The sequence below is a fragment of the Mauremys reevesii genome, unplaced genomic scaffold (genome assembly GCF_016161935.1).
Source record: "Mauremys reevesii isolate NIE-2019 unplaced genomic scaffold, ASM1616193v1 Contig166, whole genome shotgun sequence".
In the NCBI taxonomy this organism is placed as follows: Eukaryota; Metazoa; Chordata; order Testudines; family Geoemydidae; genus Mauremys; species Mauremys reevesii.
In genome coordinates, this window is record NW_024100789.1 from 11,012 (window position 1) to 82,251 (window position 71,240).

At 50.5% G+C, this 71,240-nt stretch overlaps 2 non-coding genes across 2 annotated transcripts; one reads left to right on the forward strand and one right to left on the reverse strand.

The window, feature by feature from the left end:
• Positions 1 to 53,918: 53,918 nt before the first annotated feature.
• TRNAV-CAC lies at positions 53,919 to 53,991 on the reverse strand. The gene has a single exon. It is a non-coding gene; the product is annotated as a tRNA-Val (tRNA).
• Positions 53,992 to 67,201: 13,210 nt separating this feature from the next.
• On the forward strand, positions 67,202 to 67,274 carry TRNAV-AAC. Its single transcript has one exon. It is a non-coding gene; the product is annotated as a tRNA-Val (tRNA).
• Positions 67,275 to 71,240: the final 3,966 nt, after the last annotated feature.

A 71,240-nucleotide genomic window follows, 5' to 3' on the forward strand; every position in this document is an offset into this window, starting at 1 on the left:
CTCCTTTCCCCAGCAGGAGGACGGGACGTTTCGAAGCCAGAGCCGTCGTTTGCGGAGCTGGAGAAGAGACTTAGCGATTTCTCTCTGCAAAGTGCCATGCTGCAGGAGGTGCTGCTGGGATTCAAAGGTGAGTTGGAGTCTGGGGGTGGCGTCTCCTCTGGTTAGAGCGACCCTGACCCTGGGAAGGAGTCGGGGACTCTAGTGATGTCACTGATCCTGGGCTCCATCTCACAGCCCAGCTCAGCGAGTCGCTCTTCCCATGGAGCAGCCCTGTGGGGCTGGCTCTGTCTGCAGCGGCTGCGTTATCGGCCTCTGATCTCTGTCACCATCTCGTCGTTAACAGCAGTTCCATTAATAAGCAATGGGGATTTCTCCATTAATGTGAGGGCCTGAATTCTCACCTCTCCCATCTTCTCCTTCCCTAGAGATGCTGCGACGGAGCTGGGAGCCACACAGGTACGTGTCTGTCTCTGACTGGCTGTGGGGAGATTTCAGCCCAATAACCATGTTAACAACAGGGGATTGCAGCCTCCAGCAGCTAGAAGCTGTGTAACAATGGGAAGCGATGTTACTTTGTTCTTGCACCACTATATTTTCAACTGACTTGTCTCTTAAATATTTTAGCTCAGGATCAGCAACCTTTGGCACGCGGCTCACCAGAGTAAGCACCCTGGCAGGCTGGGACAGTTTGTTTACTCGCGATGTTGGCAGGTTTGCCCGATCACGGCCCCCACTAGCCGCAGTTTGTCACCCAGACCAATGGAGGCAGCGGGAAGTGGCAGGCAGCACATCCTTCAGCCTGCGCCGCTTCCTGCATCTCCCATTGGCCTGCGACGCAGACCGCGCCAGTGGAGCTGCAATCGGCTGAACCCGCGGATGTGGCAGGTAAAGAAACTGGCCCCGCCCACCAGGGTATGTGGATTGGAGTTTCCCAAGGTCCTTTAAGTGTTTCTTGATTGGGCACTTGATTTGCAAATTCTTTTCTGAAGAAGCTGATCTAATGCTTTACTAAGGCTACTTCAGAATCAAAACACACTGATGTACAAGAACGTAGCCAATATTCATAACTTTAACTGCAAAATGATACACCCACACAGGTAGTATCATCATCAGGAGCAAATTACAATCTTTTCATAGACACCTTACACGCCAACCGTTGTACAACATTTGCTGCAAATATATAAGTGGTTGCACCAATGAACTATACAGTCACAGGTTATATTAATAACATCACAGCCAGGGCTGGTGTTAGGGTAGCAAACAGGGCGACTTCCTGGGGCCCCAGACCCCACAAAGCTACATGGCTTCGGCTTCGGCCCTGGGTGGTGGGGCTCAGGGGCCCAGACTTCAGCCCCATGCGCTGGGACTGCAGCTTTCTGCCCTGGGCCTCAGCGAGTCTAATGCCGGCCTTGCTTGGCAGCCCCCTGAAAGCTGCTCACGGCCCCCCAGGGGCCCCAGACTCATGGTTGAGAACCCTGCCTACCCCACGAGTCACAGCAACGTTCAGGTTACTGCCAGGCCCGAAGGACCAGTCACTTCCTTAGGTCAAATGACGCTTGATCTCCCAGCAAAGACAACACTTGTAGCCAGTCCTGTCACAACCTGTATTAAGATTTATTTAAAAGGAAATGAGAGTTTACAAAGTTAACGCAGTGTGACAAAGCTCTGTCCTTGTCTCCATGGGCCCTGCATTTCCTGGTGGATTTCGCTAGCCTCAGAGGCTCACTGTGACCCTCCACGTAGCCCTTCTCTTTAGGGACAAGGGTCACAGCCCACTGAGCCATTTTCATCGTAAGCCAGCGAGGGAGGGGAGGCAAAGCTCCCCTCCCTTGCAGAGTCTCTGTTGTCTCCCAGTCTCAGTGATTAATCAGGGGAGCAAAGGGGGAGCCCAGGACCCCCCTCTACTCTACGCTCCAGCCCAGGGACCCTAATAGTATCAGCTGTGGTATCTGACCTTTAGAAACAGGACACATACAATTCCCTGTTCTACTTCCCACAGCAGGCCCCACTTCCTCAGGCTCCACTTCACCCTTACCTCAGGGCTTCCTTCCTTGTGCCTGATCTGGTGTGTACTGCTCAGTCGCTCCCACAGCTCCTGTTCTGCACACCCACCTGCCTAACTGGGAGCTCTTGAACTAGTTTCAGCCAGCCCCTGATTGGCTTCAGGGGTCCCCATCAACCTAGCTGTCTCCAGGGCTTTCTGGAAGGATGTTAATTGGCCCCAGGTGTCTTGATTAACCTGGAGCAACTGTCCTTTGGTTACCATGGTAACAGGGATTTGTTTAGCCTGGGGCTAACATACCTGTTTCTCACTACTTTCCTATAGCCAGCTGGCCTTGCCCTGTCACAGCAGCTAATCATCCAGAAGCAGACAAATTACAGTCTTAAATTTCAAAGGTAATAGAAGCTTCTCTAATAAGCAAGCTCTGCATATTCTTTAGGACTAACCCCGGCTAAGCAGCTGGGGATCTCGTGCTTATGCCTAGGAACTTTGCCCCCCAGAGTCCAAGCAGCATACAGATCATCAGTTCCTTCTGCATGGGGTTTTTCATCCCCTTCCTGCCATGTGCTCTGAGCTGCAAACTCAGCTAATGGGAAGTCAAGAGCACAACAGTCTTTTGTCTTTAACATCCCATAATAGTCTCTCTGGTGTGGATGGACCTTTCCTGCCAGGCAGGGTGTAATGCATTCGGCTGTCAATCAGCACTTCACCTAGGTAAAGTCTCTCTCCTGTCTGGTGATTTACAGAGCCACAGAGGCTCACAATGCAACTAGTCAGATATTAACCCAGGAAGCAACTCACAAGCACTCAATAAAGTCTAAACATGTTCTTAGAATCCTAATACCTGTTTTAACAATACTAACACAGGTGAGTCAGACCGATTCCACTGTGTGTTTGTCCTTGTTCAATTAAGACATAGCTCTTACACACGCCTCTAACACCTCGTCTGTCAGTGTCACAGGGAGGATGGGCAGGATGGTGTCTCTCGTCTCTGTTTGCCAGAAGCTGGGACTGGGTGACAGGGGATGGATCATTTGAAGTTACCTGTTCTGTTCATTCCCTCTGGGGCACCTGGCATTGGCCACTGAGCTAGATGGACCATTGCTCTGATGCAGTGGGCCCTTCTTATGTTCACAGTCTGTATGAGGAGTATCTACTCATTTGGACTCACTGGGGAGCCACAGAAAGGAACAAGATGTGCTGCGGCAAGAAGGCCCAGTCTCAGCACCCCTGGGGTCACACTTCCCAAAAGCTAAAACTAGGCCCAGCCCATGAAGGGGGCACTGCCAGGAGAGACTGGATAAAGGCTGGAGCATCCAACAACTTAGTTAACCTGAGAGAGCTGCCTTGGGGACAGTGACAGGGAGAATTCCCAGAGTGACTCCTTTGATTCTGCTCTTCTCTGGCCTTTGGTTCTTAGAATCATAGAACTGGAAGGGTCCTCTAGAGGTCATCTAGGCCAGTCCCCTGCCCTCAAGGCAGGACTCAGTATTATCTAGACAATCCCTGACAGGTGTTTGTCCAGCCTGCTCTTAAATATCCCCAGTGATGGAGATTCCACAACCTCCCTGGGCAATTTATTCCAGTGCTTAACCACTCTGACAGTTAGGGAGTTTTTTTCCTAATCTCCATCCTAAACTGCCTTAAATCCATTGCTTCTTGTCCTATGGTCATGACCCCTCTGAGTCTTCCCCAGTTTTTTTCAATCTTCCCTCATAGGTGATGTTTTCTAGATCTTTAATCATTTTTGTTGCCCTTCTCTGGACTTTCTCCAATTTGTCCACATCTTTCTTGAAATGTGGCCCCCAGAACTGGACACATTACTCCAGTTGAGACCTAATCAGCGTGGAGTAGAGCGGAAGAATTTCTTCTCGTGTCTTGCTTACAATACTCCTGCTAATACTTCCCAAAATGATACTTGCTTTTTTGCAACACTGTTGACTCCTATTTCGCTTGTGATCCACTACGACCCCCAGATCCCTTTCCGCAGTGCTCCTTCCTAAGCCATCATTTCCCATTTTGTATGTGTGCCACTGAGTGTTCCTTCCTAAATGAAGTACTTTGGATTTGTCCTTATTGAATTTCGTCCTATTTACTTCAGACCATTTCTCCAGTTTGTCCAGATGATTTTGAATTTCAGTTCTATCCTCCAAAGTCCTTGCAACCCCTCCCAGCTTGGTATCGCCCGCAAACTTGATAAGTGTAAGAGAGAGACTCTGCTCCTGGGAGGGTTTCATCATGTGTCAGAGGGCTACACCCTGGTGGGAGGGGGCTAGGCCTGTACTGGGATAAGGTCACTCTGTGCTTCACAGTGTGGCAGAACCTAGAATGTCCATTAGCAGGGAACAATGCTGGGGGGAATCGACATGTGGAAAGGACAGAAACCCTGTCTGAATTCTCTCACATTGCCTTTCTCGCCCTAGCAGGTTACAGAATAACGTCCACGTTTCTCCCCAAATCATCCCCTCCTCCCAGGGGGAAGGAAATGGCTGCAATGGAGCTGGCTCAGGTAAGGGATTCTAAGGGAGCTGGTGGTGGGTTCTGCTTGGAGGAAAGAAGCAGTAAATGTACAGGATGGTGGGAGCCAGTGATGAGCTGCCAAAATATTAACAACAGGTTCCCTTGTCCTCACCTCACGAGGGGTCATGCCCCCAGGGTCGTGCCCTTCCAACCCCCCATGCTCCTTGACACCTCCCGGGGACCCTGACCCATCCCCTGTCCCCTGACTGCCCCTGCCGCCCCATCAACCCCTCCTCTCATTCTTGATGCCCCCCAGGAACCTCTGCCCCATCCAACCACCCCTTCTCTCTGTCCCTCACAGCCCCCCCCCACCTCATCCAACCCCTGCTCCTTCCTGACGGCCCCGGGACCGTTGCCCCATTCAGCCCCCTTGTACCCTGCCCTCTGACTGCCCCAACCCCTATCCAGCCCCCCACAACCTCAAAGGGGGAGGAGAAGAAGGGTGGAGCTTTCAGAGGAGAAGGGGAGGTGAGCTGGGGCCGGGTGGACAGCTGCCCAAGCATTTGTTAAATTTAAAAGCTTTTTTAGAACCAGTTGTCCTGGAACAACCGGTTCTAAAAGGCTTCTAAATTTAACAACCGGTTCATGCGACCCAGCTGGAGCTCACCACTGGTGGGAGCTGCTAGAGATGGTGGGAGGCAGGAAATATCCTGGGTGGAGAAAGGGAGGGGACAGGATGTGACAAACCTGCTGACACTAGGGTAGTTTAGGGTGTGATGGGTTGTCACCCCCAGGGGGCAGTCTGGGAACCGCTGTGCCCTCTAACCCAGGGGTCCCCGGGCCGCGGACCGGTACCGGTCCGCGGCCTGTTAGGAACCGGGCCGCGAACCGACCCCTCGCACATCAAGCGGCATGTTTCCGGCAGGGTCCTAAGCCCCGCCCCTCAGAGCCGCGTGGTGAGGGGCAGGGCTGCAAGCTCCGGGCTGAGCTCAGCTGCCTCCGCTGGCGTGGAGCTCCCAGCCCCGCCCCTCCCACGTGGCTCGAGCAGGACGGAGCTCAGGCTCCGCCGGAGACACGCTGCAGCTGTCGGGCGAGGCACTGAGGCTCCGGGTGAGGAGGGAGCCGGGGTAAGAGGCTGGGGCCAGGGGTTGGCTACGGGGCCGGGAGTCCTGGGGACAGTCAAGGCACAGTGTGGGGGCGGAGGTTGGGGGTGCGGTCAGGGAATGCCGGGGGGGTTGGATTGTGGGTGTTCCGGGGTCTGTCAGGACTCAGCGGGGAGATAGGGGTTGGGGCAGTCAGGGGACAGGGAGCAGGGGTGGGGTCCCAGGGTGGTGGGGTCTCTGGGGATGGTGAGGGGACAAGGAGCAGGATGGGTCGGGGATTCTGAGGGGGGCGGGCAGTCGGGGGGGCAGGAAGTGAGTGGGGGTCAGATAGGGGGCAGGTCCGCGGAAATTATTTTTTCTACGAAACCGGTCCCTAGTGCCAAAAAGGTTGGGGACCGCTGCTCTAACCCTCAAGCTGGGCTGGCCCTTCTCACACTGCTTTGCTGGAGATTCAGCCAGCCTCTCCAGGGCCTGTTATCACCCAACACGACAGCAGGTGGCGCCATGCAGCCAACTAAGCTACCTGAGTGCTTTACCTGAGCCGCTCAAGGAGAGAGAGAAGACAACAGCCAATTTCCCAGCAATAAGTGTTAGCAAACAGATCAAAGCAGATTACTTATATAACCAAAAACTCAAACTAAGCCTAACATACTATCTGGATAGAATTTGAATTAGCAATTTCTCACCCTGACTGATGATAGTCCACCAAGTTTCCATACACAACCTAGAAATCCCTTTACCCTGGGACCAGCACTTCCCCCACTTCAGTCTTTGTTGCTCAGGTGCTGCCAGGAGTTCTCTTGTGTGTGGGGAATGAGGCCAAGAGATGATGTCACACCCCACCTTATGTAGCTTTTCCATAGGGCAGGAACCATTTGTTCCAAACTCAGTTCCCAGTCCGGTTTGTGGAAAAATACAGGTACCAAAATGGAGTTCGTTGTCATGTGGTCTGGTCACATGCCCTAGAGTGCCCTGCTGAGTCATAGTAGCCATGACTCATAGGCTGGCTGGCACATTCACAGGAAGGCTAAGCTCTTCCACAGTCCATTGTCTTTGTTGATGAGCCATGAACTGTCTGGCTTCTTCATTGTTGTACCTGAAAGGCTCATTGTGGGTGTTACCCAGAGTAAGCACATTTGAAAGACAGATACAGAGTCAATATCCATAACTTCAGATACAAACATGATCCATGCACACAAATAGGATAATCATATTCAGCAAATCATAACTTTTCCAGTGACACCGCACGTGACTCATCTTGTACAAAATGCCTCATGTCCTAATCATATTATAATCCTGCCACTATGCTGAATATGGACTGTAGTGTCAGATAGCTCCTAATGTCAAGGCACAGGTGTTGGGAATGGAACTTGCCCTCTTTGTGGAACAGGAAATAACCGTCCAGGCAGGGCTGGGAAAACTTCCCAGACTCCCAGTGCTGGAGCCTGAATCTACTGGCACTTCATTAGTTACCCCCACCCCCGATCTTTGTGGCAACTGCAAACGTTATCGGTGATGATTTTATATTCTCTTCCAGGTCATGGATAAGAATGTTAATAGCACAGGGCCAAGATCCAATCTTACGGGAACCCCCTAGAAAGAAATCCACTCAACCATGGTTCCCTATTTAAAATCCCAGTTTTTAATCTATTTAATGTATGCCGTGTGTATTTTGTACATTCTAGTCAAAATATTGTGCTGAAGCAACTCATATGCCTACGTATATTACATCAGTACTATTAGCTGCAACCAAACTTTTAATTTCATCCAATAAGGATATCCACTTAGTTTGATAGAATCTATTGTGTCTAAACCTTTTAATGGATACTAATTACATTACTCTCCTTTCTTTATTAATGAAATCCAGTATCAGCTGCTCCATTCTTTTGCCCAGTATCGATTTCAGACTGACACACTTGTAATTAGCTGCGTCATCTCTTTTATACTTTTTAAAATATTGGCACAGCATTAGCTTTATTCCAGTCTTCTGGAATTTCCCAAGTGTTCCAAGTCCTAATTAAAATTAACAGTCCACCACGCCCTCCAGTAGGTCTTTCAAAACTCTAGTTATCTGGACCCACTGATTTAAACACATCTAACTTGAATAGCTGCTGTTTAATGTCCTTGTGAGTTATTGTTGAAATGGAAAGACTGTTAGTGTCAATATCTTATGATATGAGTTACATCATCTGTTTTTCTCCAAATCCAGGAGAGAAATATTTATTGAACACTTTTACCTCTTCTCCATGATTGTTGATAATTCTGCCATTTCCATCTAGTAATGTAGCACTACCATTGTTAGGATTAATTTTGTACTTTTAAAAACCTCCTTCTTATTTTCATTGGTTAATCATTGATTTATGTTAGCTTTCCTTACCAACTTTCTACAATTCTGACCTTCTAACTTAGATTCTAACTTCCCTTTCTTCCATATATTTTATTTGGAGAGTGTTGGGATTCCTACCAGGAGCTACCAGCAGGGTCCAGAGACAGCCCAATATCCTATATTAAGCTCTGGCTAGTAGCTATGTGATAAATGTGATGACCCTGCCTCCGTCTGTCAGCTGGGAGACACAAAGGTTCTCTCTTTCTATCCTCTGATGCCTCCTGGATGCTTTAGGCAAGGTGGGGTGGGACTCTGTTAACATGTGCCTCCCGGAGCTTCCATTTACCTGGTGCTGCTGTTCTGTGAACAGTGGGGTTGTGAGTGGGGCAGCAGGTATTGAGTGTTGGACTCTTTCTCTTTCAGGGGCCAGTGACCTTCGAGGAGGTGGCTGTGCATTTCACCAGGGAAGAGGGGCTCTGCTGGACCCCGCTCAGAGAGCCCTCTACAGGGATGTCATGCAGGAGAACTATGAGACGGTGACCTCGCTGGGTAAGGGTTCCTGTCCCTGGGTTATTAGAAGCTGTGGGGTCTCTAAAGAACCTGAGTAGTGATAACTTTATACCTTTATTTGTCATACAAGTTTTGACAAGTTTCCTTGCCCCCCCTTTTTTTGCCTTATCTCCCACCCACTAGTATCATTTTTGGACATGTGCCTTTTGGTGCCGTCAGTCATTTTAAAATTCCATTTAATGTATCCTTATTGGATACATTAATAACTGTAGCTTTCATGCCTATTCCTCATTTTAAGAGGAAAATATACCTCCTGTAGAATTCTAAATTGAGTAAATGGGTGTATGACTCATGCATGGCTTGTGTGACAGTCAGATGAGCTCCTATTTTGATAGGAGAGCGTATAATGTTGCCATTCAGGACCCCACGGATGAAGGGAGAACAGAGCTGTGGGAGGGGAGGAGAAGGGGGGAGTAGATAATTCTGGGGTGCCAGGACATGGGGAGGGTGTGCAGGATTAGAGCTAAGAAGCAGAGAGGGAGGAGGTTGTGAGAGATGAGGAGGGAACACAAGAAGCTCCCAAGGTGCTGGAAGGTGGTGCTGGCTGAGAGTAATGGGAAGAAGTGGAGAGGAGTGTGGAGGAAGGGCACCGAGGAAGTGGCTCAGTCTCAGGTGTTGAAGCTAAGTGGCCTGTCCTTGTGGAAGAGTGGGAGCCCTTGGGGGTCTAGTGCACTCAAGAGGCACCTCCCAAGGACTATTTAAAAGCCAGGGCATTGCACAGATCCTATGGATCCATGACAGTGCCAGAGGTTCAGCCTTATGGGGAAAAGATATAAAACAAGAAAAGGATCTAAATGTGTGTTTACCATCGCTCCCTCTCAGTCCTCATGGGAATCCCTGATCCATTCCAAAGTGTATTAAAACCTTCCTTAAAGGCTTACCTCTTGGTTATCAGGTCATGTCCATTTGTTAGAGGGTTTTCCCTTCACCTTCCCACTTCCCTGGTTCTTGTCATGCAGACAGCAAGCAGCAAAAGACCAGAAGTCTGAAGCACAGATAATGCGATGTTTATTGGGGTTATTTCCAAGCAAGCATATTCCACTGCCCTAATGAACTTACACCTAGAAAAATTAATTATGCAGCAGACAGAAACAATTAGAGAACCAGACTGATTAACAAGTAAAAGTGGTAGCCATAAAGATAGAACAATACAGAAATGAGGGTTTCACAACCATTGATAAGGAATTTCTTGCCAGACAGGATGCTGGCAAACTAAGTTTTCTTTAACCATCTTAAGATCTATTTCTTTATCTGGTGGTGATGGGCACTATCAGGACAGGATCGACTTCCTAACAGCCCAATAGCACCTTATTTCAGTGTGACTGGTTTGGGATGTGAGGATGTGATGCTATGTTTCCCAGCTTATGGCTGCCCCTGCTGCTTAGCCAAAGGCCTTAGCGTAAGAACAAGGGCTCAGCCTATCCTAGTGAGAGAAGGCCCAGACACAGGCAGACTGAGATTTTGATTCTTAGCTAGTTACAGGGGTATAAAGACAAAGTGATAAAAATACCCCTAAGTTCTTAAAGTCTAGGCTTTACAGGCAGGCCTGAATAACTCTATTCTAACAGTGGGTTCTAGCCCTTCCCCCATTCGGTGTCTGTCCTGTCTATTTAGATCAGGGGTCGGCAACCTTTCAGCAGTGCTGTGCCGAGTCTTCATTTATTCACTCTAATTTAAGGTTCCGTGTGCCAGTAACACATTTTAACGTTTTTAGAAGGTCTCTTTCTATAAGTCTATAATATAGAACTAAACTATTGTTGTATGTAAAGTAAATAAGATTTTTAAAATGGTTAAGAGCTTAAATTAAAATGCAGAGCCCGCCCCCCCTCCCCCCGGACCAGGGGCCAGGACCCAGGCAGTGTGAGTGCCACTGAAAATCAGCTCGCTGCCGCAGGTTGCCTACCCCTGATTTAGATTGTAAATTCTTCAGGGCATGGGCCATCTACTGTTCTCTGTTTGCACTTTGCCTAGCACAATGGGGACCCACTGTTAGTTGGTCCTTAGGCACTAAGGTAGTGAATATGATTTGTTATAATAGTAACTCTCCTGCCACTTTGAGCCAAGGAAGATGGCCTTGGGATGCGTAGCCTTATTTGGGGTATGTGAGTAATGTTGATTTGATTTATCAACGTAATTTAATTTGTATTGTAATTATTTTAATTAATTAATAATAATACTTAATCATTTATATTAATTAATATGGGTTTAGGCTCGCCAATTTGTTTGATCAGAAGATAAAAGTTTGTGATTCAAATCAGGTTCCACAGAATTGATAAAGGGACCTTCATGGTATGACAGGAAGCTCACACGGAGACAGATATAGTCAAAGAATTTTTATTAAACTCAGTGAAATAGTAAGTAAATTGTAAAACAGGTAGAATTACAGAGTTACAATTGTATTACTGTTATTCAAGAGATATATATGATGATACAATATTATGTGCTGCAAACTTGGTTAATATTCACACCCTGTTTTGATAAACTGGCGTTGGCCTCGCCTCTGGCGGTTCTGGTTTCACACCTCTTGCAGAGGAAACTAATGCAAAGAGCTGTCAAAGCTACTTTAGAATTTATTTTTTAGCTCAACTAAATAATCTAATACACAAACTAAAATAACATTTAGAGAGACCAAGCTTAGCCGAGTCCCTTTTGAACTTAAAGTTTTAAAATAAAATAAGTGTGGCCTATTACTGGTTAATACCATCGTAGATGGATAGCATGAATACGTAGTTGAAGATGGTGAAGTGTAGTGAAGAAGGAGGAGGTCGAGGTGGGGGTGGGGATACCATAGTGAGGTAGGTTACCTCTTTTTATAGAAATAAATGCTGGAAATCCTTCCTCTTATGCCCAAATTTCAGTCTTCCCCCATAGAAATGTTAGGGTACGCTTACTCCATAGGCTAGTATGTGTGTGCGTATGGATGACAGGTATCTGCGCACTTGTGGGGTACTTGTTAAGTCTGTGAGTATAACTTTGAAAAATCCCCTTTGCTATTCTTCATTGTCTATTGGTCTAGGTAAAGGGTCTTAGAACTAAGCATAGGCACTTTATTTGGGTATAGGAAAACCAGTTCCTTTTCTGGGTAAAAGGGCACAGGATATAGCTATGCCAACTTTGCTTTAGCTTAAAATGCAGGTTTTTGGCCTGTAGGTTTCTTGCATTACAGCCAAACTCATTTTTAATAAGAATTAATAAACCTATCACAGTACTGTACTTATAAAAAAAGAGATATTTATGCAGGCAAGCAGATGAATCCTGAGGGCTACAGATGTTACTGCCTAAAATGAGATGGGGTTAAAACTATGGAATATTCTTTGTGACAAGTATCCCACAAATTCCACTGACCTCCCTTGTTTTCTTTGCCTGCAGTAGGGTTTCCAATTTCCAAACCTGCTGTGATCTCGCAGCTGGAACGAGGGGAAGAACCATGGGTCCCGGACCTCCAGGGCTCTGAGAAAGAAGTGGTCCCGAGAACTGCCTGCACAGGTGAGGACTTGGTTAAACAACTCAACAGCTGTGTGGGAATGCAGGATACATTTGGGATGCCCTACAAAGACCCTGTGAGCTCTCCAAGTTCAGGATTGTTCCTTGCAGATGTAGAATCATTATGGCAGATGTCACTCATGGCTTCCCTCCTATTCTGACTGACAACTGGCAGCGGGTCCCTCCCCGATCTCACTTTCCCATGAGGGTTATGGTGCAATGAGGACCCAGAACTGATGCCTTCCTCTCTTCTCTGTGGAAGGGTTTGGGGAAAATCAGCACCTGATAGGATTGATCTCTCCTCCACATATATTTTGGTTTGTTCATCCCTTTTCCATTCCTCTCTGACATTTCCTTTTCTCAGGCTCAGGAGTGACCTATGTCTCGATTCTCTCTGTCTCCCATCCGGCGATGGGCTGGTGAGTGAGAACGAGGAGGAGAAACCCCAGCAGGAAGACACTGTGCAAGTAGATCCACATTGGATGTTATCAGGAAGATCCAAAGGGAATGTTTCCAGGAGTTGTGCACTCCCAGAAAACACAAAAGCCTGTGAGACTCAGCAGAGGCCAGAGGAAAACTACAGTAGCCACTCAGACCTTATTCCACGCAACAGAATCAACTTGGAAGAGAGACGCTACACGTGCGCTCAGTGCGGGAAAAGCTTCAATCAGCGCTCAAACCTTATCAGACACCAGAGAATCCACACGTGGGAGACGCCCTACACGTGCTCTGAGTGCGGGAAATGCTTCGGGCGGAGCTCTCACCTTATCAGACATGAGAGAATCCACACAGGAGAGACGCCCTACAGGTGCTCTGAGTGTGGGAAAAGCTTTGGGCGGAGCTCTCACCTTATCACACATCAGAGAATCCACACAGGGGAGAAGCCCTACACGTGCTCTGAGTGCGGGAAAAGCTTTAATCAGAGCTCTGTCCTGAGCGCACACAGGAGAATCCACACAGGGGAGAAGCCCTACACATGTGCTGAGTGGGAAATGCTTCGCGGAGCTCTCACCTTATCAGACATGAGAGAATCCACACGGAGAGGCCCTACACGTGCTCTGAGTGCGGGAAAAGCTTCAATCACCGCTCAAGCCTTATTAGACATCGCAAAATCCACATGAGAGTGAACTATTATAAATCCCTTGACTAGGGCTGGCCAAAGCTTTTTTTGTTTTATTTTGTTTAAAATCACATTTGCTAATTCCCACATAGTGATTTTTTGCACCATCTTCACCGAGGTCTCTCAGCTCCACCAGATCAGTTGCCTACTTCTGCCTTTTGCAGCTCACCCTTCTTTGAGGTCAGTCCTGTGATCTGTTCTATCAACTCCTTTCCTTTGAGTCGTAGGAGTGTGTGTCCCTCCTGCCAGGAATGTTCATCAGCTCCAGGTAGGGGAGAGGTTTGAGTCCAACAAGCTATACTGAGGCTAAAACTACCTGAGCCTGACATCCACTAGGGCTGCACATGGCGTTGGCTGCTCAAGTTAGTGATCTTGGTGTAACAAGACAATTATAGTTGTAGAGCAGATGCAGCCCAGGTGCAGGGGTTGGCATTAGCTTTCCCTTGACCTGACCTAAACTCCATCACTTTCCCTAGTCTTAACAAACCCTGAGCATCACGGTTATACTGTTCCCCCATTTCACAGCAATTCTTAGTCATCGAGTTCACTCTTGGGGAAGAAGTTGTTTCACTCCCAGTTGCTCAGATGTTGGTTCAGGTTGTGCTGCAGAGCAGATATTGTTCCTACCATTTTTCTCACTTAAAATACCGTATATTGAACTATAACAAAGAGCAGGAACAGGGCAGGGATAGGAAAATGTCATTTCACCCTCTGTAACAACAGAATAAGATGGGGAATAAGGAATCCTCTGATTTACCCCATCACCATCCCAGTCCCCCTGTTGTGCAATTGGTTAGGTCAGTATTTTTTCTAAAGGGCTGGGAAGAGGATTCCCTCGTAAATAACTTGTAACTAAACAAAGTGTCCATGCATTGGGCTCCCAAAGCCGTTGTGGCCCAGGCCCTGCAGGAAGTGGCTCCTTCCCCATTAGCTGCATGTTGCCTGTTATTTGGGAAATACAATCCCTGTCTAGATAGAGATGGGAAACATGGAAGTGACTTTTCTCATCAGCTCACCCCTGGGAGATGCCGCAAATGTGTAGAAAATGAAATCCATGTTGAATGTGCTGTAGCTGCAGAAAGATACCTGTTTTTAATAGAGACCTGACATTTGTTGTCTTACAGGGATTCTAAGTCGCACCTGAATTTAGTCCCTAATTTAAATCTGTGCCACCAGATTAAAGAAATAAAAGGGCATAGTTGGGCGAGTTGTACCTCACTGTCGCTATTGATCTGTTGTGCGGTTGGTGAAGAATTCTACACCAGAGAAGTGTAAAATTACTCCAAGGAATGTCAAAGATTTGACAAGAGCTCAGGTAGAAATTGCAGGTACTAGTGGTTGATTTTCACCCCCGGGATGGAAACTATGGTGACCTGTGGCCCAGGTAAACTATTTTTAGAACCCTGCTCCCTAGTTAAGTGGCATTGATCACACTCCTGAAGGACGCCATGATTAAATTGGGCACAACTGTCTTTTACCATTTGGATCCAAAGTTAGATGAAGCACAGAGAGAAACAGCTGATTCCTTCAGCGCCATTCCATGCCTACGGGTCCCAGTCTGGCTGCCTTGTTGGACAAGAAGCACTTCCCTGCTGGCCAAACAATGGTAGCCAATGAGGGAATGTATCAGATGCAAAGTTCAGACCGCAGGATACTTGAATGCTGAGTCCAGAGTCTGTGGTTTTGTCCAGGCCTGCACAACTCGTAAAGCGGCGAGGGCAATATTACTCCAAAGAAAACAGCTGAGGGCTGAAACCCCCCCGGCCTCACCGAACACCACCCCCCAGCGCTGCAGAGCCCCGAAACAATCCCCAAGTTCCGCCCGTCCCGTGGAAACAAACCCTCCTTCCCCAGCACCGCCCTGCCAAAATGGTGATATTGAACCTTGGTCTATAAGGTAGTATAATTAAGGTAAAAGGAAAATGTCTTTTTGCTAGAAGTAGAATAAGATCTTCCCCTCACTTTGTAATCAGTCGCCCTGTGGAGTGAATGAGGTGGGACTGAGGAAGGCAGCACCTACAGACAGCTGGAACCCTTGGAGAGGGGCTGGGAGCCAGACCAGATCAGCAGAACAGGTCAGCCACCAACTCATAGCTCGTCTCCTCAGTCCCCTGCTGCCGGCTCACCAGCCCCTCCCACTCGCCTCCTCAGCCCCTCCCTCACCTGCTATTGTGTCCTACAGGAGGTCTGTGATACGCAGGGAGTTAGATTAGATGCTCTAATGGTCTCTTCTGGCCGTAAAGTCAACTAATTTCTGAAAAACTGAGTGTACCATTGGGAGCAGCGTCTGATGTTTCCCTGTCTAGCCGGCTTGCTGCCTAGAACGAACGCTCCTTGAGTGGGGTGATCCACAGGGAGTAGCTCAAACCGGCAAAGTGCCTGGCCAGGGGCAGGACATTAGCCCAGCAAGGCAGGGGTGTGGCAGTGACCTTACAAAGGCCTTTTGCAGGACCTCAGCCTATTGGTCAAAGGTGGTGGGGAGGTGGTGACCTCACAGAGAGATGCTGACATCAGCCAGGCAGGACAGGGGCGAGGGGCCAGGGAAACCTCAGAGACCCCTGTGGCTTTGCTTCAGCAAGTCCCCTTCTCCAGGTCTCTCTTTGAGGACTGAGAGAGTATTCGGGCTCACGGACGTGAGCGCCAGGAGGAACCTCTTTCAAGTTTTCTCCTTCCCTTGTAGTGATTGTGACGGTGCGGTTCTGGCGGGACCCAACTGAGAGTGCCAAATCAGGACCAATTGCTTAAACAGGGCAGTCACAGCCCTAGGCTGGGGTTTTTCCACCTCTAAGGCAAACCAAACCAGCCGGACAAAAAGGACTTTGGTCTCACCCCACTGGCTAACCACAAGTCACACAAGCAATTTCCTTAGACACTCCAGTCTCCCAGTATCACCACCAGTGCACTCGTCCTGGGGATGAATGGTTATGAAAACCAACACCCCAATAAAAGAAAAAGGTTCTCTCGATCCCAAAGGACCAAGCCCCAGACCCAGGTCAATATACACATCAGATCTTACCCACAAATCACGCAGTTGCCAATCCTTTAGAATCTAAAATCTAAAGGTTTATTCATAAAGGAAAAAAGGTAGAGATGAGAGGTAGAATTGGTTAAATGGAATCAATTACATACAGTAATGGCAAAGTTCTTAGTTCAGGCTTGCAGCAGTGCTGGAGTAAACTGCAGGTTCAAATTAAGTCTCTGGAGAACATCCCCCGCTGGGATGGGTCATCAGTCCCTTGTGTAGCGCTTTAGTTTGTAGCAAAGTCCCTCCAGAGGTAGAAGCAGGATCGAAGACCAGATGGAGATGATGCATCAGCCTTATATAGGCTTTTCCAGGTGTAAGAATCTTTGTTCTTACTGTGGAAAATCCCAGCAAAATGGAGTCTGCAGTCACATGGACAAGTTTCTGCATACCTTGCTGAGTCACAAGGCGTGTCTGCCTTCTCTCCATGGGTCAGTTGTGTAGCTGATGGTCCTTAATGGGCCATCAAGCAGGGTAAGCATAGCTAACACCAGCTTGTCTGGGATGCTTCCCCCAGAAGCACAGCACCAACTTGAAATACAGACAGCATAGAGCCAATATACATAACTTCAACTAAAAATAATACAGACAGCATAATTATAACCAGCAACCCATAACCTGGTCTTAGACACCTTATATGACCCCCTTTACCTAAGATTTGGTGCCACTGCAGGACCTTGGTTGCAACCCATGTTCTATATGGTCCCAATTTATATCAATAACGTCACAGTGATTTTACTAGAAAACAGCCATCCCTGTTTAGAAGGTAAGAGCCTCTTGGAGGTTTGAAACCTGTTCAGTCTGATCCAGCTGGTGACAGTTGAATTCTAGGCATGGAAAACACGAGCTTAAGGATTCAGAATTTTATTGCGCACCTGAGATTTTGTCTCTTAGAATCACTGGGGACATTAGGGTTTGTCCTTTGTTTCACCTTTTCCTCCATCCCTCCCTCCTTTCTCTTCGTCTCTTGCTTCTTTTGTCCTTTCCCCTGTTCCCCTCACAACACCAGGAGGTAGGGTGTGTGTGTGTGTTTTGCAGGGGAGTGCTCTGCATCTCCCACTGTGGGAAGTCCACCCAAAAATGTGGGGCTGAAATAATCCTCGGGCAGTGATCCCCACCAGTGACCTGGGCCATCCTTTGGGCTCTCTGGTGAGAACCCTCAGCCTCCCGTCCTCGGTCTCTACCCTGATTGGCTGAGCAGGGGGTTATTGACAGGGAGGAGACTCAGGTCCTTGTTGGTCTCTTTTAAGACCAAGGAAATAAGTCAGAACCAGTTCTATGTTTGATGAATTTTGCTGCTTCTGGGCCAAAGCCGCCTACTCCTTGGGCACACTTGTTCCCCATTCACAGCGCCACCCCCCTCTAGCAGTGAGCTCTCCATTCGCAGCAAGGTGCAGCATGAGGTTTCAGCTACCATACTCCCTCCCCCTTCCTTTCCTGTTGATAGCAGCCAAGGGAATGCTGGGAAATATAGTTCTTTCCTGCTCCATTGCTGGCTCTATAGGCAGGGAGCTAACCAAGGAACTACAGCTCCCAGGGATCCCTGTTGGTTATCAGCTCCCAGGCTGGATCCCTTCCAGCTGCTGCCCCTGCAAATGGGCTTCTCCAAGCACCTGCTTGCTTTGCTGGTGCCTAGAGCCACCCTTGTGTCCACCCATCCTGCACCCTCACCCTGTGCCCCAGCCCGGAGCCTGCACCCAGCACCCAAGCTCCATTCCAGAGCCTGCACCCGACTCCATCCCAGAGTCCGATCTCTCAACCATCTTACACCCCAAACCCCTGCTCCAATGCAGGGCCTGCACCCCAGACCTCCTCCACCCACCCAAACTCCCTGGCAGAACCTTCGGCAGGTGGGTGGCAGAGTTCGGGGGGGGGCTCTGAGTGTTCTGGCACCACCAAAATTTCTACAAACCTGCTGACCCAGATACTTGGGGGGGGGGGTGAGGAGGCGAGCGGCGAGTCGGTGGATGGAGAGGGGCAAATCTCCCAGATTCAAAATCTGGGACAGTGTCTGTTGGTCCTTTTTGCTGCTTTTCTCTGGGCTGGGGGTTGTCCCAGTGCTGCACAGAGGGGGTTCCCACAGGAAGGTGCTTGCTCCTAACCCCCGTGGCCGTCAGTGTGTCAGCTCTTCTCTAGCCAGCCCACTTGCCAAGTCTGATTGGCCTTGGTCGGGTTCCCAGCCCCTCTCCACGGGGTGCAGCTGTCTGGAGGTGCTGCCTTCCACGCCTTCCTCAGTCCCACCTCATTCACTCCACAGGGCGACTGATTACCAAGTGGGGAGATCTTATTCTACTTCTAGCAAAAGACATTTTTCTATTACCTTAATTACACTACCTTAGGGGCCCCTATAACATATTACCAAGGTTCAATACAAAGTCATAGACAAGATATACAAAAATGCGTAATGCAGAGATTTATCTACAACTGCATTGAGTGACTGCTGTGTGCAGTAATATGGTGACCCTGGGTCTTTGAATGAGGCTTTATACTGGGGGCAGGCGAGTCGGAGGCGAGCGGATGGGCAAGTGGCAGGTGGGCACAGAGGGGAGCAGTGACAGCAGGGGCTCAAGGGGCAGGGATGGGGTTTCTGGCCGGGAGGGAGGAGGTGAAAGGAGGCGAGTGGTGGGTGGGGACTGACTAGGAGGAGATGCAGCAGGCCAGCGGGGGCTAGGGGTTGAAGAGGTGTGATGATGGGGTCGAGCGGGAGGGGCAGGTCCTATTTTACTGCTGTGTGGTCACTCTATGGGTGCCATTTCTTCCCCCTCCCACCAACCTTCCTTTTTGGCCCACACCTGTTTTGGTGGGGCGGCGCTGGGGAAGGAGGGTTTGTTTCTTTGGGGCGGGCAGTGCTGGGAACGTTGTTTCAAGGGGCTGGGCAGCGCTGGGGAGGTGTTTCAAGGGGCTGGGTGGCACAGCGGGGAGGCACTTTTATATTCTTGCTTTGAGTGCAAAAATAGATAGTTAAGGCACTGGGACCCCATATTGCACAAGGAGCTGTACAATCCATGGCCAACACTGGGACACCCAGGGGTTTCCCCACAATCTCCATGAGCCTCTTCTGCCCAACTGCTTCTAACTCCATCTGGATCTCACACACACACACCCGGCAAAAACAAACCAAACTGGGCGGGGCAGCTCCTGGCGGCGGGGCGCTGGCACAGCCTGGGGGCGGGCAGCTCCTGGGGGCGGGGCTCTGGCACAGAGCAGGGGCGGGGCAGCTCCTGGGGGCGGGGCTCTGGCACAGAGCAGGGACGGGGCTCTAGCACAGAGCAGGGGTGGAGCAGCTCATGTGGGCGGGGCTCTGGCACTGCCTGGGGGTGGGGCAGCTCCTGGGGGCGGGGCTCTGGCAGAGATGGGGCTAGTTCCCACCTCAGAAAGTCCCTGGCCCGGTGACTGTGGCAGCTGCAGCCTGGGTTGGGCTTGAAGGAGCCAGGAAGGGGCTGGAGCAGTGGGGGGCTGGTAGGAAGGAAGCAGGAAAAACAAGGAAAAGAGCCGTGGGGCAGCTCCTGGTGGCCGGACTTTGGAAGGTACCAGACACTGCTGGTGCTGCTGCCTCCAGTGTGCGCTGGGAGCCGGGGCTGAGCTCCGGGCTGCTGCTGCGGCGCCAGAGGGGCTGCTCCAGGGACAGACTTTCACTGAAGCACTTTCTGTGCCCATCCGAGGTGGGGCAGCCCTGGGTGGGCAGAAGAGAGACTCCACACACAGGTCCCAGAAGCTGAGGGTCTCGCAGCCCCTGGAGATCTGCTCTTGGGTGGGGTCTGGACAGCGATGGAGCCCCTGCCTCATGCTGCCTCAGGTGTAGTGTGAGAAACTGCTGTGTGTAGGAATTTGCTACTTATGGTGCACTGAGCATGCTCACATGAACTGAGCATGCTCAGTAAATCTGCTGAAGCCACTTCCCTTCACCCTGCCCTTTCTCAGGATCAGATTCTGCAGATTGCTATTTACAGGGTGTCATAAACGTATAGCTACAGGTAGCATAAAATACCCTGTAAAGGGTTAAAAAGCTCAGATAACCTGGTTGGCACATGACCAAAAGGACCAATAAGGGAAGAAAATACTTTCAAATCTGTGGGGGAAGGTTTTTGTTTTCGTGTTCCTTTGTTCTCTCTGGGTCAGCGAGGAACCAGGGCATGGAAAATACATCTCCCTAAGCACATGGCATAGAAAAACCTTAGAGTTCTGTCCATAGGCAGGTCCCTGCAGACCTTGCTGAGTCACAAGGCATATCTGCCTTCTCTCAATGGGTCGATTGTGTAGCTGATGGTCCGTAATGGGCCATCAAGCAGGCTAGGCAGAACTGACACCAACTTGTCTGGCTGGGGTGTTCCTGGAAGCAGAGCACAAGTTTGAAATACGGGCAGCATAGAGCCAATATTCATAATGTCAATTTCAAAAATGATACATATCTAGAGATGGCATCATTATAATCAGCCAATCAGAACCTCTCCATAGACCCCTTACACGACAACCTTTCTACAATATTGGCTGCAAATATAGAACAGTGGTCGCAATGGTGATCTATACGGTTACAGATTATGTCAATAACATCACAGGAGGTGACACGGCATCAGTGAGACTGATACTGGAATAGCCTCCAGTTTTGGTGTCCTCATTTGAAAAAGATGTTGTGAAACTGGAGCTGGGGCAGCAAAGAGCCACCAAATGTCCTGAGGGCTGGAGAAAAATGCCTTCTAGTGAGCTATTGAAAGAGCTCAACCTGTCCAGCTTATCAAAAGAAGATTGAAAGGTGACTTAATTGAAGTGTTGAAGTGCCTTAATGGAGAGAAAGGATTGGGTATTAAATGGCTCTTTAATCGAGCAGAGAAAGGCCTAACAAGACCCAATGGCTGGAAGGTGAAAAGAGACAAATTCATATTACAACTAAGGCACAAAGATTCAACAGCGAGGATGATTTACCCCAGGAAGAAGCTACCAAGGAAAGTGATGGATTCTCCATCTCCTGATGTCATTTCATGAAGACTAGATGCCTTTCTGGAATGTGTTTGCCCCAAAAGTAGCTCTTGTGTCCTACAGGAGGCCTGTGATATGCTGGGGGTCAGATTAGATGCTCTAATGGTCTCTTCTGGCCATAAAGTCAACTCATTTCTGAAAAACTGAGTGTAGCAGTGGGAGCAGCGTCTGATGTTTCCCTGTCTAGCCGGCTTGCTGCCTAGAACGAATGCTCCTTGAGTGGGGTGATCCACTGGGAGTAGCTCAAACCTGCAAAGTGCCTGGCCAGGGGCAGGACATTGGCACAGCAAGGGAGGTGTGGTAGTGACATCACAAAGGCCTTTTGCAGGACCTCAGCCTATTGGTCCAAGGTGGTGGGGAGGTGGTGACCTCACAGAGAGATGCTGACATCAGCCAGGCAGGAGAGGGGCGAGGGGCCAGGGAAACCTCAGAGACCCCTGTGGCTTTGCTTCAGCAAGTCTCCTTCTCCAGGTCTCTCTTTGAGGACTGAGAGTGTATTCGGGTTCACAGACGTGAGCGCCAGGAGGAACCTCTTTCGAGTTTTCTCCTTCCCTTTTAGTGATTTTACTAGAAAACAGCCGTCCCTGTTTAGAAGGTAAGAGCCTCCTGGAGGTTTGAAACCTGTTCAGTCTGATCCATCTGGTGACAGTTGAATTCTATAAAAGCAACAAAGAATCCTGTGGCACCTTATAGACTAACAGACGTTTTGCAGCATGAGCTTTCGTGGGTGAATACCCTTTTCTTCGGATGCAAGTGGGTATTCACCCACGAAAGCTCATGCTGCAAAACGTCTGATAGTCTATAAGGTGCCACAGGATTCTTTGTTGCTTTTACAGATCCAGACTAACACGGCTACCCCTCTGATAGTTGAATTCTAGGCATGGAAAACAGGAGCTTAAGAAGGCAGAATTTTAATGCGCACCTGAGATTTTCAATCGGAGAAACAATGGGGCCATTAGGGGTTGACCTTGTTCTTGCACCTTTTCCTCCATCCCTCCCTCCTTTCTCTTCGTCTCTTGCTTCTTTTGTCCTTTCTCCTGTTCCCCTCACGAGGGAGGTGTGTGTGTGTGTAGGGCAGTGCTCTGCAGCTCCCACTGTGGGAGGTCCACCCAAAAATGTGGGGCTGAAATAGTGCTCAGGCAGTGATCCCCACCAGTGACCTGGGCCATCCTTTGGGCTCTCCAGTGAGAACCCTCAGCCTCCCGCCCTCAGTCTCTACCCTGATTGGCTGAGCAGGGGGTTATTGACAGGGAGGAGACTCAGATCCTTGTTGTTCTCTTTTAAGACCAAGGAAATAAGTCAGAACCAGTTCTATGTTTGATGAATTTTGCTGCTTCTCTACATTAATGGTCTCTGAGCAGCTCATGATTCTCTCTACGTTGCAGTTCTCCTCAAATACTTGCTGAATAAGTCCTGTGCACTGTTGTTGGTCTGGAGCTCATCTGAGAGCACTTTATTCAGGTCATTCCATGTCTGAAATTCAAGATCCGAGGGTTAGTTTGAAAATCAGGGCTCTTGGGTCCTATTCCCAACTCTGCCACTGACTGGCTGTGTGACCTAAGACAAGTCAATTCTCCTTTCTCAGCCTCAGCTTCTCCTCTTTCAAGTAGGGATAATAATGATCCGCTCCTACCTACCTCAACACACTCACTCTTCCCCAACACACACACACACTGTCTCTCCCCCCACACACACAGTCTCCACACTGCAGTTGAAAAGCAGCTGGCAATCTAGTAGGATGCCCATGGAACAATGGGAGAGAGAAACCTGCATCACTGAAAGTGCAGCCATGGAGCCACTACACACCAGCCTGGCCTAGCTGGCAAGAATCAAACCTCCACAGAAACACCCTGTGGCTTCTAACCCAGCTCCCTAAGGCCTCAGCCACAACCACTTAACACAGGGGCCTTTCTACACTCTGGTTCTGTTCTCACTGAAGGGTCATTTCCAATTGTTCACTCGGATCAGCTTCCCCAGCACACTCACTGCTGTGCAGCTCTGTACGTGTGGCCATGGCTGAACAGCCAGAGTTCCTGCCCATTTCCCCATTTCTGTTTGTGGTTAATGACGTTGCAGTAGATGGTTCGTTTCCTGCCTTGGCAATTCAGACGGACCCTTTTCCCAGCACATCAGTCCCTGGCTGGGTCTCCTGGGCAGTGGAAAACATCCCTTGTTTGGCCCTGCCAAGGGGATCGTGCAGAGCTGAGACGTCACTCGGCTTGGATCAAAGGGGGAGTTGGATGGAATTTATCACACAACCCTCCCTGCTCCCCAGAGCCCCACGGGGAGAAGCTAGAGAAGGGGGAGTCGTTCCTCCCCTGCGCTCCCAGAAGAGCTGCTAGGACTCCTTCCTGCCAGCTACTCACCCCTGGATCCATCCTCAGCTCCTGGGATCTTCCTGCTCCAGAGGCTCCAGAGGCCTGGGGTGGGGAGGGCGTCACTGCACCATCTGACACACAAGGGAGGTTTCTGCAATTGAAGGAAGGAGCAGAAAATGGAGAGGAAAGAAACAGAAAACGCCTCGTCTCTCCCCTCCCCCTCCCAGCAAGACATGTTACCAAGGACCAGCATTAGGGGAAATGGTGCCCTGGGCAAACCTTGTACTTTGGCCCTATCCCGTCGCCCCTGGACGATCCCCCTCCCCCTTTACCGCCAGCGCCTGCACTCCCGACCCTTGCACCTCCCCCACCCCTAACTCTGCCCCCTCCTGTGCCCTAACCCCTACGCTGTGTCCCCTTTGCCCTTAACTCCTGCACTCCCATCCTGTGCCCCCAGCCACTGCCCCTCTCCTGCACCCCCTTCACCCGTAATCTCTGTGCCCCCTCCTGCACCCCCTTCACGCAACCCCTGCACCCCCTCCTGTGCCGCCCGCCACAGCCCCTCTCCGGCATCCCCTTCACCCCAACCCCTGCACCCCCTCCTGTGCCACCAGCCATTGCCCCTCTCCTGCATCCCCTTCACCCCAACCCCTGCGCCCCCTCCTGTGCCACCAGCCACTGCCCCTCTCCTGCACCCCCTTCACCCCTAACCCCTGCGCCCTCCTGTGCCCCAGCCACTGCCCCTCTCCTGCACCCCTTCACCCCAACCCCTGCGCCCTCCTGTGCCCCAGCCACTGCCCCTCTCCTGCCCCCTTTCACCTAACCCCTGCACCCCTCCTGTGCCCCCAGCCACTGCCCCTCTCCTGCAGCCCCGTCACCCCTAACCCCTGCGCCCCCTCCTGTGCCACCAGCCACTGCCCCTCTCCTGCCCCCCTTCACCCCTAACCCCTGCGTCCCCTCCTGGGCCCACGTGGGGACACTGACCTGTGTGCATGGAGCAGCTGGCATTGCTCCTCCCTGGAACGCTGCTCCTCTGGGGCTAGGGGCTGCGGGGTGGGGTGGGCGGGGGGGGGGCAAGAAGCAACATCATCCGAGCTCCCTGCATCCAGGTCACTTTCCTCAGCTGGGCTGCGTCAGGGGAGGGCAGAGAGCAGCAGCTTCTGATGCTCCCCTCACAGCCCGGCCCAGGTGGGGAAAGTGACCAGGACGCAGGGAGCACATAGTGCTGCTCCTCGCTCCCCCCACCCTCTGTGGGGCCACAGATAGAAGATTTTTGCACCATCTTCACCAAGGTCTCTCAGCTCCACCAGATCAGTTGCCTTCTTCTGCCTTTTGCAGCTCACCCTTCTTTGGGGTCAGTCCTGTGATCTTTTCTATCACCTCCTTTCCTTTGAGTCGAAGGAGTGTGTGTCCCTCCTGCCAGGAATGTTCATCAGCTCCAGGTGGGGGGAGAGAGGGTTGATCCCAACAAGCTACACTGAGGCTAAAGCTACCTGTGCCTGACATCCACTAGGGCTGTACATGGCGTTGGCTGCTCAAGTTAGTGATCGTAATGTAAACATTTGTAGTGCAGATGCAGCCCAGGTGCAGGGGTTGGCATTAGCTTTCCCCGTGACCTGACCTAAACTCCATCACTTTCCCTAGTCTAAACAAACCCTGAGCATCACGGTTATACTGTTCCCCCATTTCACAGCAATTGTTAGTCATCGAGTTCTCCCTTGGGGAACCAATTGTTTCATTCCCAGTTGCTCTGATGTTGCTTCAGGTTGTGCTGGGGAGCAGATATTTTTATTATCATTTTCCATGCTTAAAATATATTGAACTATAACAAAGAGCAGGAACAGGGCAGGGATAGGGGAAAATGTCATTTCACCCATTGTAACAACAGACGTAGTTAGGGTAAGTCAGGGGGATTCCCTTATTCCCCATCACCATCCTCCTTCAATCCATGCTAGAACCTAAAAATCCTTTTCCTTTCCCCCGTTGTGGGATGGGAGACTTCCCAAAGTGCTCCCTGTGCTATAGCACATGGCTAAGCTCAGAGAATAAACCCCAAATAGCCCCTGAGCTTTGCTTTTTGAATTCTGTGTTTCCGATTACTTCAAGCCTGGGCATTGGGATTATTTACCAGTTTCTCTAGCACTGTTCCTACCACTTTTTCTGTAACATTTTTTGTTTTTTATGGGACAGAGTTGTTGTTCCTTTACCTAACCCCAAGCTGGAAGGCCAGGGTGTCTGTTTTCTCTGGCCCCTCCCCACAGACAAATCAGACAGGGTTGAACCTGCCAGGTGCAAACAAAATGCCCCACCGGTCACACACACAAAGCAGATAGACACACACAAGACACAGAAGAAACTGAATTATTTGAGCTATCAACATTTCCACTTTCCCACAGCATGTTAGTTCTGACGGTTGTTTTAATTTGTTTATTTTGTTGGAACCAGAACTGGGGAAAGAGACACTGGAGTCAGTGGAATAACAGCGGGAAGGGATAAGTCTCATGATTTGTCACTAACCAAAGGCTTTGTGAACAGAGCGATAATGTTACTGAATGGTCTGGCTAACCCTGCAGTTAGAAACAATCAGCTCTACGGGTGGTAAATTTACAGAGGCTCTGCTGCTGATCATGAAATAGAAGCACATTGCCTTTAAACAGCTGCTATTTCAATGCCTCTGAAAGTACAGAAAACAATGATCTATGTTAAAGGAACGTTGCCATTTCTCAGAGCCCCAATTTCTGTTGTGTGTGTACAGGAAGGTTTGAATGTGTAGCAGGTAGTTTAGTAAAGCTTAGCTATTTTATGTGTGTAACAGGCTCCTGCCCACCTCCAGCAGAGGTTTCAATCACATACGATGGCAACTTACCAAATGTCACACAAATTAGTCCATCCCTCCCCATATTCAGTCTCTGACCGGAATGTTCGAATGAGGCAGAGAACTGGGAAAGTATCGCAGTAGGAATACATTAACAAGTGGGATTAATCAGAGCTGGGCTGCAGACAGAGCCTGGTCTAGAGCTGGTGAAGTGACAGGGACACGCTCCCGCTAGTGCCGGCTCTGAAATAACAGCAGAAGCAGATCGAAGAGAATGAGCTCATGGGCAGCTGCCCTGTCAGTGCATCACTCACCTGGCAGGTGTTACACAAAACACAGCACTTCCCCCCACTGCCACCACTTCATTATACTGGCCATGGGGCTGTTTGTCCTGCAGGACTTTGATCTCTCCGGGTGGTCCGTGGTGATTCATAACAGAGCCATTAGGGGAGGAGGAGTCATCCCAATGGAATTCTCTCCACTTCTTTCTCAGTGTTACCTTCTTAGCCCTGGCTTTGGAGGTGACCTTAGCCTTATCCTGTCTTGATTTTAGGTAGGATTGTGATCACCTTCTGGGGCTTGGCAGCTTAGAACTTTTGAGGGCTTTTCTCTGCCTTTTTGGTCCCCGCTGCAGTCAGTACATTCTAGACATGGGCATGGTGACCTCCCTGGGGATCTTGACAGCTTTAGCCAGCTTCTTGGTGGCTATTTTCCTGCTCACGGCCACTGTCTTCTTCTCATGCCTTGTCCTGGGGGCCCAGCTGCTGGTTGAATGGGAAGGAGCCGAAGTGCTGGTGACTTTAGCCCGCACCAAGTGGCCTTTGCTCGTCAGACTCCTGAACCCCAACTGGATGGTTCTTGTTCTTTTGCACAGCACAGCCCTGGAGAGGAGGGATCTGCAAATGTACATTCCTATGATCCCTTTGTTTAATTGATGAAAACATAAACTAGACACTTAGAGGCTTGGAACTGATTTCAGCTGATGGACAGGTGTTCTAGGTTTTTATGCATTTGGACAGTGAAATGTTGAGTGTTTACATTCATTTCAAGCATCCCCGTATAGTGGAGCTCCTGAACATAATGGACAATGGAAATGAAAATGTTTTCCCTTTTTTCAAAAATGAAAATAAAATAATAAGAGCTTATTAGAGGGCACTTGGATTTGAAGCAGGGACCACTTGATCTGCAGTCAAACACTCTACCACTGAGCTATACCCCCATGAGAGCAGATACTTTCCCCATTGTAGCTGAAGCACATCAGTGATTCCAGTAGCAGGGGCAGGCTCTCTCTGGGGCACAGAGATTTTTCGGGGAGTTGGTGGCTCCTTTCTTTCCTCACCCTGGAGTAAACTGAGCTTTTTACTCCATGGTACATGTTTTATGGACTAACAGCAGCAGCTTGAAGAAAGAGGAGAGTGAGTATTTCACTCTCAGGGCCGAAGGGGGTCACGTCCCCTCTGTCTGACCGTTGCCATTGCAGGAGCAAAGGTTTCAATGGAATTGAATGCCCTGGCTCAGACTAGAGACACAGAAAGGTTTTGCTGTTCATTGAACAGCAAAGGAAATTGTGTCTGTATGTGAAACTGAGGAGGGACATGAAATGCCCACAGGGTGGCGCAATGCCCTAAGCTAAGGCAGGAGGGTGAAGGAATGGGGCTGAGGAATGACTGAAGTGGACTCACCTGGGATTGATATGACATTTGTTTGTGTCGGGCAGTGAGAAATGTGACATTAATTCAGATGCAGGGTTGAGGCTTCTTTAGCTGCTTGTAGAACTTGAACTTGATTTCCCAGAAGGGAGAAGGGGAAAGTCTGGGGCGGCCGTTAGTCCCTGGCTGGAGCAGTGTATGAAAAAGGCTCCAGAGACACAGCTGGCAATTACAGGCCACTAAGGCTAATGTCAGTACCAGGCACATTGGGTGAAATTGTAGATCCCAATGATTAGAAACCTCGGTGAACGGAATTTGCTGGGTGTAGCGGGTGGTTACCTGCTCCTGCCCTGCGGGGCTTGAAGCAGCCCAGGAGAGGGCTGGGGCTGGGGCAAGGAGCCTGGGCTGATTGGGGGAAGCAGGCTCAACTGTGGCCATGCCCCAGTCAGGCCCAGCTGGCCCCTAGAAGAGGCTGTGAGCCAGGAGCCCAGTCAGGCTCCCTCTGCTTGTAGTGAGAGAAGGGCCTGGCTGCAGGGACCCAAGCAAGACACCTAGAGTGGGAGCAGGGCTGGGGAAGGGCCAGAGGAGCTGGGAGCTCTGGCCTGGAAAGCCCCAGGCTGCAGGCCTGACTATAGGCTGAATAGGTGCAGGGCTGCAATGGGGCAGCCCAGGGGGAAGCAGAGGCAGCAGGTCCAAACCCCTTTGCCTGTGATGAGTGGCTCATACTGCAGTCTGCCCCAGTGAATGGGGGCTGGATGGAGACTGGGCAGTAGCCAAGACTGAGGTGAAGTGGGGATATTGGGTGGGGGTTCCCCTGGGAGGGGGAGACCCAGAACTGGGGGGGTATTGCCAGGGTAAAAGGGGCACCGGGGTCCTGGGAGGGACAGGGGGCCAGCTGCGGTAAGGCAGATCACCGGCCTGCAGAGGGCACTCTGACAGCTGGAGAGCTAATTCCCAAGACAACCAGCAGGAGGCACCACCGGGTGAGTCTGCCCCCGCTTACAGTGGGGAAGAATTAACATGGTTTTTGTAAAGGAAAATCATGCCTCACGAATCTACTATAATTCTTTGAGGGAGTCAACAAGCATGTGGATAACGGTGATCCCGTGGATATAGTATACTTAGATTTTCAGAAAACCTTTGAGAAGGTCTCTCCCCGAAGGCTCTGAAGCAAAATGGTATAAGATGGAAGGTCCTCTGTGGGATAGGTAACTGGTTCAAAGGCAAGAAAGAAAGGGTCTGATTTTCAGAATGGAGAGAGGTAAATAGTGGTGTCCCCCTGGGGTCTGTACTGGGACCAGCACCGTTCAACATACTCTGAAGTGATCTGGAAAAAGGGGTAAACAGTGAGGTGGCAACATTTGCAGATGATACAAACCAACTCAATTTAGTTACGTCCAAAAGAGAGTGCAAAGTGTGACAAAGGGATCTCACCAAACTGAGTGAGCGGGCAGTAAAAAGGCAGATGAAATTCAATGTGGATAAATGCAAAGTAATGCACATGGGAAAACATGATCCCAATTCTACATCTGAACTGATGGGGTCTAAATTAGCTCTTGCAACTTAAGAAAGAGATCTTGGAGTCACTGTGGATAGTTCTCGGAAAACATCTACTCAATGTGCATCGGCAGTCAAAAAAGCCAACAAAATGTTGGGAAGTCATTAGGAAAGGGATGGCTAACAAGACAAATATAATATTGCCTCTCTATAAATCTGTGGTATGCCCACATCTTCAATAGTGGAGGTGGCCCTCATCTCAAAAAGATATATCGGAGTTGGGAAAGGTACAGAAAAGGGCAACCAAAATGATTAGGGATCTTGAACAGCTTCCATGTGAGGTGAGATTAATAAGACTGAGGGGAGTTTTCAGCTTGGAAAAGAGAAGACTAAGAACTAGGGGTCACCCGATGAAATGAATAGACAGCAGATTTAAAACAAACCAAAGGAAGTATTTCTTCATCCAACACAGTCAACCTGGGGAAACTTTGCCAGAGGATGTTGTGAGGGCCAAGACTATAACAGGGTCCATCAAAGAACTAGGTAAGTTGATGGAGGACAGGTCCATCATTGGCTATTAGCCAGGATTGGCAGGGATACAAAACCATGCTCTTGTCCCCAGCCTCTGTTTGCCGGAAGCTGGGAATGGGCGACGGGATGGATTGCTTGGGCCACTGTGGGAGGACAGGATTCTGGGCTGGCTGGACCATTGATCTGATCCAATATGGCCGTTCTTATGACCAATAGAGGGCAGTCCTCACCAGCAATATTTATATTTGGTGCACTGAAAGGGTTAACTTTCCAAAGCTGACCAAAATGTTTAGGGAAAGTGTTTTGGAGAAAAACTCTAAACAGAACAATGTGAATGAAAATTGGGAGCTATTGTGTGAGGAGCTTGTTAGATGGGCCATAAGCCACTTTGCATAATTAGCTGAGCTTGCAATGGCCTTCCACTAAACTCGCTGACATTTCTCCGTCTGCAAATGTGGTACCCATTTTAAAACCTAGATCCAATCAATTACAACATGTCAGGGAAGATTCTAGGCATCAATGATCTGATCATTGGGTTGATGGTGATAAACAAGAGATTCTCATAAGGCTCCCTCCCTCTTCCCAAGAGCCACCCTCATCCTCTCTCCCCTTTCTGCTCCAGCATCCTTTGCAAACTTTCGAAGACAGATGCCTTGTGATGGCCTTCGCTCTTGGGGAAGTTGCCTAGTGGTCAGGGTTTCGGTCCTTCGGGGGAAAGGGCATGGTAGATGGCAGGGGAGCCCAGGGCCCCCCATGGGCTCTGACCCAGGCCACTCTGAGGGCAACATTTCCTACCACCTTGCTATTGTCCAAAGTTTGCAGTTTGTCACAGGAAGCTCTGAACGGTGTCAGCTCACTGCTTGGCACCTCTTTGCGGCCGGGTATGGCAAGGCAGCTCTCTCCTTCTTGGGGTGGCAGCTGTGTCTGTTACACTGACAGATCCGGGTCGGTGACTTGTCGGTGGGTGGGATCAAACTGGGAACTCAGGAGCTTAGTGTGTGGGCCTCCACAGCATGAACTGAAAGCCACCTGGCTGCTGGCTAAGACTGTAGAAAAGACTCATTTTATCTCTCCCTCTAAGTGATCCCGGTGCCACTAGCTGGGACACCCCACCACACCCTGGAGGTGTGTGGGTTACGTACTTCCCCTAGCTGAGGAAGCGCATCCTGAGCTTCGGAGAGTTTCCAGCTGTAATCCCGGACGACCCCTGTAACAGTGCGACCACTCGCAGGACACTATTGAGAGTATCAATTCAGGACAAATTGCTTGGAGCAGGGCACTCACAGCCCAAGGCTGGGTGCCCTTTACTTTTAAAGTACGTCACAGCAGCCATGCAGAGAGGACTTTGGTTTTACCCCACTGGCTAATCGGACGTCATACAAGCAATTCCCTCAGCGATTCCAGTTCCCTTGTATCACCACCAGCACCGCTCCTTATGGGGATGAATGGTTATGAAATCCGATACCCCAGTAAAAGAAAAAAGGTTATCTCAAAGGACCCCAAAGGACCAAGCCCCAGATGCAGGTGAATAGATGAGTCAGATCTTACCCACAAATCACGCTCTTGCAAATCCTTTAGCATCTAAAATCTAAAGGTTTCTTCATAAAAAGAAAGAAATATAGATGAGTTAAAATTGTTAAACGAAATCAGTTACATCCAGTAATGTCAAAGTTCTTGGTTCAGGCTTGTAGCAGTGATGGAATAAACTGCAGGTTCAAATCAAGTCTCTGGAGTCCATCCACAGCTGGGATGGGTCATTCAGTCCTTAGTACAGAGCTTCAGTTTGTAGCAAAGTCCCTCCAGAGGTATGAAGCAGGATTGAAGATAAGATGGAGACGAAACATCAGCTTTTTATAGTCTCTTGCCATGTGGTCTTTGTGTTCTTTGTCCCAAGGACACTCTATCCAGTATCAGAGGGGTAGCTGTGTTAGTTTAGATCTGTAAAAGCAGCAAAGAGTCCTGTGGCACCTTATAGACTAACAAGTAAGAAGCAGGCGGTGACAACACCTCAACTGCTAGAAGAGAGCCTCATCCTCCCTGTTTGAACTAACCTCGTTATCTCTAGCTTGCTTCTTGCTTGCATATATATACCTGCCCCTGGAAATTTCCACTACATGCATCTGACAAAGTGGGGATTCACCCAAGAAAGCTCATGCTCCAAAACATCTGTTAGTCTATAAGGTGCCACAGGACTCTTTGCTGCTTCTATCCAGCATGTGGCACAGAAAAACCTTAGAGTTCTGTCCATAGGCAGGTCCCTGTACACCTTGCTGAGTCACAAGGCATATCTGCCTTCTCTCAATGGGTCGATTGTATAGCTGATGGTCCTTAATGGGCCATCAAGCAGGCTAGGCAGAACTGACACCAACTTCTCTGGCTGGGCTGTTCCCTGGAAGCAGAGCACAAGTTTGAAATACAGGCAGCATAGAGCCAATACTCATAACGTCAACTACAAAAATGATACACATCTAGAGATAGCATCATTATAATCAGCCAATCAGAACCCCTCCACAGACCCCTTACACGACAACCTTTCTACAATATTGGCTGCAAATATACAACAGTGGTCACAACGGTGATCTATACAGTTACAGATTATGTCAATAACGTCACAGGAGGTGACACGGCATCAGTGAAACTGATACTGGAATACTGCCTCCAGTTTTGGTGTCCTCGTTTGAAAAAGATGTTGTGAAATTGGAGCTGGGGCAGCAAAGAGCCACCAAAGGTTCTGAGGGCTGGAGAAAAATGCCTTCTAGGGAGCTATTGAAAGAGCTCAACCTGTCCAGCTTATCAAAAGAAGATTGAAAGGTGACTTCATTGAACTGCCTTAATGGAGAGGAAAGATTGGATATTAAAGGGCTCTTTAATCGTGCAGAGAAAGGCATAACAAGACCCAATGTCTGGAAGGTGAAAAGAGACAAATTCATTTTACAACTAAGGCACAAATATTGTAATAAGGTGTATTCTCCATCTCTTGATGTCATTTAATGAAGACTAGATGCCTTTCTGGAACGTGTTGCCCCAAAAGTAGTTCTTGTGTCATACAGGAGGCCTGTGATATGCAGGGGGTCAGATTAGATGCTCTAATGGTCTCTTCTGGCCATAAAGTTGAGTAATTTCTAAAAAACTGAGTGTAGCATTGGGAGCAGCGTCTGATGTTTTCCTGTCTAGCCGGCTTGCTGCCTAGAACGAACGCTCCTTGAGTGGGGTGATCCACAGGGAGTAGCTCAAACCTGCAAAGTGCCTGGCCAGGAGCAGGACATTAGCACAGCAAGGGAGGGGTGTGGCAGTGACATCACAAAGGCCTTTTGCAGGACCTCAGACTATTGGTCAACTGAGTGAACTGTTATAAATCCCTTGACTAGGGCTGGAGAAAGGTTTTTTTTTTTTTTAATCACATTTGCTAATTCCCATATAGTGATCTTTGCACCATCTTCACTGTAGTAGCTCAACTCCCCCAGATGAGTTGCCTGCTTCTGCCTTTTGCAGCTCACCCTTCTTTGGGGTCAGTCCTATGATCTTTTCTATCAACTCCTTTCCTTCTGAGTCGTAGGAGTGTGTGTCCCTCCTGCCAGGAATGTTCATCCCTCCAGGTGGGAGAGAGGTTTGATCCCAACAAGCTACACTGAGGCAAAAACTACCTGTGCCTGACAGCCACTAGGGCTGTACATGGCGTTGGCTGCTCAAATTAGTGATCTTGGAGTAAAAAGACAATTATAGTTGTTGTGCAGATGCAGCCCAGGTGCAGTGGCTGCCATTAGCTTCCCCTTGTCCTGACCTAAACTCCATCACTTTCCCTAGTCTAAACAACCCCTGAGCATCAAGGTTATACTGTTCCCCCATTTCACAGCAATTGTTAGTCATCGAGTTCTCCCTTGGGGAACCAATTGTTTCATTCCCAGTTGCTCAGATGTTGGTTCAGGTTGTGCTGGGGAGCAGATATTTTTACTACCATTTTCCTCACTTCAAATATATTGAACTATAACAAAGAGCAGGAACAGGGCAGGGATAGGGAAAATGTCATTTCACCCTCTGTAACAATAGAAGAAGATGGGGTAAATCAGAGGATTCCCTTATTCCCCATCACCATCCCAATCCCCCTGTTGTGCAGTTGGTTAGGTCAGTATTTTTTCTAAAGGACTGGGAAGAGGATTCCCTCATAAATAACTTGTAACTAAACAAAGTGCCCATGCATTGGGCTCCCAAAGCAGTTGTGGGCTAGGCCCTGCAGGTCGCTCCTGAAGAGATCTCCTTCCTCATTAGCTGCATGTTGCCTATTATTTGGGAAATACAATCCCTATCGAGGTAGAGATGGGAAACATGGAAATGACTTTTCTCTTCAACTCACCTCTGGGAGATGCTGCAAATGAAATCCATGTTGAATGTGCTATAGCTGCAGAAAGATACCTATTTTTAATAGAGACCTGACATTTGTTGTCTTACAGGGATTCTAAGCCGCACCTGAATTTAGTCCCTAGTTTAAATTTGTGCCACCAGATTAAAGAAATAAAAGGGCATAGTTGGGGCAGTTGTACCTCACTGTCGCTACTGATCTGTTCTGCGGTTGGTGAAGAATTCTACGCCAGAGAAGTGTAAAATTACTCCAAAGAAGGTCAAAGATTTGACAAGAGCTCAGGTAGAAATTGCAGGTACTAGTGGTTGATTTTCACCCCAGAGATGGAAGCTATGGTGACCTGTGGCCCAGGTAAACTATTTTTAGAACCTGCTCCCTAGTTAAGTGGCATTGGTCACACTCGTAAAGGACGCCATGATTAAATTGGGCACAACTGTCTTTTATCATTTGGATCCAAAGTTTCATGAAGTACAGAGAGAAACAGCTGATTCCTTCAGAGCCATTCCATGCCTACGGGTCCCAATCTGGCTGCCTTGTTGGACAAGGAGCACTTCCCTGCTGGGCAAACAGTGGTAGCCAATGAGGGAATGTATCAGATGCGAAGTTCAGACTGCAGGATACTTGAATGTGAGTCCCGAGGCTGTGGTTTAGTCCAGGCCTGCACAGCTCGTAAAGTGGCGAGGACAATATTACTCCAAAGAAAACAGCTGAGGGCTGAAACCCCCCCGGCCCTAACGAACCCCCCCAGCACTGCTGAAACACCCCCCCTGCGCCACCCAGCCCCCCTGAAACACAGCCCCCCAGCACTGTTTACCCTGCAAAAACAACCCCCCAGTGCCTCCCAGCCCCCCGAAACACCCCCCAATGCCGCCCGCCCCGTGGAAACAAACCTTCCTTCCCCAGCACCGCCCTGCCAAAACAGCGGTAATTAACCTTGTTAATATGTTATAGGGGCCCCTAAGGTAGTATAATTAAGGTAAAGAAAAATGTCTTTTGCTAGAAGTAGAATAAGATCTCCCCCTTGGTAATCAGTTGCCCTGTGGAGTGAATGAGGTGGGACTGAGGAAGGCAGCATCTCCAGACAGCTGCAACCCTTGGAGAGGGGCTGGGAGCCAGACCAGATCAGAAGAACAGGTCATCCACTGACTCACCACTCACCTCCTCAGCCCCCACCCCGCTCACCTCCTCAACCCCCCTCCCCTGCCGCCGGCTCACCCGGCCACTCGCCTCAGCCCCCCACGGCTCACCTGCCTGCCTGCCCACTCGCCTCCTCAGACCCCCACTCCCCCGGCTCACCGCCCCCGCTCACCTCCGTTCCCGCTCCTGGCTCGCATACTCACCCCCCACCACTGCCCGCCCGCTCGCCTCCTCAGCCTCCCACCCCCGTGGCGAGTGATGAGCTGCCAAAATCTTAACTAGTTCCCTCCTCACCCCACATGGGGGTTGTGGCCCACCCCTGCCCCCCAGGACTCCTGCCCCATCCAACCCCCCACGTTCCTTGACACCCCCCCGGGACCCCTACCCCATCTACCCTCCTTCCCTGTCCCCTTACTGTCCCCTGCCACCCCATCCAACCCCTCCTCTCATTCCTGATGGGCCCCCTGGGACCCTTGCCCCATCCAACCACCCCTTCTCCCTGTCCCCTGACGGCCCCTGGAACCCCTGCCCCTGACGGTTCACGCGGGAAGCCTGGGAGGGCTGAGAAGCAAATGGCGGCTTCGTGCTCAGGCCCAGGGAGGCAGAGGGGAGGTAGGTGAGCTGGGGTGGGGAGCGTTCCCAGTGCCCCCGGGTTACCTGTTGCGGTGCGGGCGGGCCCCCTGCCCCAGCTCACCTCGTCTCCATCTCCACCTTGCTGGGTCTGAGCGCGAAGCCGCCACACGGCTTCTCTTCCCTCCAAGGCTTCCTGCGCGAACAGCTGATTAGCAGGGGGAGGGGGGAAAGCGAGGCGGGGCATTCAGGGGAGGAGGCGGAGTGGAGGTGAGCTGGGGCCAGCCACCGGCTCACCTGCCCCCCTGCCACTGCCTGCCCACTCGCTTCCTCAGCCCCCACCCTCACCTGCTCTTGTGTCATACAGGAGGCCTGTGATATGCAGGGGATCAGATTAGATGCTCTAATGGTCTCTTCTGGCCCTAAAGTCGAATCATTTCTGAAAAACTGAGTGTAGCACTGGGAGCAGCGTCTGATGTTTCCCTGTCTAGCCGGCTTGCTGCCTAGAACGAACGCTCCTTGAGTGGGGTGATCCACAGGGAGTAGCTCAAACCTCCACAGTGCCTGGCCTGGGGCAGGACATTGGCACAGCAAGGGAGGGGTGTGGCAGTGACATCACAAAGGCCTTTGGCAGGACCTCAGCCTATTGGTCCAAGGTGGTGGGGAGGTGGTGACCTCACAGAGAGATGCTGACATCAGCCAGGCAGGACAGGGGCGAGGGGCCAGGGAAACCTCAGAGACCCCTGTGGCTTTGCTCCAGCAAGTCTCCTTCTCCAGGTCTCTCTTTGAGGACTGAGAGAGTATTCGGGTTCACGGACGTGAGCGCCAGGAGGAACCTCTTTCGAGTTTTCTCCTTCCCTTTTAGTGATTTTACTAGAAAACAGCCGTCCCTGTTTAGAAGGTAAGAGCCTCCTGGAGGTATGAAACCTGTTCAGTCTGATCCATCTGGTGACAGGCCCCTATGTAGTCACTGTGGGCTCCGAGTATGGGCCCGGTGGGGCAGTGCCATTGGTGCCATAGCATACCTGGTACTGAACCTCAGAGACATTTTTCATTTTGATCACACACCTCTCCATGACTGTATGCATTGCCATACACAGCTCCCTCAGCCCCCGGGTTTTCTTATTGAGCTGTACACCCATGTGGGTTTACCAGTGTCCACAGTGAGCAGAACTTTCATAGTGATCAAGGAAACTCCCCACAGATTTATCTCCTTCCTCATTCAGACCTTCTCTAGCCATGTCTCCAGTACCCTCCATGTCACCAGTCACGGCATGTGGTCCTAGTCTCAGCTCAGAGTTCTAAAGCCAGCAGACACCTGATCACTTCTGACAGATTCCCCCCTCAGCCCCCATCCTGCCATGTGAGCCAGCCAGCTGCAAACACCATCTCCCCAAGGTCAGGACTTAGCCCTTGGGAATCTGAAGCCACCAGCCTCTCTCCCTCTGCTCCCATCTACATGCTAGTCTGCTACCTGGTCACCACCACCTCTCCCCATGCTTGTTTCCTTTCTACTTTGGAAATGCTCCCACCCAGCTGGAAGCTCCCTCTGCCAGCCTGACCTGCTCCCTCTTTCCCTGCTCCCCTTGACATTCCTGTCCTACTGGTGACCTCTGTTCCTTGAGGTGAACTCCAGTGTCTTTAGCTGCTCTAGTTTAATGGCCCCAGTAGTCACAGAGCCACTTGTAGCTTCTCTGGCTACAGCCATGGGGCCAGTTCCCAGAGGCCAGCCTTAGCCAGCTGCAGCTACTAGCCGCAGGAGGGGTGGCAATGCCAGGGCTGAGCCTGCTTGAACCTTGCAACGGCAGCACTAGGGACTCTAAATCCTCAGCGCTGGCCCTAGGCAGCTGCAGACTCTGGACTTAGGCACTTCCCTCCTCTAGGCCATGGCTTTAAATACCTGCGATTCCCATCACCTGCAGCAGAGGCCACCAATTCCCACGCCCCCCTCAGCCAGCACCTAGTCGTGCAGAAAGTGCAGCCTGAGTGATTTTGGAGGCTGGGGTGCCAGGAGGCTCCCGTCCCTGAGCAGCAGCCCTGCAACAAGCTCACGTGCTTCCAAGTTGGGACATTAGCCGTTACTGACATGGTTTGTCTGTGTTCTTTTTTTTTAATCTCATTGTTAGGTGTGAGAAGTATGAACTGTTCAATAGGTTCCATTAGTTGGTTAATAAGATGTTTATGAAGTAAATCATTGGCTTTAAAATAAGATCCAATCTGGAGCATATGAACTATTGACCCCTGGACTCCATCTCTGAGAGGGGACTTGTTTACCATCAGGGGACAGGCTCAAACCAGTCCAAACCGGTTTTTCCCGCCAAAACCAGCCCTCAGCGTTCCATCTCCTCAGCACTTTTCCCACCACAGAAGTGATATAAGGACGTGCTCAGCGCCTGCGCGGGGCCGCCCCCCCCCAGCGACGGCCCCTCCACGGTCGGGTCTTCCCAGCGCTCCCGAGCCGGAGAGTGACGAGCCCCCTGGGTCCCGCCGTGAGACTGAGGAACAGGAGGCCTGTCACCCCCATTCCTGCCATCCTGCATCCCTGGTGTCCAGCCTCCCACGGAGCCCCCCGGGGAGTGAGAGACCCCGGGGGGGGGCACTGGGGCTGGGCAGGAAAGTGACTCTGCCCCGGGGAACCTGGGAGAAGCCTCAGAGCTGCCTCAGCCCCAGTGGGATTTGGGGGGCAGAGACTGGGGCCTGGTGGGGGGATCCCCTGTGGTGTGGGGGGAGATGGGGGGTGACAGGCAGGGAGGGGAGAAGCTGGAGTTGTAGGGGGGGAAGGTTAGTGGGACGCGGGGGGGGGCGTTGAACTGTCTCTGGGCAGCCAGGAAATTCCCAGGGGGGGCGAAGGGGGGAGGTGAGTGAATTGGCTCCTTCCCCTGTTTGTGCAACTTGCCTCTCGCCCCCGATACAAATTCTCTCTAGTTCTGCCCCTTTTCTCTCTCAGTATCTCACAGGGGGCTATAAAATCTGGGGCGATTTCCCCCCCATTCCCTCCAATGATCAGCTCTCCCGTCTCCCCCGATTTCCCCCGTTCTCCCCATGAGTCTCAAACGTCAGTTTAAAATCTTCTCTAGTGAGGGGCATTTTCCCACCCACTTTATCTGCAGCGATTTGTCCTTGTGTAGGTGGGACATTGTTGCCTGAGTCATTCCCAGCACATGGCTGCCCCTGGAGTGGGGGTGGGATGGCTCAGTGGTTGGAGCACTGGCCTGCTAAACCCAGGGCTGGGAGCTGACTCCTTGAGGGGGCCATTTGGGGATTTAGTTGGGGATTGGTCCTGCTTTGAGCAGGGGGTTGGACTAGACACCTCCTGAGGTCCCTTCCAGCCCTGATATTCTAGGAGATGCCTGTTCTCTGCCAGGGTAGGGAAGGGAGGCGCACGTGTCCCCCATGGGGACTGCCCAGACCCCCATTTCCCAATCCCAGTTGTTGCCCCCTAACTACCAACACAGTTGCCCCCAACCATCAGTTGCCAGTCACCCGCCCGTCCCCCACTGCTGCCCCCTTCCCTCATCCAGGAACCTTCCAGCTCCCCCTCCCTTGCCCTTTTAATCAGCTCCTCAAAGGGCTCCCTGCTGCCCATGGGAATGGTGGGGGTGGGGGGAACCATTACTTTGTGTTTATGTATTGGACAGTCGTATAAAATCCAGTCCAACAGTCCCCCTTTTCCACTAGTTCGTTAACAGCAATATAAAATCCCCTCAGATCTTGGTGGCTTTCTCCCATGTTACCAAATACGCAGTTTGTGACACATTTTCTGTGCAAATCTCAAAGATTCATATAAAATAACCTAAACATTTGCCTCACTTCTCTCTAGTTGTCTATTTCTAACTGAATATGCCCTGAGATTTCCCCCTGTCTCTCTAATTATAAAATACTAAGAAAATCTCAGATTTACACCTTTTCTCAGATTCTTGAACCTGGATATAAAATGTTTGCAAATGTTGCCCATTTCCTCTTTATTCATTTATCAAATATTGATGTGAAACACTCAGATTTTGCCTCCTATCAACAACTGATATAAAATCCCTCTGATTTTCCACTTTCCTCTCTATAATTTGCAAAATGGATCCAAAATATCTCAGAGTTCCACCCTTTCTCTTTCATTTCCGAACGTTGCTCTCAAAGCTCAGGTTTTGCCTCTTTCTGTGTCATTATCAAATGTCAGTTAAAAAATCCTCTCGGGTTTGGGGCTGTTCCCCATATTTCTAAATCCCAGCAGCTTCTTCCTTCGAGGGAACCTATTGCCCTGAGTTCTTCTCCATCCTGGATGTTGTAGGGGGTTAAATTGCCCAGAGATCATCTTTCCCGACTCCTTTGTGAATCATTTGTTCCCTCCTTTACCTCTGTTAAAATGTTTGCCGAAGAAAGAGACCAGCCAGATATTTAATACCCATCAAAGCCAGAGGCCTCCCCCTGTTTGGGGGATCAGAGGTTCCCAACCAGTTACAGAAGAGTTGGCTGGACCCTTTTCTTTTCTCCAGCTGGCACGGGATGAGGAGGTCACTCTGAGTGCAGTGTGAGTTGAGAAGTATCCCAAACCCCATGGCAAATGGCCTCGGTGAGGGGTTGCTTCCCACAGTACTAAGATGCAGCCACCTCTGGGGTGGATCCATGGTGGCCATTATTTGCTAGTGACAGGCCATGGACATTTCTTACCTATTTTGTCCCTCCAGGCCTTCCATACTCCAGTTCAAGAGACATCCCCCAGGGCTCCCTCTGCCTGTGTGATTGGCCAGCAGGGGGCGGTGGTCACTTTCTATCCACTTCTCAGGCACTGTGAGGTAACAGCGTTGCTGGGTGGGGGTGGGGCTGTGGGGGCAGATAGCAGCTGAAGGGGGATTGTGGTGGGGGAGGCCTCTGGGTGGCTGGGCAGGGGGTACCCTAGTGAGGTTGGTGGGTTCTGGAGATTTGGGGTTTCAGGGGGTGGTTGTGATGTGCCCAGCCCTGAGGCTGTGGGTCCTGGAGGTGGGTATCGCTGGGAGCCTGTTGGCTGCAGAACAGCCGGGGTGGGCGTCTCTTGGGGAGGCGGGACAGGGGGTTAGAGGGAGCCTGGTGCTGTGCCAGGGGCTCTGTCTGGGCTTCCCCCGCAGACTCCTGGGATCGCTGCCGTGCCCAGTGCACAGAGTGTGTGTGGGAGAATCCCCGGCGCTAGGCCAGGGGGTGCCCCTGTAAAGCATCAGGGGATCCCGCAGGGGGGAGGAGGGGGTGCCAGGCAAAGGGCAGGGCAGATCCTGCTGGAGGGTGGGGTAGGATCCTAGGCAGGCAGTGAGGGACTGAGTTCCCAGTGGGGGTCCCTTTTGGGAGGTCTCTGGCTTCTGGGGTCTCTTGGGGTGAGGGGGAAAACCCTTTGGGATTCCCAACCTGGCAGTGACGGTCTGGTGGGGGTTCTCTGGCCGGTGAGGCTCTGAGGGGTATCTGAGGTCTCTGGCTACGGACTCTGGGGCTGGGTTCCAGGAATATCTGGGGGCGGGGCTGACGGGGCCTCTGGGGGCTGCTCCCGACCTCGCTTCTTCTCCCTAATTAGCTTATGCCATAATCCTAGCTCCAAGCACTGCCTGACATTCCCCGGCCAGGCCCAGTCACTGTGAGGTGACACCCCAGATTATTGCTCTGCTCCCCTCTTGAAAACTGCAGGAACTTCCACTTCCAGTGTCCTAGATTGTCCAGTCCGTGTCCTGGATCTGGGGATGAGGGAGGTGGGAAGGGGTCAGCGCTGCCGCACAATGGTCTCTTCCACAGCGTTCTGGACTCATTCTTTCTGAACTCTGGTTTCATTGAGACCATTGTTAATCCAGAGTCACTGTATGGAAAGACAAGGAGTGACTCCGGATGGACAGTGGGGCAAATGAGATCAGCAATTCTCCCTGTGAGGAGGGGCTCGTTAGCTGCTCTCCCCAGAGAGCTAAAGGAGGAAGCTGCTCAAACGCTCTGTCCCTCTCTGCTCAGGATACTGGGGTTCAGCTTCCTGGGTCAGACGCTGCAGCCTCCATTGTGATCTGGGAGACCAGGCTTAGCAGCTGCTGCTCCCCAGCGGGGTTCTGTGCTGGGAAGTGACCTGAATTAAAGCTGCTTCTCTGCCTGGCCCAGGGGATGACTTTCTCCAGCTGGTCCTAGCCCCTAGGGCAGCCCTGGGCCCTGTTAATACTAAATTCTGAGCCAGAGTCTCCAGGTAACTGAAAGACCTCAGGAAAGTCTTCAGGTCTGGCAAGAAAGTGACTCTGCACAAACAGCCCCTCCCTATTTCTCCTCCCATTAGCAATTGCCAGGAGAAAATCCAGCCGTGGGAGAACAAAGCCCCAGGAATGGGACTGTCCCAGCCAGAGGGGCAGGGAGAGAGGACAGGGAAGGAGAGACTGAAAGGGGCAGTGGGAGAAATGAGGGGAGAGATTTCCACCCAGACACATGTATTGCTGCATCCTGGGCAAAACCACTTTCCAGTGAACAAAACAAGGATCAGACAGAGGAAAAGCCAGTTCCTGACTCCATATTCCCCCTGCTGGGGTGTGGCTACCGTGGGGTCAGTGTGTGAGGGAATCCCCCACAGTGACTCCTTTGGTTCTGCTCTTTTCTAGCCTTGTGTTCACAGACTTTGTTAGGGGGTGAGGGGAGGGAGAAGGGAGGTTAAAAATGTGTCTGGGCTTAGCATGGCAGGAGGGGCCAGGTCTACATTGTTATAAACAGACTGAGCATTTCCCTGCATGGCAGAATCTAGGGTGTCTGTGTGCAGGCAAGGGGCCTGGGGGAATTCTGATGTGAAGTTAACTAAAACCGGTTCTGAAACGCCCACAACTGCCCTTCTCCCCCAGACAGGCTGCAGAATGGCGTCCATGTTTTCCTCCAGCTCATCCCAGCCTGGCGTGGGACAGGGAAGAGAAATGGCTGCAGTGGAGCCAACTCAGGTAGAGATTATCGGGGGGTTGCTGGTGGGTTCCTGCTGGAGGAGAGGGAGAGCAAATACACCGGAGATGGGAAGGTTTGCACAGTCTGTTTTGGAGGTTAGAGCGGGGCAGGAAATGCACAGGGTGGAGAAAGGAGGAGGCCAGGGTGTGGCAAACCTGCTGGGAGTTATTTAATAAGTGGCCTAGATTCTAGGAACAGACCCAGGAGGTTCGGAGGTGGAAATACCCTAATTTGTGAAGAAAGAAAATAGCCCACCTACATGGAGCTAGTCAAACTGACCAGACTCCCAGTGCTGGAGCCTGACATCACTAACCAGCGGCTGCTGTGAGATATGAAGGGGGCACCCATGAGTCAGGCTTATTGGAGCTGCCTCTCCCTTCATATCCCGCTCCTCACAATGGGGAGGGTGTTGGGCTTCCTACCAGGGAGCTCTCCCTGGACCCTGCTAGGGGCTCCATCTCCTGTATCGGTCAGTGGCTACTAGGTGTGTGATGGATCTGCAGGGAGAGACAAGGGGCTCTCTCTTCGACCCCTCATCCTGGTATTTGCTGGATACTCTGAGCGGGGTGGGGGTTGGACTCTGTTGAGTGGGATCCACCCAGAGCTTCCATTTGATTGGCTCCTCTCTGCCACAAATAGTGGGGTTGTGAGTGGGGAAAGAGGTCCTGAGTGTTGGACTCTCGCTCTTTCAGGGGCCGGTGACCTTCGAGGAGGTGGCTGTGCATTTCACCAGGGGAGAGGGGGCTCTGCTGGACCCCACTCAGAGAGCCCTCTACTGGGATGTCATGCAGGAGAACTATGAGACTGTGACCTCGCTGGGTAAGGGTTCCTGTCCCCTCGGATCTTGGAAGGGGAAATGAAGAGTTAAGGTTCACGCCAGCCCCACAATGCCACCTCTACTCTGTCCTGTTTCAGCATCACCCCAATATGCCAGTGACACACACACACTACCAGAGACGCTCCCCTGCTGCAGATCACTTTGGGAACAGAGCACAGGAGCCATATCGCACAGTGTCAAATAGCTCCTGTTTGCTCAAGTGAAACTGGGGGTTAGGTCTGGCATAACTGTTCCATACCTAATCATTTTGTTGCCCTTTTCTGAACCTTTTCCAATTCCAATATATCTTTTTTTGAGATGGGGCGACAACATCTTCATGCAGTATTCAAGATGTGGGTCTATCATGGATTTATTTGCTGTTCTTACAATTATGATATATGATATATTCTGTCATATCTATCCCTTTCTTAATTATTTCCAACATTGCTTGCATCATATTTTACAATATATTCCAAATAAGGTAATTAACGTGCAACATATGTGTCGTTGTTTGGGGTTTTAAGCTTTAAAAGGCTTGTGTGATTTTTAGCTCAGGGGACAGTATTCCAATAGCTGTCTCCCCTGCACTTTTAACTAAGAGAATAGCCTCAGGCTGAGCTGATTCAAAATCAATCATGTGGTCGTTTTCCACAACAGCTTCAAGAGGTCCCTGTGATGGAATGTAAATGTCTTCTTCACACCTTCCCCCTACAGGAGAATGGCTGTTTGACCAGCTGTTTGCCTTGCTGTCTCTGAGGACCTGGTCTGTGGGTGTTCCCAGAATTGTAAAATTTTCAGTAATATCATACTGTAAAATCTCATAACTTTACATACAGTGTTACTACACATTTTAACAGGAGGATAATATTCAGTAGATTATGCGTTTTTAAATGATACCTCACAAGCCATACTGCGTACAAAATTGATCATAATTTTCTAGAAGAGTGAACACAGGGGTGTAGACTGACACAGTGTCTGTGTGTGTGTTCCCAGCAGATATGTGGGTATTTCAGTCCCTTATAAGCATAGTGTTGGGCATCTTCAAGGCCCTGGGGAACTGGTCCTGGGAATTCACTGGTTTACCAAGTGTGACACTGTATGGAATTGTGAGACACTTTGGTATTAATAATAAAATAATAATATAATCTGATAAAATTGCAATGAATCGTACTAGATATGCCATGTAAGGTGTCAGTAAAAATGTTATGATTTGCCAAGTATGATAATATTATTTCTATGTTTGTATCACCTTTGTATTGTGAGTTATAGATATGTAGGGTATATCTGTATTTCCAGACTTGTGCAGTGTTTCTGGGTGACACCCCCAGACATATTGACATCAACACTGCCTAGCCTGTTTGATGGCCCATTGACGATCATCAGCTGTACAATGAGCCCATGGAAAGGACCAAGGGGATACACCTATTGAGTCAGCAAGACATGCCGGGGTATGCCTGTGTAATGAGAACTCCAAGGCTTTTCCATGCCATGTGCTGTGAATCTTGTGTTTGGAACACAGGAAGTACAGGCCACATGGCAAAAGGAATATAAAGGGCAGCTGCATCATCTCCATTTGTCTTCAATCCCCCTTTCTACATCTGGAGCAACTTCTCTACAAACTGAACCCTGGAACAAAGGACTGAATGACCCATCCAAGCTATGGATGTGTTCCAGACGGACTTTCAAGCCAGCAACTCACCAATACTGCTAAGAACCTGATATATCCATTTTGGAATGTATCTGACTGCGTTCCCATTTAACTTCTTTCTGTCTTTCTTTCGTTTAAACCTTTAGTTTAGATGCTAAAGGATTGGCTGGAAGGATGGAATTTTGGGTACTATCCAAACCTATACTGACCTGGTGATGTGGGTGACTCTTTGGGGTCAGAGGAACACTGTTTATGTGAGCAGAGTTTTTAAATAACTTCTCACTGTACTGGACCTAGTTGCTGATTGGGAGTCAGAGAACAGGGATGCAAAAAGGGGCTGTGTGATTTCTTTTTCAGCTTCTCGATAAACCGTGTGGGGATCAGAAGCACAGTTTGTGACTGGTCGGTGAGTTTAACTTCAGTGTTAACCAGCAGTTTTGGGAGCATCTGCTCTCCTTTTTCAGCCTGTCTAACTTTGGCATTTTCAGTGAGAACTGCCCTGGCGCACCAGGTCACACTAAGCACTGAAGTTAAATTAATAGAATGTTTGTTTTTTTATGACCAAGTCTTATGAAATCAACTAAACTCCTTTGTTTTCTTTCATCTGAGCAGGGTTTCTATTTTTCCAACTTGATGTGATCTCCCAGCTGGAACAAGGGAAGACCCTGGGTCCCAGACCTCCAGGGTTCAGAGGAAGAGAGATCCTGAGATCTTCCTGCACAGGTGAGAAACATTAAACCACCTCAGAATCTGTAAGTGCCTGAAGGAAACATCTGGGATGCCCTACAAAGCTCTTGGGGAGGTCTCTCAGTTCATTATTGTCCCTAGCAGGGGTCATATCCTCAGGATAAATATAGCTCATGGCTTCCTATAGCTCCTAGCAGACACCAGGCAGTAGCTTCCTCCCTTCCCCCTGCGTATTTGGATGGGATGTGAAGGCTGAATTCATCCCCCTCCTCTCTCCTGTTTGGGGGAAGAGTTTGGGGGAGTTCAGCTCCTGATTTTTATTTGACCTGTCCTCAGCACTTGTTTTTGTTTGGTCTTCCCCTTTCCATCCCTGTTTGAGGTTTCTGTCTCTGTCACAGCAGGTGATGCAATGGCATGTGAGAAAGAGGAGCGGAATTCTCAGCCTGGAAATGTTGAGCCAGTGGGTAAAAACAGAGCATTATCTCAAAGATCGAAAAGGAATGTGTCCAGGAGTCATGAGCAGGGAAGATCCTGGGAGATTCAGCACAGACCAAAAACAGATCAAGGAAACCAGCCAGGGAAGAAAGTGGATAAATTTATTTCCTGTTGGGGAACTCAGAAGGTCCTCATGGAAACCACAACACAGCAGGATATCCTCAGGCGAAAGAGAAAAAATACATGCCCGGAGTGTGGAAAAACCTTCTCTCACAGCTCAGCCCTTTCTGTACATCAGAGAATCCACACAGGGGACAGGCCCTATGAATGCACTGAGTGTGGGAAAACCTTCAATCGCAGTTCGCACCTTATTAGTCATCAAACAATCCACAGAGGAGAGAGGCCCTATGAATGCCGTGAGTGTGGGAAATGCTTCACTAGCAGCTCAAACCTTTCTCAACATCAGAGAATCCACACAGGGGAGAGGCCCTTTGAATGCCGTGAGTGTGGGAAATGCTTCACTAGCAGCTCAAACCTTTCTCAACATCAGAGAATCCACACAGGGGAGAGGCCCTTTGAATGCCGTGAGTGTGGAAAATGCTTCACTAGCAGCTCAAACCTTTCTCAACATCAGAGAATCCACACAGGGGAGAGGCCCTTTGAATGCCGTGAGTGTGGGAAAAGCTTCACTCAAAGATCAGACCTTTCTAGACATCAGAGAATCCACACAGGGGACAGGCCTTATGAATGCAGTGAGTGCGGGAAAACCTTCAATCGCAGTTCGCACCTTATTAGGCATCAAACAATCCACGGAGGAGAGAGCCCCTAGGAATGCCGTGAGTGTGGAAAATGCTTCACTAGCAGCTCAAACCTTAGATTTAATTTACCCTGGTTCCTCAACTGTTGCTACAGCTCTAGTACCCATCAGTCCAAAGACTGAGAGAAATGGAGAGTTCCAACCATTATCCTTTTAGTATCTTATTGTTCCTCTCTCTGTTTTTTGTGCTGGCCTTTCTATTCTATCACTTTCTGCCTTTGTTTAGTTGGTAACAGTTGGTTTCCATCACTCACGTTTGTTTGTTTAAATCTCTATCCGTTGTGAAATAAATTTTTTGCTTGTTCGATAACTGTACTCAGGTGCTGTGTGAGATACAGTAGCAATGGTCCACAGTAAAACTAGTAACCTGGGATACTTGGGGAAGAGAGGATCTGGGATTTCACCAGGGATCTGGTGATTCGGGCTGGACCACAGAGCGGGACACATTGAAGGAACTCAAGGGTTAAGGTGGCTGCTGTAGCTCAGAGGAGGGTGCTTGAGTTCCAGCAGGCTGGTGAGTTTGGTCACTAACATCCAGCTGCCAAATGCAAAACTCCCTCTTCCTTGTGGCAGCTGGCAACAAGGAGACTCACAGTCCTCAGCACCCTGAGAAGGGTCACAATGTGTCTCTGTGTTGATCCACCTGTCAAATCCACACAGGGAAAGCTCCCGATAGCACAAACCTCTGCCCTATGAAATCATGGAACATGTGCTCTTTGCTCTGTGAAAGCATGTAAAGAATCCAAGCGCTGGAGGACAGGGTTTGGGTCCAGAGTGACCTAGACAAATTGGAGGATTGGGCCAAAAGAAATCTGAGGAGGTTCAACAAGGAGAAGTGCAGAGTCCTGCACTTAGGACGGAAGAATCCTATGCACTGCCACAGACTGGGGACTGACTGAGTGAGGGGGGTTTGATAGCAGCCTTCAACTACCTGAAAGAGCAGCAGTGTGGGCTTTCTCCTGGCCACTTTTGCTGGGCTGGGCAGGCAGCCTGGAGGCCTTTCTAGAAGAGAACTGGGAACTGAGTTAGAAAATCCAATGTGAAAACCAGAACCTCAGGTTTAGACTCATTTATTTATAATATTAAATCTTCAATTCTAGTGTCACAGTCAATACAATTGCTTCAGCCTGATAGTTGCCCAAAGGGAAACTTAACGTCTCTCAAGGGGAGTGGAGAGAAAAACTTTTCAGAGTCCAAGAGAGACAAGGTGGTGAGGGTAAGATCTTCCAGAGGACCAACCTCTGTTGGTGAAAGAGACAAGCTGTGGAGATAACCCAGCACCCTTCTTCAGTTCTGTGTAGCCTGGAAGGTCATCTCTTCCATAACCAGCAGTTAGAACATAAGAACAGCCACACTGAGTCAGACCAGTTCATCTAGCCCACTCTCCCGAAAGTGGCCAATGCCTGGCGCCCCAGAGGACCCCTGGGACCAACATGGATACACCACCACCACAAACAAGGTTAAAAGTCAATGCACATGGGAGAAGGATCTTGTGTTTCATTCCTTATGTGCTAGTCCCATCATGTGGCCATTTCCTTTTCTTCCTTTCTTTTAAAAGCTTTGGTGTTTTGCACAGAAACATTATTTCCCAGGAGAGACCCAGGAGTGGGGACTGCATTCCTGTACCAAACAGTCACTGGAAGGGGGCAGACAAAGGCCTTTAGGACAGAGGCATCTGTCACTGTCAAAGTTCATCTCCCTCCTGCAGGTCACTGGCAGCCTGAATTTGTTCCTTATCCTCCCAGAGTCTGGGGGCTGGAATCAGCACTACCCAGCCCCTCCGTATGTAGCAGGAACAAACACAAACCTGGTCTGTAAAACAAGCTGTCCCCTTCCTTCTCAGGGAAGATTTTTCTCTGATTGAAGTTGAGCTTCAGTTCCCCTCTCCTAGGGGCGGGGCTGGTGTGGGGCCAGCTCCCAGTGAGCTCTGTTTTCACCTTTGCCCCCTTTCAGCCACTCTGGGATCCTAACTCTGCTTGCGGCTGTCAGGCAGCTTCCAGCTCATCCACCCTGCTCACTAACTCTGTGGTCACGTGTCACCCCCTTTGCCAGCACACAGAGCCTATAGGAAAACTACTCCTGCCAGATGCACTGGTATAGTGATGTGCGTAAGTGTCTTCCAAGCAGTTGATCTGGGTTTGATTCCCAGCCAGTGCAATAATGGCTTTTCTCTTCTGTTGTTTCCTCATCTGGAAGTGGTTTAATTTCAGTCACATTGTGTTACAATCACATTATCTATAGAATGAAACAATAAATGTGTCAAAGTCCAGCAGGTCATTCAGGATGGAGGCACACAAGGGGCTGGAATGTGTCATCTGAGAAAGACAGAACCCTTGGAAACCTGCATCTCCCATCCCCTGGCCTTGCGTGTTATGATTCCAGCTGCGTGAGCTGTTTGTAGGATGTTCCGGCATGGTGGGAAATGAAGTTTTGAGTTAGTTTTGCTCCTGCAGATTCCTTTGCTGTTACAGTTATAATGACATGAACAAAGGGAAGCAAAATAAACATAAACCCCACATTGCAATACAGGTGGGGAAAGGGAAGATCATGGTTAAGCCAAACACGTCAAAATAAAAATTAATACTAAAAAGGTGAGGAGGGAAGAGATCAGGTATGTGGAGAGCCCCTTGATATTTCAACGCACATTGTTAGAATCTAAGTTCAGACTTGACACTGGAAAACCTGCAACTTCCTGTCTCTCTGAACACCTGTGATGAGCAAGATGGAGTTGGGACACCTGTTCTGCTTCAATCCTTTATTGTCTCTCTGTTCTCTCCTTCTCCCCCCAATTCCTCGTCTCCAATGTCTCTGCCTTTCTCCTCTTGCTCCCTCTCCCCTGCCCTTTCCAGGAACTCACAGTCTACAGCATTTAGGACAAGCCAGAGCTCCCATGTTCTGCACATGATCCTGTGTCAGAGGACGTGGGACCCCGGTCAGAACCAGTCACCTGATCAATATGACCCTTTATGGGCGACTTCTCTGCCTACTCTGCAATTTACACCCCCCCCCACTGAAGGGGGTGGGGTACAGCTCTGACTGAGAGGCCCCACAGGAGAAACTTCAGCCCAAAGACAAATTTGTGTGAAATGCTGAGAAGTGAAGAGTCCCTTCCCTTCCCCAAATCCCCAGAACTCTAGTGTCACCCCATGGCACAAGCACAGGAACCCAGTGAGATGGGGTTACATAATACAATGGGGGAGGCAGCAGGGAGAGAGGTGACAGGGACTCTCTCTTTTTCCTTCTCTCGTCACTTTCTGTTCTGCTCTTTCCTTCCAGGAACTGCAGTCACAGCAGGGAGGGGTTTGTCTCCGTGTCTGTCACGGAGGTGGTGGAAGTGACGGATTCTGTGACTTCCTGCAACCTCCGTGACTTCTGCAGTGGCCACAGTGGCTGACTCCAGGGCCACTCAATCAACTGGCTCCAGGGACCGCCCAAGCAGCGGCCAATGCGGCTGGCCCGGGGACCACTTGACCAGTGGTCCCGAGGGCAGCAGGAGCAGCCACAGCTTGGTGGCCTCTGGCAGCACTTCTGGGGTGGCCAGAGCAGCAGCTGACCCCCTGGGGCTCCCCCCTGCCCTAGCAGCAGCTGGAGTGGCAGCGACTCTCAGGGCTTCTCCCCTGGTAGCTGGTGCTCATTATCCATCAAATAAATCAAAACACTTCCCCCTGCAAATGGATTTAGCCCGGGACCCTCAGAGTCAGCAGCTGTTACGCCCCCACTGAGCTCTCTGGTCAGGTGTCCTAGTGCCGGGAGCCTCCGATTTAGATCCTAAAATAGCGTTTTTGCACCAGGGTGGCTGAAATTTTGAACCAGACATTGTAGCTCCACCGTTATTTTATTGAATTGCTTCAAAACAGCAAGTGTAGAAAGTCTCCTAAGTGCCAGGCTCTCTGCCATGGAAACAGCTGCCCCTGCTCTCCAGGAGTCTGTGCGTTCCACCCAGCAACGTACAAACCTGCTCCGCACTGAAGGGGGGTCAGACAGTGACGGTAATGCAAACCTTCAGACTATTAACCCAGGTCCCTTTCTTTAACCCAGGACATGCCAGTCACCTGTTAGCCATGGCGTTATCTTCATCTTCAAATACCTCTCAGGACATTGAACAGAGGGAGTGAAACCCCCTCCCCCGAATGGCTCCCTGTTGAGGCGTTGTACCGTACCTGCCCCTGGAGACTGTCTGGTTTTATACTCTTAGAGCTTTTTCTCTTCAAACCCCTTATCCCAATCTCTGGGCCAACCTCCGCATTTCAGAGTTTAGAATTTACTCTCATCACCCTCCTATGGCACTTTCCATGTGAATTGGGCAAAGCAAGTGGGGGAAGCTCCGTGGCTAATGAAAACCAACACTCTGGGTGAGGCCTGAACTCACACCCACAGCTGTATTTCCCCCTGCATGAGCCACTATAGGTGCTTCTTAGACAAACTTGGGCTGTAGGTGGTTATGTGTGTCTGTGCTTCACCACTTTGGCTGCTCTGTGAAAAGCTGTTGGTTCAAACAGAAGCTGGTGGGTTTTTGTTTTGTTTTAAGCAATTAGAGTCTAGTACATTTTAACAGGCAGAAAATGTCCTATTCAGGTCTAGCCCCATTTGACTCCTTCTGTCCATCTTCTTCCTTCCCCCTCAGTGTCTTTCCTTCCCCATTGGGGACATGCAGAGATGAACCCCAGTCAGTCTGTGTCACAGAGAGTCTGTATCTCCTAAGGAATGTGAGTGAAGGATTCCGGCTGAATTAACGCCGCTCACCTGGGTTAGAAACATTTGTTTCTTTCGAGCAGATAGTGGGAAATGGGACATTAATTCAGACCCAGGAGGCAAGGCAGAGGCTTCATGCTCTTGATCTCCATGAAGGGAGAGAGGATCCCCAGGAAGGAACAGAGCTTCCTTTAGATTCAAGCTGGGTCTCCTGGAAGTTGGAAAAGACCCTTGGTCACTGAGGATCTCATGGGATCGTACTGCTCCAGAGGCTCGAGAGTCCTGGGTGCGGGAAGGGTGTCACTGCACAGTCTGAAATGGAAGGGAGGACCCTGGAAGGGACGGGGAGGAACAGAAAATGGAGAGGAATGAAACAGAATAAACCCCTCTTCTCTCTCCCATCCCCAACCCAGCAAGAACTGTTATCAGTGGGGAAATTCCCCACGATGAATGGCAGAGACCACAGAGACATTTGCCTCATGCTGAGAAGTAAGGTGAACAGACACCAAGTGTGAAAAATTAGAGAGTTTCACCAGATGCATTGGTGGTATAGTGGTGAGCATAGCTGCCTTCCAAGCAGTTAACCTCGGTTCAATTCCCAGCCGATGTGATGATTCCTCCACTGGGAATTGGTTTAATTTCAGTCATATTGTATCAGCTTATCAATGGAATGAGAGAATCAGTATCCCAAATCCCAACAGGTCATTAAACACCCAGTGGAGGAAGAAAGGGGTGGGACTATATAATGAGCAGTTGGAGTCATCCTGGTATTACAATGCTTCATTTCTTTTTTTTTTTAATTCCTTTACTTCCCTCTCCCTTTTAGACTCAGAGCCTTTAAGGTCAGAAGGGACCAGTGTGATCATCTAGTCCGACCTGCTGCACCTTGCAGGCCAAAAGACCCCACCCACCCACTCCTGTAATAGACCCGGGAGGGGAGGCAGCTCCGTGCTCTGCCCCTACCCCAGGCACCACATGGAGGCCTCTGCTCCCCTCCCCAACGGTGTGCAGAGATGTGCCAGCAGCACTAAGGTGGCTCCCTGCCCACTCTACATCCGTCCCTCCGTGCCGCTCCCAGAAGTGGCTGGCATGTCCCAGCATCCCCTGAGGTGGGGGGAGTGTCTCCACGTGCTGCCCCTGCCCCGAGCACCAACTCTGCAGCTCCCATTGGCCAGGAACTGTAGCCAATGGGAGCTCTGAAGCAACGCCTGCAGACAGCAGCACATGGAAATCCCTGGCCCCACTCATCTAGGAGCTGCTGCCAGAGGTTGTGTGTACCGGTCACTTTGGGAGCTGCACCACCCTCCTGCACCCCACCCCACCCCAGCGCAGAGCCCACACTCAAATTTCCTCCCAGTGCTTTGCTTGTCTTTCTTTCACCAGAACCATCCTTCTTCTCCTGGGCTGCAAGTAGCCATCCCTGGGAAGCCAAGAGGCAGGCACAGGATTCTGCCAAGTAAGTGTCCCACAGCGCTGCGATGGACAGTGCGATGAAGGTAAGTCTTCCCGAGGCAGAATGAACTGCAATGCAGCGAACCACTGGCCAGGCGGTCGGGGCGAAGGGCATTCACTGGAGGTACAAGCATGAGTGACTCCTGAGCACAGGGCCTTCCACTTTTAAGGACCTGCTCCTCATGGCCTGCGACTGGAGATGACTTGGCTGCATCTGGTGGGTCACACTCCACCTTGGGCAGTGTCCATGCTCTGGGTGTGCGAGTGCTGCCTAATGAGAGTCCCAGACACCTTGTCTATCTAGGAGCTCTTCTGATCTTCCAGCTGTTCAACGAGCCCCTTCATCCCACAAGCATTCCAGGAGGGAGCGGGAGGGGGAGGGGGAAAGCCACTTCACAGGCATTCAGAGAGGGAGAGGAGACAAAAATGGGAATCGGGGAAGTATAACAGACCTATTGAGCATAGAAATCACTGCTGCTCCTACAACAGCAGGGACAGGCCACTAGGATCTGGGAAGAACTAAGCCATCATGTTTCTGCCTGGTTTTGAACCAGGGACCTCTTGCGTGTGAGGCAAACATGATAACCACTACACTGCAGAAACTCTGTTGCAGGGCTCTGCCCCTCCCTTCATAAGAACATAAGAACGGCCATACTGGGTCAGACCAAAGGTCCATCCATCCCCATATCCTATCTGCCAATAGTGGCCAATGCCAGGTACCCCAGAGGGACTGAACTTAACAGGTAATGATCAAGTGATCTCTCTCCTGCCATCCATCTCTACCCTCTGACAAACAGAGGCTAGGGACACCATTCTTACCCATCCTGGCTAATAGCCATTAATGCATAACCTCCATTAATTTATCTGCAATATGAACAAGGAGAACATGTGGCACCATAAAGACTAACAAATGTATTTGAGCATAAGCTTTTGTGGGCTAAAACCCACTTCATCGGATGCATGCAGTTAAAAATACAGTAGGAAGATATATATACACACACAGAGAACATGAAAAAAATGGGTGTTGCCATACACACTATAACAAGAGTGATCAGTTAACGTGAGCGGTTATCAGCAGGAGAAAAAAACCTGGTGTTGGGAGGGGAACAGGAGAAAGGACAAAGGAAGCAAGAGACGAAGAGAAAAGAGGGATCAGACAGTGGATGGAGCAAGAGGTGAAACAAAAAGGACAAACCCCAATGTCCCCAGTGATTCTAAGGGACAAAATCCAGGTGTGCAATAAAATTCTGCCTCCTTAAGCTCATGTTTTCCATGCCTAGAATTCAACTCTCACCAGATGGATCAGACTGAACAGGTTTCACACCTCCAGGAGGCTCTTACCTTCTAAACAGGGACGGCTGTTTTCTAGTAAAATCACTAAAAGGGAAGGAGAAAACTCGAAAGAGGTTCCTCCTGGCGCTCACGTCCGTGAACCCGAATACTCTCTCAGTCCTCAAAGAGAGACCTGGAGAAGGAGACTTGCTGCAGCAAAGCCACAGGGGTCTCTGAGGTTTCCCTGGCCCCTCGCCCCTGTCCTGCCTGGCTGATGTCAGCATCTCTCTGTGAGGTCACCACCTCCCCACCACCTTGGACCAATAGGCTGAGGTCCTGCAAAAGGCCTTTGTGATGTCACTGCCACATCCCTCCCTTGCTGTGCTAATGTTCTGCCCCGGCCAGGCACTTTGGAGGTTTGAGCTACTCCCTGTGGATCACCCCACTCAAGGAGCGTTCGTTCTAGGCAGCAAGCCGGCTAGACAGGGAAACAGCAGATGCTGCTCCCAATGCTACACTCAGTTTTTCAGAAATTAGTTGACTTTATGGCCAGAAGAGACCATTAGAGCATCTAATCTGACCCCCTGCATATCACAGGCCTCCTGTAGGACACCATAGCTATTTTTGGGGCAAACACATTCCAGAAAGGCATCTAGTCTTCATGAAATGACATCAAGAGATGGAGAATCCATCACTTTCCTTGGTAACTTGTTCCTGTGGTGAATCATCCTCGATGCTGAATATTTGTGCCTTAGTTGTAATATGAATTTGTCTCTTTTCACCTTCCAGCCATTGGGTCTTTTATGCCTTTCTCTGATATTTTAAATAGCCCTTTAATACCCAATCTTTTCTCTCCATTAAGGCACTTCAACACTTCAGTGAAGTCACCTTTCAATCTTCTTTTGATCAGCTAAACAGGTTGAGCTCTTTCAATAGCTCACTAGAAGGCATTTTTCTCCAGTCCTCAGAACATTTGGTGGCTCTTTGCTGCCCCAGCTCCAAATTGCACAACATCTTTTTCAAATGAAGACACCAAAATTGGAGGCAGTATTCCACTATCAGTCTCACTGATGCCGTTTCACCTCCTGTGACGTTATTGACATAATCTGTAACTGTATAGATCACTGTTGCGGCCACTGTTCTATATTTGCAGCCAATATTGTAGAAAGGTTGTTGTGTCAGAGGTCTATGGAGAGGTTCTGATTGGCTGATTATAATGATGCTATCTCTAACTGTGTATCATTTTTGTAGTTGATGTTATGAATATTGGCTCTATGCTGCCCGTATTTCAAACTTGTGCTCTGCTTCCAGGGAACACCCCAGCCAGACAAGTTGGTGTCAGTTCTGCCTAGCCTGCTTAATGGCCCATTAAGGACCATCAGCTCTACAGTTGACCCACTGAGAGAAGGCAGATACGCCTTGTGACTCAGCAAGGTCTGCAGGGACCTGCCTATGGACGAACTCTAAGGTTTTTCTGTGCCCCGTGCTGGATAGAGTGTCCTTGGGACAAAGAAAGCAAAGACCACATGGCAAGAGGCTATAAAGGCTGATGCCTCATCTCCATCTTGTCTTCAATCCTGCTTCATACCTCTGGAGGACTTTGCTACAAACTGAAGCTCTAGACAAAGCACTGAATGGCCCATCCCAGCAGGATGGACTCCAGAGACTTGATTTGAACCTGCAGTTTATTCCTGAACCAAGAACTTCCCCATTACTGTATGTGAAGGGTTAAAATCCATGTGCATTTTATATAACAACCTGGTCTATGGATTGTGCCAGCTCTTTTCGAGACCCGAAGTCAGACTATGGTGTGACGTTATTGATATAAATGGGAACCATATAGAACATGGGTTGCAACCAAGGTCCTGTGGTGGCACCAAATCCTAAGTAAAGGGGTCATATAAGGTGTCTAAGACCAGGTTCTGGGTTGCTGGTTATGATTATGCTGTCTGTATGTCTGTGTATCATTTTGTAGTTTAAGTATAAAGTATTGGCTCTATACTGTCTATATTTTGTATTATGCTCTGCCTCTGGGAAGTGTCCCAGACAAAGCTGATGTTAGCCCGGCATAGCTGGCTTGATGGCCCATTAAAGGGCCATCAGCTACACAATTGACCCATGGAGAGAAGGCAGACACGCCTTGTGACTCAGCAAAGTATGCAGAAACTTGTTCATGTGACTGAAAACTCCATATTTTTTGCTGTAAGTTTCCACCTTGAGGACAAAGGGATTCTTACACCTGGAAAAGTCTATATAAGGCTGATGCATCATCTCCATCTGTAGAAGTAGCAAAGAATCCTGTGGCACCTTATAGACTAACAGATGTTTTGCAGCATGAGCTTTCGTGGGTGAATACCCACTTCTTCGGATGCAAGCAGTGGAAATTTCCAGGGGCAGGTGTGTATATATAAGCAAGCAAGAAGCAAGCTAGAGATAACGAGGTTAGATCAATCAGGGAGGATGGGGCCCTGTTCCAGCAGCTGAGGTGTGAAAACCAAGGGAGGAGAAACTGGTTCTGTAATTGGCAAGCCATTCACAGTCTTTGTTTAGTCCTAAACTGATGGTGTTAAATTTGCAGATGAACTGGAGCTCAGCAGTTTCTCTCTGGAGTCTGGTTCTAAAGTTTTTTTGCTGGAGGATGGCCACTTTAAAATCTGCTATTGTGTGGCCAGGGAGGTTGAAGTGTTCTCCTACAGGTTTTTGTATATTGCCATTCCTAATGTCTGATTTGTGTCCATTTATCCTTTTCCTTAGAGACTGTCCAGTTTGGCCGATGTACATAGCAGAGGGGCATTGCTGGCATATGATGGCATATATTACATTGGTGGACGTGCAGGTGAATGAACCGGTGATGGTTCTCCATCTGGTCTTCAATCCTGCTTCTGACCTCTGGAGGGACTTTGCCACAAACTGAAGCTCTACACCAGGGACTGAGGACCCATCCCAGCGGGGGATGTTCCAGAGACTTAATCTGAACCTGCAGTTTACTCCAGCACTGCTGCAAGCCTGAACTAAGAACTTTGCCATTACTGTATGTAATTGATTCCATTTAACCAATTCTACCTCTCATCTCTACCTTTTTCCTTTGTAAATAAACCTTTAGATTTTAGATTCTAAAGTTGGCAACAACGTGATTTGTGGGTAAGATCTGATGTGTATATTGACCTGGGTCTGGGGCTTGGTCTTTTGGGATCGAAGAACCTTTTTCTTTATTGGGGTGTTGGTTTTCATAACCATTCATCCCCAGGGACGAGTGCACTGGTGGTGATACTGGGAGACTGGAGTGTCTAAGGAAATTGCTTGTGTGACTTGTGGTTAGCCAGTGGGGTGAGACCAAAGTCCCTTTTGTCTGGCTGGTTTGGTTTGCCTTAGAGGTGGAAAACCCCAGCCTAGGGCTGTAACTGCCCTGTTTAAGCAATTGGACCTGATTTGGCACTCTCAGTTGGGTCCCGCCAGAATCGCTCCGTCACAGTGGCGTAGTCGTGCTAGGATCCACAGAACCAGGTCAATTAAGCTTTGGGTCAGAACCCCACACTATCCAAATTTTAACTTTGGGATTGAGAGTTTGGTTGGTTAAAGATCAGTGACCATGAGACAGAAAGCATCAGCAAAAGCAATGAAACTGCAAGCCTTGAGAGACAGCCTGCAGTTTGATTATGAGCAAGAACTGGCAAAAATTCGAATGGAAGAGAAGCAAGTCTTGGCCCAGCTGGAGAGAGAGGCGGCTGAGAGAAAGAGAGAGGCAGCTGAGAGAGAGAAAGAGGCTGCTAAGAGAAAGAAAAAGGCTGCTGAGAGAAAGAAAGAGCTGCTGGCTGCTGAGGAGAGACTCACAAAATACAACAGGAGACTCACAAGATGCAACAAGAAACTGCTAGACTCCAGCTCCAAGTCAAAAAAGCAGTGGAAGAACGGCAGAGACTGTATCCTCTGGAAAATCCAGTTTATAACTGTGTTGATATGTGGTATTACTCTGGGCAGTTCTCTGTGTTTAACCCGTTTTGCTATGGCTATGGAGAGGGGGATTCTAACCTGGTGGGAAATAGCTGTTTGTCTGTGCAAATAAGCAGTGTGTCTGGGAATGAAGTTTCTGAATGTCTGTCTGATGTCTCAGAAGTGAATCTGGAGTTAAATCAAGAGCAGAAAGATCTCATTGGGGAGGAAAATGTTTCTCAGGTTAAATCCTAACTAAGGAAGGAGAGGTAAATTTGTAATGGGTAATGGATTGGTGGCTAGTGCAGCTTGTAGAAGTAAACCTGAAATGGGTAACTGTGATTTGCTAAAAGTAGCTCAGTGTAGTGAAAGAGCAGCAGCTTATCTGTTGGGAGTGGCAATGTGCCTGGTAGGGAAAGTTTGGAGGAGCCTAGGCAGCCTTGTGAGCTGATGGCTTTGTCTAATCAGCAGTTTGGGAAGGGAGGGATAGTGGAAGATGAGTGTCCATATCCCTTACCTGTTTCCTATGTGGAGAAATGTGACAGTGAAGGGAATGTGCCTGTCTCTGTCAGGGGTATTGACTTGCCTATGGAGGGAGCTACCTCGGTCTCCAAGCAGTTGTCTGTGAACAGCCCTGTGTGCTGGGACAAGGGAAATGGGATCCCAAGCTGTGTGTCTGATGAAGGAGAATGTGTCTCCGGCTCTTCTGTGTCTGTGGAGCAGACAGAAGGTGCCTGTCAGCCTGTGATGGTTGAGGGTGATTCAGTTGTCTCGAAGTTGGTTGTAAATACAGCTAAAGCCCAGGAAGGAATGGTCCTGAGTTTGTGTCTGCTGGGAGAATGGCACTGTGACTAGGTTGCATCCAGTTAGTGTCTTAGCAAAATCCCAGAGAACAGACAATTCTGGTGCTTGTAGTTTGCCAGTTGCTAATGTGTGGTTGGAAAAGGGTGTTGCAACTCTGTCTGATCAGGGTGATACCCCAGCCAGGGCACAAGGAGAGCATGAAGGTGATTTAATTGTGTTACCGACTGACAGTTTGACAACTTGTAGCAAGAAGGAAAAGATTCCTGAACTTGTTCATGGCCAAGGGAAGGAGACTGCTTCTGACCTGTTATCTAGAAAGTCTGTAGGTGTGCCTAAAAGGGGATTGTGTAGAAATCCGCCTGTTGGGCCTAAGGTGATTCTGAATGTAAGTGAGACCCAGAAAGCATCTGTGGTTGCTCAGGGAAGTGTTCCTTTAGAGCAAGCCCTAGGTGAAGAGGGGAAGGGCAGAATTTCTGTGAGGGGTGAATTGCTGCTTAGAGAAGCTCCTAGGGAAAGGAATCCTCATGGTAGCCTGTGCAAGCAGTTTACTGCAACTGAAGGGTGTAAAAGTGATTTAATCAAGGAAGTTTCAGTTCCTAACAGCCAGAAATTTTCGGTTGTGAATGGATCCACTGACTTTCCTTTTGAGAGATCCAGTGTGGGCAGCTTTGAAAAGGTCTCAGGTGGAGTAGAAGCTGTTAAGGAAGTTGAGCAGCCCTATAACCACCTGGCTGTGTGTGGCCAGCTTGTTGGGAGACAATGGTGTTGGGGCAGGAATGTCTCAGGCTGATTCTGGGAGTGAGCAGTCTGTGCTTCAGGGGCTGAGGACAGATTCAGTTACTGGTGTTTCAGAGCAGAACAGTTTTATGGCTGAATGCTTGAGGAGGCAGGGGAGAGCAAGCCAGCTCTCACCCTCAGACCCTTTGAATTGGTGTGATGTCTCTGTAAGACGAAGTCCAGCCTTGAAATCCATAGCAGCTGAAGAGTTAAAAGCTAGTGTCTGTGTTAATGCAAATTACTTGGCTGGCAGGAGAAGAAAGAATTGCTAATAGCTGTTAGCACAGAGGGCCCACCCCATCAGCCAGTGAATTCTGTTAAGCAAGAGAAGTCAGGGTTTAATCCTGCAGGACAAGAAGGAAAGAGAGAACTGAATTTTGCAAAGGAAGCCACAGGTTAACCTAAAGGCCCAAACTCAATGGTATTGAGCCAAGGGTGTGGCATGACAAACATGTTTGTAAATGGACACTTGCAATCAATTTGTTATTATTGCTAATGCTAAATTTTGTAACTAATGTGGTGCTATTGCCAAGAACTGTAACAATGTACAATGTGCCTAATCTTTTGGAAAGTCCCTTAAACATGTTGAAAGAAATACATGAAAACACACTTTATGTTAAAGGGCCTTGCTATACTGATGTTTCACAGTTAATGCATGTAAACAGTGTTGGAACTTTTCACAGGGGAAAATACATTCCAGACCTGATGTGCTATATGAAAGGGGAAACTGAGGCACACTACCATATTGCTTTCATGGCTAAATGCCAAAAGTCCTGTACTATGAACAACATCAGTATCTACATTGGTTTAATGTTAATTGGGTTCAAAACATTGGCCAAAGCTGGTATGGATAAAGTAGCTGTTTTCTTTAGCTCTTGGCAAGATCACATGAAACATACAGGAACCATGCTGCAAAAGCTAACCAAGTTATACCTTGAGTTTGTAAAAAGATTCATTCATTTTGATAAACCATTTCGGTTATACACTGGTACGGCCTCTAGCCCAACACTAGCTGTAGTGAGACAGACCCAAGGAAAGGGCTCTTGGGATGCAGTCAGCGATGTTTTGTCATCCCTTCCTGCATCAATTTTGCGTTGGGGTGTGACGTTATTGATATAAATGGGGACCATATAGAACATGGGTTGCAACCAAGGTCCTGTAGTGGCACCAAACCTTAGGTAAAGGGGGTCATCTAAGGTGTCTAAGACCAGGTTAGGGGTTGCTGGTTATGATTATGCGGTCTGTATGTCTGTATCATTTTGTAGTTGAAGTTATAAGTATTGGCTCTGTACTGTCGGTATTTTGTATTATGCTCTGCCTCTGGGAAGTGTCCCAGACAAGCTGATGTCAGCCCTGCATAGCTGGCTTGATGGCCCATTAAGGGCCATCAGCTACACAATTGACCCATGGAGAAGGCAGACACGCCTTGTGACTCAGCAAAGTATGCAGAAACTTGTCCATGTGACTGCAAACTCCATTTTGGCTGTAAGTTTCCACCGTGAGAACAAAGGGATTCTTACACCTGGAAAAGTCTATATAAGGCTGATGCATCATCTCCATCTTGTCTTCAATCCTGCTTCTGACCTCTGGAAGGACTTTGCTACAAACTGAAGCTCTGCACGAAGGACTGTTGACCCATCCCAGCAGGGATGTTCCAGAGACTTAATCTGAACCTGCAGTTTACTCCAGCACTGCTGCAAGCCTGAACTAAGAACTTTGCCATTACTGTATGTAATTGATTCCATTTAACCAATTCTACCTCTCATCTCTACCTTTTTCCCTTTGTAAATAAACCTTTAGATTTTAGATTCTAAAGGATTGGCAACAACGTGATTTGTGGGTAAGATCTGATGTGTATATTGACCTGGGTCTGGGGCTTGGTCTTTTGGGATCGAGAGAACCTTTTTCTTTATTGGGTGTTGGTTTTCATAACCATTCATCCCCAGGACGAGTGCACTGGTGGTGATACTGGGAGACTGGAGTGTCTAAGGAAATTGCTTGTGTGACTTGTGGTTAGCCAGTGGGGTGAGACCAAAGTCCCTTTGTCTGGCTGGTTTGGTTTGCCTTGGGGTGGAAACCCCAGCCTAGGCTGTAACTGCCCTGTTTAAGCAATTGGACCTGATTTGGCACTCTCAGTTGGGTCCCGCCAGACTCGCTCCGTCACAGTCCCATGGTGACTTTTTCTCTGCGTTGAGGCAGGCCTGCTCCTTCGAGACTCCTCGCTGCCATCCCCTGCCCAACTGTCCACAAACTCGTCGGCCAGCTGGCCTGAATGCTACAGGTTCTTGGGCTTCTGGTCCACCAACCACCGCCTCAGGTCGGATGGGCACTGCTCATACAGGTGCTCCAGTACGAATAGGTCAAGCAGGTCCTCTAGTTTGGGCCCCAGCTGTCCACTTCGCGGCGTATCCCTGCGCCCGGTTGACCAGTTGTAGGTATGTGATCTCCCGGGTCTTATGTTGGCTCCGGAACCCCTTCCGGTACATCTCCGGGGTCAGCCCAGACTCGCGGAGCAGGGCCTGTTTGAACTGGTTGTAGTCCCCTGCCTCCGCCTTTCATTCGGCTGTACACTCCACGGCGGTGGAGTCCAGTAAGGGGGTGAGAAACTGGATCCTGTCTGCAGGGTCAACCCAGTGCAGCTCACAGGCATTCTCAAAGGCCGTCAGGAAGGTATCTATGTCCTCCCACTCCTTACGCCGGGCCAGGAAGCTCTTATCAAAGCTCTGTGTAGGCTTGGGTCCCCCCTCACTCACCGCAGCCGGGGCCTCACTGCGTTTCAGCTGGGCCAGGTCCAGCTCATGTTTACACTGCTTCCCCTTCTCCGCCCATTCCTGCTGGCGCTGGCTCTCCTCGTGTTTACGTTGCTTCTCCTTCTCCTCCCGCTCCTGTCTCAGGTCTTGCCTCCTTAACTCAAGCTCTTCCCATCTCAGCTCCCTGTCATATTCCAGCCGCATCCGCTCCAGGGACAGGGAGCTCGCCGGACGATCTCCTGCTGGCCACTGAGCCCTCGGTAGCTGGGCTCCTCCCCAGGCATAGGGATGGGGTCTCAGAAGCCCTCAGCGGCCGGCTGACCACTCCAGCAGGGACCGACCCTGGTGTCTGCGCTGCATCGGCCAGGCTGCGTCCCTCAGAGACAGGGATCGGTTCATTCACACGATCCCCCCTCTCCAGCTGGGCAATCAGCTGGTCTTTGGTGAGCTTCCCACTGTGCAGCCCCCTCCGCTTGCACAGCTCCACCAGGTCGCACTTGTGCCGCTTGGCAAACATCTTCCTGCTGGTCGCTGCAGGCCAGGGTGCTCACGCTCCCACGGGTTCTAGGGGACCCCTAGTGTGCCAGTCCTTGAGGTCACCACCTCTCTGCCAGGGTCGAGCTGCAGACTCCTCCACCCGGGACCGCTCGCACGATCCCGGGGACCCTGTTACTGCAAAGTCCTTCTCTCTGGTCACACTCTCCCAGGGGTTAATCACCCCTAAAATCGTCCCTTTCTTTTACTGCTCCCCAGTCACTTACTGCAGGAAGCGCCATCCACGGGGTGCAGTAGATCCCACTGCTCCCACCAGTTGTCATGGAGTGTGGGGGAGTCAGAGCCCCGCACCCCCAGCTGCCTGTGATTCACAGTAACTCTCAGCCAGCCAGTAAAGCAGAAGGTTTATTTAGCCAACAGGAATATAGTCCAACACAGGTCTTGCAGGCACAGATAACAGGATCCCCCCTGTTAGGTCCATCTTGGGGCCCCGGGAGCCCCACAGCCCCCATTGGGGAATCAGAGCCCTGTCTGTGCTTCCCTTCCTTCCCCAGCCAGCTCCAGTCTGCCCAGCCTCCTCCAGCCCCTCCCCTCTGCTCCGCTTCTTTCCCGGGCCAGGAGGTCACCTGACCCCTTTGTCTCCAACACCTTCTCCTGGCACCTTTGCAGGAGGGGCCCAGGCCATCAGTTGCTAGGAGACAGAGTGTCAGGCATTCGGATGCGCTGGCCTTTGGCTTTGCTAGATACTTAAGATCTGCACACAGCACCCCAGTAAGAACAGTCCCACTTCATCACAAGGACAAACACTGAACTGAAATAATTCAGAAATCAGAAGAGAATAATAATATTACATTCAAATCAAAGCGGAGGGTGGGGTTGGGGGAGAGCTGGGACAGAGTGGGGCTGAGTGGGGCTCCCTCCCTGCCCTCCATGGGGGCTGGCTCAGGCCCTGAGGTGCCCCCATTAATCTTCCTCTGTGTTCCCCTAGGAGTCACGCCCCACATTTTGGGGACCACTGACCCCTACTCGCTCAGCAGGGGCTAGTGATGCCAAAGCCCAGGGAAAGGGAGAACAAGTGGGGTCCCCAGCACCGGAACCACCCCCCCCCCCACTTCTGAGTGTGGCTCCGCCCCCTTCCACCCCTTCCACCCACGGCCCCACCCACTGTCACCTCTGTTCCACCCCTTCCCCCACTGGCCCGACCCTGTCACTCCGTTACCCCTGCCCCGCTGCGGCCCCGAGACCAGAGAAGCTCTGTGCCCTGCTGCAGCCCCGGGCCAGCAGGGAGTGGGAGCTCCTCCAGCCCTGGGGCCCTGGGGGAGACTTTCCCAGGGGCCTAATTTGGCCAGGGCCCCTAGTCATGGGCCCCACTGTCCCCTTGGTGATGCAAGGTTTGGGAGGCTGAGCCCCGAGCCTCCATTACAAGCTGCCCAGGCTACCTCTGCTCAGTGGGTGGCCAGTCTCCCTGTGTCTCTGCTGTTCGTGCGGGGGAGCCCGGCCGGCCTTAGGGGTGGGGCCCCCGGCAGCCGCCCAGGGCTCCAGGGGTTCAAAGGGCACCGTGTGGCCGTGCAAAGGTGCGCACTGCTCTCCCCTGCCCCAGTGCTCCTCCGTGGGCCCCTCTGTTTCTTTCCTCTCCGTTCTCTGCTCCTTCCTTCAATTCCAGAAACCTCCCTTGTGTGTCAGACGGTGCAGTGACGCCCTCCCCACCCCAGGCCTCTGGAGCCTCTGGAGCAGAAAGATCCCAGGAGCTGAGGATGGATCCAGGGGTGAGCAGCTGGCAGGAAGGAGTCGTAGCAGCTCTTCTGGGAGCGCAGGGGAGGAATGACTCCCCCTTCACTAGCTTCTCCCCGTCAGGCTCTGGGGAGCAGGGAGGGTTGTGTGATAAATTCCTGTAACCCTTCTGCCCCTCTGAGTTGGCAGAAACAAGGGCCAGTTCAGTATCTAGCGGTTCTGTTTCAACAACACAATGCAAAACTGGCTTGAGCTACCACCCAGTGACCTGGAACAATTACATAACACCCCGCAGCGCCTCTAGGAGGCAATACTTCCCTCTCGCAGCAGAGTCTGAGCCGCTCCACTCCACCAGCCGTTCCATGAACCACTCCAGTGGTCCCTGCAAACTGCTCTGCTGGGGCAGCAAAGAGCCACCAAATGTTCTGAGGGCTGGAGAAAAATACCTTCTAGGGAGCTATTGAAAGAGCTCAACCTGTTTAGCTGATCAAAAGAAGATTGAAAGGTGACTTCATTGAAGTGTTGAAGTGCCTTCAGGGAGAGAAAAGATTAGGTATTAAAGGGCTCTTTAATCGAGCAAAGAAAGGCATAACAAGACCCAATGGCTGGAAGGTGAAAAGAGACAAATTTATATTACAACTAAGGCACAAATATTCAACAGCGAGGATGTTTCACCACAGGAACAAGCTACCAAGGAAAGTGGTGGATTCTCCATCTCTTGATGTCATTTCATGAAGACTAGATGCCTTTCTGGAATGTGTTTGCCCCAAAAGTAGCTATGGTGTCCTACAGGAAGCCTGTGATATGCAGGGGGTCAGATTAGATGCTCTAATGGTCTCTTCTGGCCATAAAGTCGACTAATTTCTGAAAAACCGAGTGTAGCATTGGGAGCAGCGTCTGATGTTTCCCTGTTCAGCCGGCTTGCTGCCTAGAACGAACGCTCCTTGAGTGGGGTGATCCACAGGAGCAGCTCAAACCTCCAAAGTGCCTGGCCAGGGGCAGGACATTGGCACAGCAAGGGAGGGTGTGGCAGTGACATCACAAAGGCCTTTGGCAGGACCTCAGACTATTGGTCAAGGTGGTGGGGAGGTGGTGACCTCACAGAGCGATGCTGACATCAGCCAGGCAGGACAGGGCGAGGGGCCAGGGAAACCTCAGAGACCCTGCGGCTTTGCTGCAGCAAGTCTCCTTCTCCAGGTCTCTCTCAGGACTGAGAGAGTATTCGGGTTCACTGACGTGAGCACCAGGAGGAACCTCTTTCGAGTTTTCTCCTTCCCTTTTAGTGATTTTACTAGAAAATAGCCGTCCCTGTTTAGAAGGTAAGAGTCTCCTGGGGTTTGAAATCTGTTCAGTCTGATCCATCTGGTGAGAGTTGAATTTTGGGTGTGGAAAACACGAACTTAAGGAGGCAGAATTTTATTGCACACCTGGGATTTTGTCCCTTAGAATCACTGGGGATATTAGGGTTTGTCCTTTTTGTTTCACCTCTTCCTCCATCCCTCCCTCCCTCCTTTCTCTTCATCTCTTGCTTCCTTTGTCCTTTCTCCTGTTCCCTCCCAACACCAGGTTTTTTTCTCCTGCTAATAACAGCTCACGTTAACTGGATCACTCTCGTTATAGTGTGTATGGCAACACCCATTTTTTTCATGTTCTCTGTGTGTATATATATATTCCTACTGTATTTTTAACTGCATGCATCCAAGGAAGTGGGTTTTAGCCCACAAAAGCTTATTCTCAAATACATTTGTTAGTCTCTAAGGTGCCACATGTTCTCCTTGTTCTTTTTGCAGATACATTAATGGAGGTTAAGTCCATTAATGGCTATTAGCCAGGATGGGTAAGGAATGGTGTCCCTAGCCTCTGTTTGTCAGAGGGTGGAGATGGATGGCAGGAGAGAGATCACTTGATCATTACCTGTTAGGTTCACTCCCTCTGGGGCACCTGGCATTGGCCACTGTTGGCAGATAGGATATGGGGTTGGATGGACCTTTGGTCTGACCCACTATGGCCATTGTTATGTTCTTATGAAGGGAGGGGCAGAGCCCCATGACAGAGTTTCTGTAGTGTAGTGGTTATCACATTTGCCTAACATGCAAAAGGTCCCTGGTTCAAAACCAGGCAGAAACATGCTGGCTTATTATTTCCCAGCTCCTAGTGGCCTGTCCCTGCTGTTGTAGGAGCAGCAGTGATTTCTATGCTCAAAAGGTCTGTTATACTTCCTCCCCCTTGCTTTTGTCTCCTCTCCTCTCTGTATCAGAGGGGTAGCCGTGTTAGTCTGGTTCTGTAGAAGCAGCAAAGAATCCTGTGGCACCTTATAGACTAACAGATGTTTTGTAGCATGAGCTTTCGTGGGTGAACACCCACTTCTTCGGATGCAAGCAGTGCATTCTCCATCTCTGAATGCCTGTGAAGTGGCTTTCCCCCTCCCCCTCCCCCTCCCTCCTGCAATGCTTGTGGGATGAATAGGCTGGTTGAACAGCTGGAAGAGCAGAGGAGTTCCTAGATAGACAAGGTGTCTGGGACTCTCATTAGGCAGCGATCACACACCCAGAGCATGGACACTGCCCAAGGTGGAGTGTGACCCACCAGATGCAGCCAAGTCATCTCCAGTTGCAGGCCATGAGGAGCAGGTCCTTAAAAGGGGAAGGGGCCCTGTGTTCAGGAGTCACTCACAAGCTTGTACCTCCAGTGAATGCCCTTCGCCCCGACCGCCTGGCCAGTGGTTCGCTGTGTTACATTCCATCGCGCCTCGGGAAGACTTACCTTCATCGCACCGTCCATCGCGGCGCTGGGGGACACTTACCTGGCAGAATCCTGACATCCCCAGTGCCAGGCCTGTCCTGGGAGCGTGAGTATGCGAGTGAGAGTGTGACACCCTCCCCCAGCCCTTCTTTTGAGCTTAGCTGTCAGTATAATAAATGTGCTGCTTTCTGCATAACTCTGGGGGGTCATTAGTCCTCCCTAAGCTTATTAGCTGGCCCAATTTTGGGTAACAGAAGCAACATTGTTGGATCTGTCATTGTACCAAAGGAGGAGATGGTTGTCTATAAAGGAGGGTGAAGACTAAATGCAGACAATGAGAATGGGATTTGAACCTATACATGCAGAGCACAATGGATTAGCAGTCCAGCACCTTAACCACTCAGCCACCTCATCTGAGCTGTTAGCAAAAGTACAGGAGGAGAAATCTAAGGCCGACAGAGATAGGGACACTAAGGAGTTTTTAAATACTAACTGTAAGCAGGGGCTGAATGAGCTCCCCCCTCACATCTAGTGAGGAGCTGGGGGAAGACTTCAGGAACAGGCCGTGTTTGAACAGACACCCCTACTCTGCCTAGCTATGCAGCATGATGGGGCCGCTTCCCCGAAATGACCAGTTTGGGATGGTGGTGGGTTGCAAATCACTTTAGGATTGAGTGGAATGAAATGTTATTCTCCTCCCTGTACGAGTGAAGGGAGCAGAACGTACCTAGGCCGTCCTGACAGAGGGGTGGGTGGGTGAGGAATCGCTTTCATTGGACGGCAGAGAAGTGATTGAGGACGTCACCCTAACCCAGTGGTCCCCAAACATTTCACACTGCGCCCTCGTATCCATGGCTGTGGCCCCTCGGAAGCCGCGGTCGAGAACTGGGGCTGGGAGTGGGGCCGTTGCTTGCTGGGGAGAGGGGTGCGGACAGGGTCAGGGTCGAGGCCGGGCGGGGAGCCTGGGGCCCCGGGTGTGGGTGGGGTTGGGGAAGAGCTGGGGCTGAGTGGGGCTCCCTCCCTGCCCTCCATGGGGGCTGGCTCAGGCCCTGAGGTGCCCCCATCAATCTTCCTCTGTGTGCCCCTAGGAGTCACGCCCCACATTTTGGGGACCACTGAACCCTACTCGCTAAGCAGGGGCCAGTGATGCAAAGCCCAGGAAAGGGAGAACAAGTGCAGGGGCCCCAGCACCAGAACCCTGCCCCCCACTTCTGTCTGTGGCTCCGCCCTTCCACCCCTTCCACCCATGGCCCCATCCACTGTCACCTCTGCTCCACCCTTCCCCACTGGCCCCACCCTGTCACTCCTTACCCTGCCCCGCTGCGGCCCGAGACCAGAGAAGCTCTGTGCCGTGCTGCAGCCCCCAGGCCGTAGCAGGGAGTGGGAGCTCCTCCAGCCCTGGGGCCCACATGGGGAGACTTTCCAGGGGGCCCTAACTGGCCAGGGCCCCTAGCCATGGGCCCCACTGTCCCCTTGGCAACGCAAGGTTTGGGGAGGCTGAGCCCCCCCCGAGCCTCCATTACGAGCCGCCCAGGCTACCTCTGCTCAGTGGGTGGCCAGTCTCCCTGTGTCTCTGGTGTTCATGCTGGGGAGCCCGGCCGGCCTTAGGGGTGGGGCCCCCGGCAGCCGCCCAGGGCTCCAGGGGGTCAAAGGGCACCGTGTGGCCGTGCAAAGGTGCTCACTGCTCTCCCCTGCCCCAATGCTCCTCCGTGGCCCCACAGAGGCTGGGGGGAGCGAGGAGCAACACTATGTGCTCCCTGCGTCCTGGTCACTTTCCCCACCTGGGCTGGGCTGTGAGGGGAGCATCAGAAGCTGCTGCTCTCTGCCCTCCCCTGACGCAGCCCGGCTGAGGAAAGTGACCTGGATGCAGGGATCTCGGATGATGTTGCTTCTTGCCCCCCTCCGCCCCCCCCCCCCCCCCCCCCCCCCCCCACGGGGGACCGGAGGAGCAGCGTTCCAGGAGGAGCAATGCCAGCTGCTCCATGCACACAGGTCAGTGTCCCCCATGGGCCCAGGAGGTGCAGGGGTTAGGTGAAGGGTGCAGGAGAGGGGCAGTGGCTGGGGGGCACAGGAGGGGCGCAGGGGTTAGGGTGAAGGGGGTGCAGGAGAGGGGCAGTGGCTGGTGGCACAGGAGGCGCAGGGGTTAGGGGTGAAGGGGTGCAGGAGAGGGCAGTGGCTGGTGGCACAGGAGGGGTGCAGGGGTTAGGTGAAGGGGTGCAGGCGAGGGGCAGTGGCTGGGGGCACAGGAGGGGAGTGCAGGAGTTAAGGGCAAAGGGGACACAGCGTAGGGGTTAGGGCACAGGAGGGGGCAGAGTTAGGGGTGGGGGAGGCGCAAGGGTCGGGAGTGCAGGCGCTGGTGGTAAAGGGGCAGCGGGATCGTCCAGGGGCGATGGGGAAGTGCCAAAGTACAAGTTTTGCCCAGGGCACCATTTCCCCTAATGCTGGTCCTTGGTAACATGTCTTGCTGGGAGGGGGAGGGGAGAGATGAGGCGTTTTCTCTCTGTTTCTTTCCTCTCCATTTTCTGCTCCTTCCTTCAATTGCAGAAACCTCCCTTGTGTGTCAGTGACGCCCTCCCCACGCCAGGCCTCTGGAGCCTTTGGAGCAGGAAGATCCCAGGAGCTGAGGATGGATCCAGGGGTGAGTTGTTGGCAGGAAGGAGTCGTAGCAGCTCTTCTGGGAGCGCAGGGGAGGAATGACTCCCCCTTCTCTAGCTTCTCCCCGTGGGGCTCTGGGGAGCAGATGGTTGTGTGATAAATTCCTGTAACCCTTCTGCCCCTCTGAGTTGGCAGAAACAAGGGCCGGGTTCAGTATCTAGGGGTTCTGTTTCAATAACACAATGCAAAACTGGCTCGAGCTCCCACCCAGTGACCTGGGACAATTACATACCACCCCCCCGGGCGCCTCTAGGACGCAATACTTCCCCTCTCACAAGCAGGGAGTCTGAGCCGCTCCACTCCACCAGCCATTCCATGAACCACTCCAGTGGTCCCTGCAAACTGCTCTGCTGGGGCAGCAAAGAGCCACCAAAGGTTCTTGAGGGCTGGAGAAAATGCCTTCTAGTGAGCTACTGAAAGAGCTCAACCTGTTTAGCTGATCAAAGAAGATTGAAAGGTGACTTCACTGAAGTGATGAAGTGCTTCAGGGAGAGACAGGATTGGGTATTAAAGGGATCTTGAATCGAGCAGAGAAAGGCATAACAAGACCCAATGGCTGGAAGGTGAAAAGAGACAAATTTATATTACAACTAAGGCACAAATATTCAACAGTGAGGATGATTCACCACAGGAACAAGCTACCAAGGAAAGTGGTGGATTCTCCATCTCCTGATGTCATTTCATGAAGACTAGATG